Source organism: Hetaerina americana, unplaced genomic scaffold (genome assembly GCF_022747635.1).
Source record: "Hetaerina americana unplaced genomic scaffold, ioHetAmer1.1.p SCAF_76, whole genome shotgun sequence".
Classification (NCBI taxonomy): Eukaryota; Metazoa; Arthropoda; class Insecta; order Odonata; family Calopterygidae; genus Hetaerina; species Hetaerina americana.
Genome location: NW_027287383.1, coordinates 737,348 through 794,227, shown reverse-complemented (window position 1 = coordinate 794,227; position 56,880 = coordinate 737,348). Strand labels below are relative to the sequence as shown.

The window sequence follows — 56,880 nt, the reverse complement described above, 5'->3', positions numbered from 1 at the left end:
ATGTTGAAGAGGAGTCCGTTTTACTTACCTCATTGGCATCAAAAAAGAAAATAGTTCTGCAGGGTGTTGTAAAAACCTTATAGGCAGGCCCATTTTCAGCTCTGAAAGTGACAATTCTCAAGAGTTAGCATGGAGGCTGACCTGAACTATATCAAAAAAGTTCAGCTCTGCAGAGGAATGTAAGGGTATCAAATCAATACTTGGGAAGTGTTGGCAATATAATTTATTTTTCTTAAACTCATATTCAGTTAACTAAATGTGGACACCTATTAGGCATAACAAATTCTAAATATTAAATTCTACTAGCAAATTGAAATTGCTGACTGAAATAAAGATATTTCACGTGGGATCTTGAAGAGATATAACAATTTGCTCAGAGGGGCCATCATCATTTTTGACAGAAACCCTCCCAAACAATTCACTTAAAATTCACAGCCCTTCATCATGACAGGTAGATGACTATTAACATCGAAAACATAAAAATTTGAATTTTGAGGCTGTAGTTTCTTATGAAAGTAAGCAAAGGGAATATATTTTGTTGAATGTGCATTATTATCATTCACCATTTCACCTCCAATTCATGGCATTACTGGTAACTAGATCAAATAAGTTTATATTTTTTTAGACTTTAGCCATTATTTTACAGTAATTTTGCTGTTGTGCCTGCACCATTATTCAGACTGTTAATGAGGGATTCAATTTCTCCTAATAGATAGCTTTGTAAAAAACATCATATCCACTATTTTTTCACTTAGGTACATCAAAAGATAAATAAAGTTCTCAGGTCTTCTACTGATTCAAATCAACTACTGAACATGCAATGAGATTATTAATAAATTCCAAGAAACTGCAGGAGATGCCACAACAGTGACTTTTAATGGAGAAATCCACTAATTGTGTATTTTTAATAATTTAAAAGTTGTGTTTCAGTGGAGAAGTAAGAGAAATTAGAGCTGAACACATGGGCATTATGTCTGTACTCTCCAAGGCATATCAATGGAAATTTTAGGCATACCCTTGTTAACATTGGATAATAGGGAGGATTTCTACCAGTCAGGCTGTAGTGGGTGAATTACGAGTCACCTATGACCAATCTGAGAGATTAATTGGCCTAGTCCAAGAAAGCAATTAGATACTGACCAGAAAATCAGCTGTAGTTCCTTATAAATGGCATAAGTGAGTACCTGCAGCACACTGAATACAGGAGAGGGGACCTCAGTTAAATTTTACAGTAATTGATAAGTACTTATCAAAAGAATTCATTCCCAAGAATGAATTTAATTTGCAATACATTTTTAGTTTGAATCTTTTAATATCAAGATCATTCATCCTGTTGTGACTGACAAGGGTAGGGAACCAGCATTCTGATTTTGATTATTAAAAATTTAAATCTTCTTTGTGAACTAATATACATATATATATTGGACAGCAACAAACAAACAATATAGAAACACATAAAAAGATCACTCACGCATTATTTCTTGATAATATTGATGGAATTCTGCTCCGTCTTCATCGGAAGATAGAGAAGTAAGAGAAGTTACTTCTCTATCTTCTGATGAAGACAGAGCAGAATTCCGTCGAAATTATCAAGAAATAACGTGTGAGTGATCTTTTTATGTTTCTATATTGTTTAATTGTTGCTGTCCAATTTATTATTCGGCACTTCCATGTTATGTCGACAAAATCATCCATATATATATATATACACACATAAATTGAATAACAAACTTCTGACAAAAACGGAAGTGATTAACTATTGTAAATAAAATAATTATTTCATGGCAAAAGTATTATAGCATATTTATATATACTTAGTTCGATTTTAATTTCTCATAACTTATTGCTATTATATAGATAAATAGATCAAATATTGTCTATGAAATAAATCGTCCATTCTCTGACAGCATGTAAATATGTAGTTCCTTGAGATTTATCCTCAAGGTTTTAATTCTACTGGACTTATGTCCTTTCTCGATAACAGTTTAAAATTTAGCCAGGAGTAAGGAGTATAGCACAATGAAAATATTGAATAATTATGGTTTTGAGCTACCAGAGCTATAAATTCATTTTTGAAAGTTTTCCCAGGAGTAAGCGAAATATCTTAATTTTATACTCTGTTAATACTAATTTTATATTTAAAATAAAATATTAGTATCAACAGAGAAATTTTGATTTTTCTTCTCAAGAGTTCGACTTTACAATTTATCATTAAAAAACTTAAATTTGATATATGATTTTATTTTCAACTAGAATCAGCTCCAATAGATTCATATTAAAGATTGTGTTTCTAAATATTCTAAAGAAAACCTGGATAATGTTTTGCATAGACACCATTCAAGTTTTGTATCAATCACCATCAAGACTGATGCTATTTTAAATTCTTACTTGTAGGTTAGTGGGTTGAGAATTTAGGGGCTAACCTGATTGATGCCTCTTGCCATGAATTCCAGGTGATGCTGCTCCACTGGGGATACAGGTGGTCCCCAGTACTTAATTCAGTTCACTTGACTCACTCTCTTAGACGAATAGCTAGTTATTATTGCATATTCTCCCTAAATAATATTTCATGGCATTACATAATTCTTGACATTGCCATTTCCCTAAGAAGAGGATAATAATAATAATTAAAAAATTAGATTGTCATTTGGAAAATGATGATTTAAGCTCAAAAATTTTACGCATTAGGAGTGAAAAATCAAATCTTTTACACACAGAATATATATGGCATTCACAGAATTAAAAATACTCAGCTTTTCATGGAAAGAATTGAGCCAGTGACTTTTACATAATGTATGTAGAACTGCACTGTATAAAAATGCTAGAACTACTGCACTGCATGCATCTCTGCAACTGCTACTCATTTTCATTCTCAATTCATTAGGTATTTGCTTTAAGTTTGAATGAGATATCCTTTTGTATTTTGACTTCAATATTACACTAGATTTTCAGGTTAATTGCAATTCAATCATATAATAAACAACTACATACCTATCATTACCTAATTATAAAGCCATTCCTAGTTAAAAATTGAAAAAGAGCCCACACTCCTCTTTGATTTGCTAGTCAACTCAGCTGACATATGAAGTTCTTACAAGGATGGAAAAATAGAAAATTTCTCCATGATAATATATCTCAACAAATTTCTCAAACACAATAGGAATTCTACCACTCAGCCAAATCTTCATTTTAATTGAAAAGTTTAAATCTGGCATAATCACCACAAGTTTTTGTAGAAATGAATGGCCATTGAATGTTAGAGTGAGCTTCATTGAATAATGAAATTAAACTACTGAAAAGAAGAGAAAATACAACAAAAGGGTATTGATTTTGAGTTCCCAAAATGCATAAATTTGTACTTCTTCGTAAGTCAAGAGTAGAATAGAATGACTATAGTCACTGTGGTCAAGTAATAGCAATAGTCCCTATGTAACATTACATTTCCGTTATCCTTATTCATTTTTTAGAGATTGCAACACCTGATTAGCCTAACAGTGAAACACACTTTCCTTTGAATCTTGCATTTTTTAAAACTAGATATGCATTAGAAAGTTCCAGGAGCACATGTTGTTCGCTCTATGAATATTTTTATCAGGATAATGAATTGTGTAATAGGGACTGAAAATTTGGAGCTGATGGTAGTAGTGGTGTAATGATTTTACATGTATTTTTTTCATTTGAGCCTTCTACCACTTTAAAGATATCAAAATCACAAGACTGTTATGCCCCAAGGTTCACATTATGGATAAATCTATTCATTACAAATGTCATTCATTTGCTTGTATGCATAATGCTAAATTTCACTTTACATTGAAATGATAATTCGAACAGAAATATGATTTATTTAGATACCACTTTTTTAAGAAACACCACGATGACAATCAACTCCAAAATTCATATCAGGAGGGTTGTTCACGAAGAGAATAAAGTATTCAATATTTTACACAGTTAACACGTGTAATACAATAGCAGTTTAAGAAGGAAATCAATGAGATAATTGATTCCTTGAAGTACTTTTCAACACTGACATTTTGATAATGCTTTGATACTTCTCTTCAACTTGTTCAAAAACAAACAAGAATTACAAAAATGAGAAATCCCAGCATTTTCTTGTAAGAAACAAACATTTGTTCCTCCTCTCACATCTGTTAATCTCAAACACCTTCAATATATGAAAAAATACCATAGAAATGTGTCACACACACAGAATTTCCATTGAAGGGAAAAAAATCACATTGACAGGAAACCGTATAATTGATACATTAACAACACCATGTCATGCTCACTATACTCATGGAAATATTTTAATCAAATTTGTTTCCAAGTATTTATACTTTTGAGCAAAATACTTTGGTGACATATAGTATTTCACATTTATCAGTAGTACAGTGCCATGGAAAGAATTTAGGTAAAGATTCACTTTGCTTTGACATATTCATGTCAGTGTGCTCAACATATGATAAATGATAACCCACTTATAAGGAAAAGTTTAAGACAAAAGTCATTAAAACCATTCACGTCCATTTTCCTTAAAGCAGCTCACAAAAAACATCCCAGGAGTGGAAATAGAAATGGGGGAAAATACATATTAATTACAAAATTAACATAAAGACACATCTAAAAAATCACTTACAAATTGTCATAAGTGTTCACTTGTGCATTTTCATCAACTGTCAATCACTCAACATCACATCACAGCAGCTTCACTTCATTCACACTTTTTTTTGCCTATAAAACACAATCAACTGAAATTCAAGAATGTACGCGTAAGATAGATTTCCTGGGACTTGTCAATGTATGTGGTGCAACTGCATGCAAAGCACAACTCAAATGAAACACCTGCACACTGTCCAAGGAACTTTTCTTTAGAACCGTGTAATTTTTGTGTTTTTACAATCCAACAACAAACAGCTTCTAGGAACATACGCAAATAAATGAGATGCACCAGTAGATAATGAAACATCACCAGCAGATTATAATGCAAAGAGATATTATCTACTAGCTATATTTGTGTGCCAGTGTGCTTCTCATTGATAACCATTGAAAAATTGCAGCAAATTATACCAAAAATTTATTGTAGAGCAAGTTTCAGCAGGTAGAAAACTTGACTTAAAGTTATTTGAGGAAGAAAACAGCCAGATAAATCCATAAGAAAAATTAACAAATCATCTGCACACACACAAATATTAAGCCAAATAACAAATCATGTTCTTCTCAGTCTTTACGATGGTGTACATCAAAACAAGCACACCATAAGTATACAGTCAATATCTCAATTTTTCACTGCTAATATACACTACAATATTTTGGTGGAAGTGTATGAAAGTGGTGGAGACAAATATATAAAACACATCAAATTCATTACCTAGGAATCTCGCTTTTAAATATTTTTATACCAGCCTTCTCTACGCTTATGAGATTGTGCTGCACATAACACAAAATGCCTACACACATACCAATAGAGAGAGCTTGTGAGGAACATGTCCAAAAACAAATGCAATAACTTTCAAAATCTGACAAGTTCGAGCAAGAAACAGCTCTTGAATTGAAAATCAAATTAACACAGCTATTTTATGTACACCTTTAAAATATAAAAAAAATTAATTCCATTGATCACTGCAACCAACCTTTGAATTTATCTTTATTATCATCCACTTATAATCATTCTCGTAGTTGGTACGAAGAGATATTCCATGATTACATTATCTGCCAGAATAAATTATCTGAATTTAACACATACTCCCTTAAATTGATTTGAAACAATCACATTGGGCAAGAGTGAGGATGAGGTACTGAGGAATAATAAATTGATTGCACAGCTCGATATTTAATGAAAGAGCCATCCCTATTCGCTACAGCATTAAAAAAGTATCACTTTTCTGACTTATAAGTTCTTTAGAGTCTTATTATTCACAAAGAGAGTGAAAAATTCACTTTACAGATTAAAGTTTTATATTTACATTGTTTTTATTAAATTTTAAAATTTTCATTAGTCTATAAGTAGTTACAACTATTAAAAAAATAAATATAAGATATTTATAAAAAGAGCAGACTACAGATAAATCACCCTTTTTTCCTCATTCTTTCCCATCATACTAAGGAAAAACAAGCATGCAATGCATTTTTACTTTATGTGTGTTTTTGTTGTCTTACATGTGTATAGAAGATGACAGCTTTTCTATTAATGAAATTACTCCACAGCCACAATACATGGACAGCCTAGCTCCTGAGAAAAGCTCGAAAGATTTTCTCAATGGCACTTCCCCACAGTAAGTAACCCAATTAAATTGTTATATCACGTTATAACAGCTCATTACTGGCAGTGACCAGATATTGAACATTCTTATTAGTCCCATATAATGAGATTGTAAAAGGAGAATGACCTTCCTAACAGTAATTACGTTATGCCATCACATTACTGGTGATACACCAGTAATTTACATTTCAGTCTACATACATATCCCTTAAGATCATCACAGAAAAAGCTTCCCTCTTGTTTATATTTTTCACTATATTATCAATGGATGGTTCGGATGCCATTCATGATGCCCAGAATTGATGGAAACTAATAAACATAACACTGCCTTAAATAATATTCAGGTCAAATAGTGTTACTTTCTTCTGTTTTATATTAATGCCATTATTCAAGGAAAGGGTAGCCTTTTGCAGGATGTTTTAAAATCATGAAACAAACATATGAAGTTCTCAATTTTAAAATAAGATGCCAATACTCTTTCAGTTTGTTTTCAGAATAAATTGAACAGCTACAACTGAACCACTGTCAGAAAGCCAGTAGGGGAAGAAATAATCATAATTTTTTTGCACGGGAAATTTTAATGCCATTATAAATATAAGAGCTCAAATTTTTAATCATGACTATGCTCATTATTCCTTTAGGAGTCAACTTGAAGTCCAGAAAATATTCAATGATTCCATGCACATATGAATGGGGAATATTTTAAAAAGACATGATTTTGAAGAATTGACAAAGCAGTTTTGCAAGGCTACAACACCTGAAGCTTTTGGAATTTCATTTCTAATTAACAGTAAAAAATCTCTGATGTGGACATATTTTTTTAAAGACTAAGCAAAGTATTGTTATTCTTAATCTTAGTGTCTAAAGGAGAAAATTTATTTGACCATATTGATTTTCTTCGAAGCAGAAAGTAGAGGGGGGAAATGCAACATGAAATATTTAAAGCATCAGTAAATATGGGTGCCCTCAGGTTAAAGATATGTATATAATCTACTTTCGGTAACTATATGGAAAATTATCCTTTGACTCGTTCTTGATGAACCGAAGTGCAAAGATGAGTCATCATTTTAACTTTTATTAAACATTTGATATTAGCAACAAATTTTTAAAAGAATGTGGAAAAGTAACTTACAAGTTATGGCTGAAACTTTACGACTGGAAATAAACAGTGCAGCTCTAACAACTTCATCTTTTTATAATATGAAAACATGGAGGTTGGCTATTGTAGTCTTCAAGCTGAAAGGATATCCACGATCACATTATTAGACAATTAAATCAATGTGCCATTGATTTGAAAATCTTCATTGCACTGGAGAACCCTTATAGAAAAAACTCAGGCCATCAAGACTCGTGTAAAATGTAAAATAATCAATTTTCATAACATTTTAAAATAGCATTAACTCTACATAACTTGAATAGCTTTTCCAATTAATCCCACAATTATTGCCCCTATAGCCTGCAATAATGTGACAAGTGTTAAAAGCATTTTTGTTAAAAAAAATTCAGCCGTTCACCATGGTAAATTTGCAACTCTTAAATCAAAATGAAAATTACTTATCATTCACTGCCATTTTAAAATCAAGAAGAGTAGTTTCAGTTTCACTCAGAATACCTCCAAAACCCGAGGGAACACTTATTTTGTGAAAGGTAGGCTTCTCAATCTAAAAATGTTTCGGTTATTATTATATATTTATGTGGAAAATGTAGTACTTTACTGTACTTCCAAATTGCTAGATCTATGCACATATATCCAACTGTCTCACAAGACTCAATATTTAATAAGTACATGACGAAGGAGAAAAAAAATTTTTGTAAACAGTTAAAAAATCACCAACAGTTGCAGCATGTCTCAACCTTCTAACAGGACATTATCTCAATTACTGGGGGATACAATCACTTAGGTTTGGCCTGATACATCGTCTGAAGGCATTAAACCTGTATGAAGGTTAATTTTACCACAGAGGATCCAGGAGAAATATAATACAGAATGATACAAAAATTCTTCCTTTCAAAATGCATTAATAACACAGAGCTTTGTGTCATGGTGCAAAAAGACTGATCCAGATACAAGAATAAAATAGGTAGATCATAATTTTACATAATTGGCAAGAGTTCAGTATCACACTATCAACACCCATTCACAACAATGATATGGAAGTATCGTTTTGTATGTTCGGTGTAACTGAGCTCAGCTAGTCATGACAATTGTGTTTCATCAATGTCAATTTCTACAGGGAATTTCTACAGTTTTATCCTTTTTCAGTATTTAATTTCTCCTTAGAATTTTTTAAACAAACCAGAAGAGGTAAGCGTCTAATTTTTATATTTTACTCTGAAACACAAAAGTAATCATGATAACAAAGGATGACAAGTTTAATGAATCCATAATCAAAGCAAGATTCCTGAAATCACCCATTTTGAATAGAAAAACTTGCCCTCATCAAAGTGAGCTGAAAGACATGGCCATGCAACATTCAAGAGGACCAAATACTTTGGATCACATCACCATAAGGCAATTTTCATGACACAATATTAGCTAAATTAATCCACCACCATTAGACATAATTAAATGGCTCAGTCAAGATATTACAATTCTTCCAATAAAAAATTGAGCTAATTCAGTCAAACAGAGTGTTCTCATGGAACACCCAACTCCCCATCCAATAATGTATCACAAGCCCAATTTTTACTAACAAAAAGCCAAGGAAACTCCAATATTTACATTATCATAATTTTTTTTTAAATTACAGCAAACTGCTATTTAGATAGTTTTTATAAATGAAAACCACAAAATAATGTACCACATTACATGTAGAGAATTCAGGATAAAATCAATTATGGCTCCAAATTTCTGCCTGTTTCAAGCAAGTACAACTGAATGGATATTATTGTAATCTTTCTGTAATTTTGTTAGGACAAAAATTATGAATTCAAAACCCTAAATGATTTTGAAAATCAATATACTTAAAAAACTAGTTTCCTGTGCTTTCATGAACTTCCTACATTAACATGTCATCTAGTGATACGAAAAGGATCTTAAATATAGGCATCATAGTTTTAATACATAAGAGTATTGCTGGGGTTGGTGGAAAACCTAACTTCCATTAGGCAATATTATAGTGCTCATGAGAACCAGTTGACCAATTACCGATACATCAAACTGCCAATGCAGTTTATTGATGCCTATGCAAAAAAAAAAAATGAGCTACCAGTTGACAAATGCACGAATTAAAGGCCAGCTCAGCGCAACATCTAACAAATGACACATTTATTGCGAACTAATAGTGAATTTGACTATAATATTTTTTCTGGTTTAATGAATATGGTTTTATGAATGAAGGAATGGTTTTTAATGGCCATGAAATTGAAAAAGAACAAAATTTTTTGAAGAAATAATTTTGCTTGGCATAGTTGGCATGAACAATGGCATATTTTTTTGGAACATGCTGCCAAATGACCAATGAAAGTTTTGTTTCGTGCCTTTTTTGCTTAAGGTCTCAGAGCAAATTCAGAAAATCCTTCTTACCAGAGTAAAATTTGGCACTCTTTCCCATCTTCTACATCCATTCATACTTATGAATCTCAGTATCTTTAACAGCTTACAAAACACCTTATATTTTATACCATCATAGCTAAGCTTATTATGCTGCTCACACAATGGCAAAAATAACCAGGTGCAGTGATTGTTAGAAGAGAATGGTTAATGGTTTGAGAATGAAATGGTTAATGCAGAGTGGCTGATTGGTCAAATGAAACCATTTAAAAGGTTATTGGTAAGTGGTATTAAATGGATATTTGGTGGTTAACTGCATGCATTGGTTGCATCCAGTTAATCCAAAATCCATTTTTAACCATGAGCACTAAATATGATGTAAGTAAAAATTATAGTACAAATTCCAATTCTTTAAGTGCACATTAAAAGACTTAAAGGTTTGATGGTAGTAATCTGAATATGGAATTAAGGAATTTCATCATTCTCACCAGAGATCACAGGCAGAGAATCATGAAAAACTCCTTAAACAGCAAAGAGTCACATTCAGTGTCTATAGCTACAACCCCATTGCTTGAAAAGGATAATAGGGTATTCTGCTATCAATTTGGATCGCTGAGTATCAAAAAGTTTTGATTCACTTATATTGTGTCATCATTGAATTTTAAGCACATATTAGTGGCTCTTGGTCAATAACTGTCTTAGTCCCACGAAAATTCCAATTTAAAAAAATGCATTGCCACTATCCATGGATCACTTGCACACCTAATGACTAGCATATCTGGAAAGGCTCATTCCTGCCTGTATCAAAAGAGCTGATACAGTTTAAGAAAGAAGTATCAATTCAATATATGCAATTATGGTGACTATTGAAAAATACACTAAGTCAAGGGCCAAATGTAAATGTGGATTGCAATCTTTAATTAAAAAATTAATTCTGCGATTATGGTATTTATGAGCAGGAAAGGAGTACATACTTTGAAAATTAAGTAGGTAAATACTCAAAAACAAGCCATTAGTAAATTGATAATAATTTTATCGCTAAAAACACAAAAAAATTACTTGAATAGATTAAATGATGGAAATTCTATGCAGTAATCATTATTACAATGATAAATAAGCCTTATATCTTGAAAATGCCATCTACAATAATATTTAAGAATATGATGTTGTTAAACAAAATCGAGGGATCTCAAGTATATGGGATCTAATCCACAAAATTTTGAGAAGTTGGATGAATGGTGCACTGGGTATTAAATAGCCTGCTTTATATGATGAAGGCCCTTCAGGAAGAAAGAAGATGTATAATCAGATGGAAAACATTAAATAAAAATTTAATAAATGGCTACCTTTGACATAAGAGATGGTGATACTTAGAAAACTATAGATGCACTAGGACAACAATATAGATACAGCAAAAATTAAACATGGGTCTTCCTAAATGAAAATATATGATCATTATGACTTTGAAAAACTTAGGCTTTTTCATTTACATTAATAATAAAACAAAAAATTCACTAAATGATTATCATACTTCATTTCTATTAAGCTTTAACTAACACAAGGGGAACCAAATAGCAAATGTTTACTGATCACAAATACTGCTTACACCAATCACCCAACTTTTAGCCATAATAATTAGCATGTGAAATTGGGACCTGTACTTGAGTTTACAGTGTAGCTTAAAATTGGAAAATTTAAACCCCACGAATTTATTAAAACAAAAATGAATATTGGCATCATACAACATTAACTATGCCATTAATCCACAGAAATGAGATGGGTTGGAAATGGATAATCTATACCAGCAAATATTAATGCCACTTTAATAGAATATATTGCGGCAAAATTAATTTTGCAGCAAGATATTTTACTAAAAGACATTATACATAGATATCTATTTAATATTCAATAAAATTTTCATCAGCATACATTTGTAATAATCAACCAATCATTATAACAGTCATCACTATGATGATGAAATTCACCCTTTGTAATAAGAAAACTTGAAAAACAAATTCAGAGGGTTAAGCACATGCAATGGTTTAAAAATTGTTAAAGAGTCAACATTTTAATCTCGAACAGTAAAGAACAGATCCCTTTAGAAGCCAGAGCAAACTTAATTATAGAGAAAGACTTAGGTAATTACGTTGATACTGATTCTATTGATCATGCACAACAAAGCTTGTACTTGGATGTCACTACTAAAGATTTACCTGTTTTATTTGATTTATCAATAAAATTTATCATGTATCACAATGAAAAATATAGAAAATATTTCATCAGGCATTAGGTATTTAAAATCTCTCTTTAAGGTAATATTGAACATTTTAAAATTAATATGGCTATTTAGTCAACAGTACCTAATTAATTACAAAATTTCAAAATTCTGAATGGTTGCTTAAAATTTGTAGTGGAATAATACAACTAAATAGTATCTTTCTCTGGAAGTTTTAAAATAAAAAAGGAAACAATAAACAAAATTTAAGAATGAATTTTTACATCTTTGCATTTGGCCATCAAGAAATCTAAAACACCATAAGTATATAGAATAAGAACCACAAAATAATATCATTAACAATTTCAATATGCACCTACTAAAAAGTAGATACAAATAAAAGTTTTGATAATTGCATTCAACCAAAAATTTCCCAAAACTGCAGTAAGCACAGGATACATTTATCACTATGAATATATATGTGTGTGGTATATATATATATATATATATATATATATATATATATATATATATATATATATATATATACTCATATATACAGAAACAGATATAAGGAAAAGGGATAGGAACACATATAAAGGACGAACACAATAGAGGTGGGGAAGGCGGAATCGAACGGATCACAAGAGTAAAAATATAAGAGCATCCGCCCGGCAAGTGGAAAGATCCGGTGTTCGAGTCCCGGTTGAGGAAATATTTTTACTCTTGTGATCCGTTCGATTCCGCCTTCCCCACCTCTATTGTGTTCGTCCTTTATATGTGTTCCTATCCCTTTTCCTTATATCTGTTTCTGTATATATGAGTATTTATTCGCCGTTTGGCGGGATTTCGTGTTTGAATGTGTATATATATATATATATATATATATATATAGACACACACACATACATATATATACATTCATATGTGAATCAACATCAAAAAATTTAAAGTGTTATGAGAACAAATAGATTTAAAATTCTATCTTGTCATTAACTGTGATAGTATAAATTTGACAAAAATAAAGGAAATTAATAAAACTTTGAATATTTAACGATATTTTAAATGCTTCAGTATAATGAGGTTATTTAATGGTACATTAGCAATCCGCCTTACAAAATTTGAAATTCGATAACAAAAATATCAATAATTTATAATGTTTTCTCATGAATTTTGTTCCAATAATTTACCTCAAACTTGTACATACACACTGAGGAGTAGCTAAAAAAATATATAAAAGTGGAAAAACAAGGATAAAAATGATATTGCCTCTAATCAATATGATGGAAGCATGCTTACTGCATTTCTACATTTTGTCTTCTAACGAAAAATGAAGTATTCGGATGAAAATTAACACTTAAAAGAATGAGTTTTAAACAACTGCAAAAATCATGGATTCTTAAATATACTGCCAGAAAAGCCTTTTAGACCGTAGAAATATTTATCTGTGAGAATTTTTCACTTTGCTATAAGCCTACATTTCATGGCTCCAATTCACCAGCATTCTAAGAGAAATTTTATTTACTCCCTAAACTTTTCCAGGATCAGTTTGAGTTATACATAGGTTTTTTCTATGTATTAATGCATGCTAAAAATGAGACCAAATGTTTAGGTGATTCGAGGAACCAGTAATTACCAAAGAAAAGTTTGGCAAGCTTTGGGGGTCCTCAAATCTGATATCTGAGCCCTTGGCAATCTAACTGATCACTGCCCCAGTGCATACAAAAACTTTAAATTCAATGTAATTCATGGATAGTACTTTGAAAGTGAGCACAGTTAGTTTCAATCCTTTGGAAACATTATAAATCTGCCGTAGGTATCATCTCTAAATTCATTTGAGAGAAACAAAAATCTCTTATTTTCCTATTCACATATTCAACATTATGTTGGTCATGCATCCCCAAAACCATCTTGACACAAATGCAGCACCTCATGAAAAATCAATTAAAATATATCTATATAATTATATAATAAGGTATATATTTCACACCATCTACTTTTTTAAAAAGGTAGTGTAAAGCAGACTTTTTTCCTATTAAAAATTATTTATACATAATTTATACACAATGCCATTTCTCTCAGATTTTCATTTGCTACATATATTTACGTTGTATATATATATATATATAGGTCTCTTTTCTTACTTAAATGTATATACATATACCTTTCATATAAACCCCTCAATCTCTCTCTTTAATAATCATTCTATCACATTCTTTACTTCACACAAAGAGTTAGCTGGCCAATTTTTTAACGAGTCAAGTATTATTTCGCACTTTTTGAAAGTGATACGTAAAACTTCCCTAAAAAGGAAGGACAGTCCAGTTCCTTGTTCTTTTAAAATATAATTGGCCTAATTGAATATAAAAAAACAAAGGAAACTAATGAAATAAAAAAACTGAACGACTAGGGCTTTGGTAATCGGACAACAACAATCCCTATCCACAAAGCCAGCATGTTCCTCTTTGATCTGTACCTTGAGAGCTTAATACCCTGATAATTAGAATGTCAAATTTTTTAAAACCTATATTATGAAAGTCCATTTTTACAAGCTTGGCTTTAGTGTTAAAAAAAACTTTACGTATACGATGAACTAATCTTCTTTCCTTTTATGCTTTCACTTTGCCCTATGGAGGAATTATTAGGCAGGTACATGCACTGGTTGTGCTGACCAACATTCCCAGGGTGTTAAAGCTTTAACTCACTGCATTTCATGCTTTCCACCTGATGAGAATTAATATTTGTGCCTCTCTTTCCAAATGCTGTGATTACAGCAAAACCAGTTAAACTGGATGTAGTAACATACTAGATTCTGACAAGAAGAATCATGTTTAAGTTGAATGTCATATGATGCAGGACTGTCAAATAAGTTAGTCCCATGTCATGGATTACTGCACCACCAGTTAAAGACAGACTACACACACAGTTTTCCAAACCAAAATTAAACTATTTCAGGCAAGAGGAAATATACCTCAGCCATATCAACAAAAGTAATGCTGCTCAGAAGAAAACCTTAGCATTTTTATTGATAAAATGCATTCTTTCTATTAAGGGCACCAGATGTTCATTATTGAAATCATGCATAACTTCATAAAAGCATGGCTGCAAAAGTTTTTGATTTAAATAAAAAATCAATTTAACGTGCCCTATCAACAAAAGGAGCACTTCAACACAAAATGTGGGAAACCAAAGCATATGCAGAATCAATATCAAGCCCTTTAGGAAGGAGAAAATCACAATGGGGAGGAGAGGATGTGCACTTTGAAAAGGTCCATTTTCAAAAGGTTTACAAATAGAAGTACTACAACAAGAGACATGGATTTCCTACCCACTACAGGAGAACTTGGACACCACTGGGTAGTCATGAAAATTTTATCCTAACAATGCTTAAAATCTCCAAGTAAAAAACAAAGAACACCATGATAGAAACAAGCTTTAGGAAAACATTCAAACAACCAAAAAACTCCCAGCCATTTTTTTTAACAGTTAATTGAAAAACATTGGAAAAAAATCTTCCAATGATCTTTGTAAAATCTTTACAGAAACACATCTAAAGTGATAAAAGATGGAGGAACAGTAATATGTCTGTGTAACATCCTTGTTAACATCTTTCATTGTAGACAAGATTGCCTCATTGATACAAATATCCTCCGCCATGAGCTGTTAGATAACACACTTCTACTTTGTAAACTCGATACAGCCACAATGAGGCACTGTTACCTACCTAACTTCTTCCTTGCTATTGGCCCCTGCACAATGCATATCTAAAACGTCCACTAGGATGGAATGGGTGATTATAGCCGTAACCATCCTTCATTTTCCTTGAGGGAATTTTGTGAGATCGTGCCAGGGCAAAAACTCCGGCAACCTTAGCCATCCCTTTCCAGATATTGCACTGGATTATTTTTAATGTTCCAGTGAATTACCGGAGGGACAGCCTCGAGATCAAGGGAAGTCTTTCCAATGCAGCTTCAGAACAAAAACATAAAGGGGCACTCACTCATGCCCCTTTGAAAGACTCACTGCTCCCAGAAATGTGTAACGTAGCAGGCTCTTGTCGGCCATTTTATAGTCTGGTGGTGAGCAATCAGCAAGAACTACTGAGGTGAACCAAGAAATAGATCCACTTGGTTCCAAGGTTCAGTGGTTCCATTAGACCCACCTCCCATGGCCCCAAGGGCCTGTTCCAGTGGCTGCTGCCCACCACCACCGACCTCACTGAGTCTGGAGACCTCCAGCTCCACCACCTGGGGATTCTTTGAACTCCTGGGGGCCACCACCCGATGACCCAGTTCCTGTTGCACCACCAGCTGTGCCTCCAGTAGTTCCATTGGGGCCAGGTGTGCTCCCTCCACCAACTGCTGATCCACCATTTGAACCTCCCCCAGAAGCACCATTTGCACTATTCCCACCAGCACCAGTTGTAAACTGTGATGGCCCACCAAATCCACCGCCGGGAGCATAACACTGGGGGAAGTATAACTCTGGTTTCACTACTGCTCCACCGGGCCCACCAGCTCCCTTTGGAGATAGATAGAAATTGCTTCATTCAATGGACTAAAGATGATACTGGCTGCCCTAAAACCATCAACCCTGGAAGGAGAGCCCCACAAGTGAGACTCGCCTCCTCATCGCTTCATCAGGAAGCAGGAAATTCACTTCAGATTTTTAAATTGGATTACAGGGAGTACTAAATGACACTTTGCAGATATAAAATTATTACTAAACACTCAAAGGATTGAAAGTATATTTTTTTCACCAAACACAACTTATACAAAGGGAAAACGACATACTTGTGAAATTCAGACTCATAATTTTCAAGTAATAGGGTAAATTTGGGACTAAGATAAAGGTATCATGAAAAAAGAAAGCAAACTGATGGTTCATTATTTGGTAGTCAACTATTTTAAGATAAGTTTTTGGATGAACACAGGCTGTACACTCTTAAATTTCTTAGGTCTAACAATGAAAAAATCTGACACCTCAAACTACAATAAACTATTCTTCAATTACTTGTACTCTCTGCCTCTCTCAATTCCATCCAGCATTCCCATCCATTTTCCCCTCCTACCTCACTTACCTATTGTCCTTCCCTCTATCACCGTCTACAGCATTCTATTGCAAATCGAATTTGCTCTGCAACCACTCTCTGCACATCCATTTCACCCTTCCTTTGTAAACTCTACATGTAATCGCACTTATGCCCTCCACCATGCTTCTTTTGAATTATTAGTATCCTGCCCGAGTTTATCATATTGAAATTCCTTTCATCTAATTCTATGTTTATATTCTCCCATTTCCTTCTCTCACCTATCATCTTATCAGCAATCAAAGGTTTCCTTGTCCATTCCCTATCCTTGTCTGTTCCTTCAACAGTTAAGAATCTGATTCGCCCCGCAGCTTCATATTTTGGAGAACAAAATAACAGGTTGCAGCGAGCAATCCGCAGTGCTCTGGCAGCCTCAGACAGCATCTGAAACATCTTTATTGTGTACGACTTGTATCGTAGGTCCTCCTCTGCCACTCGACGCACTGTTAGCTCACTGACATTCAATTTTGTTGCCAATTTCCTCGGCGATCACCCTGGGTCCTGTGACATCAGCACCTGAGCCTTCTTGATGGCTGCTGCAGTTTGTGACACGCTTTAGATCAAATGAGGTTTCCTTGCCGGGTTAGCAAAACCTTCCCCAGAATTTACTGAAGCATTATACTTGAGAACAATATTGTTAGCAATTGATCTGGGGCACCCGATGAATTTAACTATTTCACTGGTTGAATGCCCAGCATGAACACTTTCAATAATAGCAGCTTTTTGATTGTACTCTACACGTGTACGTAACATCTAGGCCATTTTGAGGTTATGACTGTTTACTAGATGCCTATAGATTTCAAGAACACCAATCGCGACCTCCAGGGGAACTACAGTATGGCAGGAAATCAAAATTGAAATTTGTCCTGAGATAAGTGCCACACCCTGTAAATTAATCACCCAAGACCTAAATATGTATGTTATCACCCTATAGTCCAGCTGATAACTATATGTCTTCCTGGTCATTTTCCATGTGTATATAGGTCTACAGTGGTGTTTAAACCTAGCATTCATTATGATTAATCCTTATCTCCAACAGAAGTCTATTGCTCTCTTGCCAGGAGAAGTCATTCCTTGTTCCTAAACTCTAGTATTTTACTACATGGCCATCTCTCCTTCACCCACTACTGCATTCCAATCCCCTATAGGTATTTAATGCTTCTATTCTAACTGATTCCATTCCATGTGTCTTCTTTTCTGCAGCTGATTTCACTTTGAAAGGGCAAGTGTGCAAGGTAGCAAAGTATTATTAAATTATCTCACCAGAGTCAACATGAGACCGGGTTAAGAGGCTAAATTATTTCAAACAAAACATGCTTTAACTCGAAACGAGAATTCTTAAAATTTTATGTTTCAATTTCAAGCAATGCGTTAACATCTATAACTCCGTAATTACTAAATAACATCGGTTTATAGTGATACATGTACCAATGAACCATGAAATACCAAGGCATGCACTACGTACAATACTGTGGTACTTTGTTACAGGTGCTGGTACTGAGGAATCCTAGTTTCCTTGCCCTAAGTACTAACTTTGCAAAATACATAATAGACCCGAAAAATTTCAAAAGAAGTGAAGTATAAGGCTAAGTTTTTCGTATTCTAATAGCTTTAGATCATGCATTGATTTTGACATTCATGATTCAAAATGAAACAAGTGACCTTTGGCACAGCATCTACTTACTTGGGGTATTCTTGCAAGGGGAAGTAAGGATGCTGCAGCAGCCACAGCCGCCGCAGTCCTGTCCAGGGGTCCTCCCTGACCTGGGCCTACCATCCCTTGTGCCCCACCCACTCCCCCTGGCCCACCCCCACCCATTCCTTGCTGTTGCATCTGCTGTTGCTGAGCAGCAGCTGCAGCCGCCGCAGCTGCTGCCCGTGCCTCCTTCCTGGCCCTTGCAGCGTGAGGATTGAGATGACCATCAACATGTCGTTTCACTTCTCCCTCAGTCGCAAACCTCCGCCGACAGTTTGGCATTGGACAACAGAATGGCCTTTCTCCTGCATGTGTGCGTGAATGCTGGTCAAGTATGGCTTTTTGCCTGTTAGCAAGATATAAATGGATGTCAGATAGTGGAATTTTCTTCATTCAAAAAAAAAAAAAACTTTTCTGGTTCTAGGCTCAAGGCAATGTATCAAGAGAAGTTTTCACAAAATTGTTGTTGAGAGAACTGATCGCTTAGGGCATATGAAATGTCACAAAAAAGAAACATCACCTGAGAAGCACAAAACTTCATGCATCAGAGGATGACTCACCTGAAGTCCTTGCCACACTGGGTACACCTATATGGTTTTTCACCAGTATGGATCCTTAGATGCTGATTGAGAATTGTTCTTTGTCGGAATGCACGGCCACAATAGCCACAGCCATAAGGCTTCTCATTAGTGTGAATGCGCAGGTGCTGTGTCAGGTGAGACTGTTGCCGGAAACGCTTCCCACACTCAGGGCATGGGTAAGGCCTACAATTGTGAATTGGTTTCCAGTTAAACAGATCAAGCAGAGTTAACAAAATAGCTTTGTACCAGCTATTAATAAAGATCCTCCCGAACACATTTTTACATTACAAATTTCAGATTGATCCACAATTAATGCAGCTAACATACGAGGGTCATCCGGAAAGTAGTACCCGTTCGTGAAATAAAGACACAAAAGTAAATATTAACAAACATAAAAAATTTTATTTGAAAGAGGATACTTTAAACTACTTCTCAACATAATCTCCAAGCAAATTAAGGCATTTGTCATAACGTGTGACAAGTTTCTGTATTCCTGCTGCATAGTCCTTCGCCGCCAGCTCATTGAGATACGCGAGGGACCCATCTTGCACAAATTTTTGCATAATGCAGATGGTGTTTAACAATTTCATGAACAATTGTTCGAGAAACATTGGGAAAATGCTCACAGATGTCATCAATTGTGACGCGCCGATCGTTCCTCACGAATTCGTCAACTGAGCTCACCAGTTGGTCTGTAATGACAGACGGTCTCCCCGAACGCTCATCGTCGTGTGTGTTCCCCCTCCCCATGTTGAAGTTGCGACACCACCGCCGAACAGACGACTCGTCCATTACATTGTCTCCATACACCTCCTTTAATTGGCGATGAATATCACATGGGCGAACGTTTCTTGCATTGAGGAATTTAATCACTGCCCTCACTTCACAACTGGCGGCGTTCTCAATTTTTTTAAACATTGTAAACAATCACAGAAACAACACAGGCAATGCTAGCATCACGCAACTTGGCTCGGAGAAGGCAGACAAGCCACTGAAGCTATCTGACCTCGTCCAGCGGCTACTCGCGTCGTCAGCACTTCATGCGGCACGAACGGGTACTACTTTCCGGATGACCCTCGTATTTGCTTTATTATGACATTATGCTCAGGGAAAGAAAAAAACAACTTTTATTACTGCAGATCTTCATTGAGTGGGTAAATAAATGGAAATGGCAAATGTAGGAGCAGACTACAATCACAATCATAAAGAAACATCAACATGACTAAGGTAATTATTTACACATTCATTTCATAGCTTAACAAGAATGCACTCTAGGCGGACATACAAGGTGTGTCCAAAAGCTATCTGACCTGAGTTCATATCTCCACATTGGAGCTAATCTTCGTAATCCGGGGTGTGGCATCCTTCGAAGTAGTCCCCATTTGATTGAACCACATGCTCCCAGCAGTGCTTCCACATCTTAAAGCAGTCCTCGAATGCATATTTTGGAATGGCCTTCAGCTCACGCATCGCATTACTCTATGTCATCGAATCACTTCCCTTTGAGCTCCATTTTCAACTTTGGGAACATCCAAAAGTCGCAGGGACTGTATGGAGGCTGGCAAAGAGCTATACAATCTTGTTTCCCCAAAAATTACTGCACAAGGTTTCAAGAATGCACTGGTGCATTATCGTGGTCAAGAACCCAGTCACCGCTTGACCAGAGACGCGGTTGTTTTCTTCTTACAGCATCACAAAATCTTTTCAGAACTTCAACCTAATATTCTTTGTGGATTGTCTGAATTCTTGGAGAAAATTCGTAAGGCACAACACCCACACAATTAAAAAAATAATAAAAAAACTCAGGATGGATATTTTATGGACACACCTCATACTACTACACAAAAAATCTCTTTTTTAAACTTTTGAGGATAAAAAAGGGATTGGATAGGGATAAATTGAGAGACTTTGTAACTTTGCAGGAACTTGAAGCAAGCAGTATTATAAAACATGAAAGAAATGATACTCTTGCCAATGTTTGTACCACTGTCCCCCATTAAGTTTCTCTTTCAAATTTAGGTCATGTACAGTATATGACCTAGATTTCCAAGGTTGTGCTTAAAAGAAACATATCTTATCTTCCATTAAAAATTTCTAATGCACCCCTGATGTACCTGGATTCAATGTGGACACAGCCATGTTGTAGCAGAGTAGATTTTTGTTTGAATTCTTTTTGGCAGATAGGGCAACGGACATATAGAGGCATTCCTGCACTCCGACCATGCTGTATCACATCTGGCAAGCACTTGCCACCAGGACCAGTTCCACCAGAGCCCCCAGCAGCCCCAATTCCTCCACCTTGCTGCTGCTTCAGATACTGTAGTGCTGTGAAGTTTCCTCCAAAAACAGAGTGCTGCATTCCCTGTGCAGGGTAAAAAATCCTTAAACACTACCCAAAAATATGTGGTTTGAACTGAGAAATTCTGATAAAATGATAGCTTCGGAGTACAGATTCATTTGATGACCAGTGATGGCTTCACTGAATAGTGCTATTATACCAATTTTAGTTTTTTATTATTCAAGAGAGAGTTATTAATTACACCTTTTCATAAATAAAAATGACAGAAACATTATTTATCCATCAGAAATACATATTGCTTTTATTAGGTTCACTTAGTGGTTTCACACATAAGTTCCTAGCTAATGCCACGATAACAATATTTGCTAAGTCGCTTTGAAACTTATTACTCATGATTAAATTTACTTCAAAAGTTTAAATTTTGATTATAGAGCAACTGATTTTATTTACCATAAAATAGATATTTTTTTTGAAATTGCTGAATCCTCCTTTGCTCAGCTTTCATATACCTACATTTGAGTGCTACCCATGCTTCTCTTCAAGCTGAACATGTTTTCTATTATCATCAATTTACATATCACAATATACATATTATATAAGGTGACTTAATGACAAGCCTATTTCCAATATTTTTTAATGTTTAAACATGCAGTCACCAGGCATCTAACAGATAACTTGTAAAACCCTGTATGCTAAAATATATGAATCCTACATGGTAGACAACTCTCCATACAACACAAGAATGAAAATTATGATGTTGTGATATTTTTTGTTTCCTGACAAATATGCAGTGCTATAATTTAAGGTACAAATTTGGTATAAGTACCCACATTGGAGTACGTACCAACAACTGCTAGACTGGTTAATTACGATGATTTGAATAAGTACATCAATTTCATTTTTCAAAAGTCAAAATCTACGTCATGAAGATATAAATACATTATTTCATAATGGTTGGTATAGGGATCTGGAGCCATCATTTTGAATGGTGAGGATTCAGAATGGAGTTTGAAAATAAGCTGAGTCATCATGATGTCTTCGTAAAGTTACATAAAACTATTGGGGGAAGTTGTGGCAAAGCATCTCCTCAAATATGAATTTGGTGATTTTGCACTCCATCTATACATGGTATTCCTCATTTAATTCCCTCCAATGTGTTTGACACTCAAAAATGTAAAGAATCCAGTAAAAACCCTAGCACCTATAATATGTGCAAAATAAGGATTGGCCACAAATACTAAACATTATGCCAAGCTATGGTGATAACCTGTAGTTTGGATATATTGTGAAATCTAGAGACAGGTAATTATTTCAAGGTCTCTATGATCAATATCTATTTATTTTATCATTCTTAATTTACATATCCACAATTTTAAATAAAAAACATGATTTTTCATATTAATTCTGATGTAAGGCAAATCATAAATTGCATGTAAAACTGTATACTACCATTTATTAATTGACACTAACACACAGGTTACTTTCAAAGAAAATTTTAAGTAAGTAATAGAAATTAATGCATGATATTGAGCTGAAATCATAATAAAAGAAAAATAAATTAAACAAATATTCTCAAATAGAATGAAATCAAAGAGGCCAAGTTTAAAGGAAATCAATGAAACAATTCCCACTATAGTAACAACACAAATTGACATTCTTAAATATAATAACATAATACACAATCGACCATTTACTCCTGAAAAGATTTGCTATGCATAGAAGCCCAGCCTCTCTTCTAGGCTAGCAAGATATGCAAAAATGTATCCATGCTGAATTATATGCCACACTTATTTCATGCAATGGTGAAAATTACTTACCCACTTTTTAATGCAAAAAACCTTCCTGCTCTTTTATGCTTTAAATTTACAATTAAATAGGAATGGGCAATCAAATTTCATATATTCATATCGTACCTTAGAATCCTTGAAATATGAGTGATACTGGAGGTCAGGATTGCCTTCTTTTCCACCTGGAGGGCCACCTTCTCCATATGCCTCTTCTTTGGGTCCATCAGGACCACAAGAGGGAGATGGGCTGGCATCAGGGGGATAAGGCACATCTTGAGGCCATAAGGTTGGTGTCATGCCATTTTTAAACACCAAATGAGGACTCACATCTGCTCAGAAAAGAAGGATACTGATGAAGGTGTCTTCCTCAAATTGGGCAGTGTTTGCATCAAGTGCAGAAAAAATTAAACCAAACTCTGTCCATGAAATTGATGCTTGATGGAAATATTATTAAAAATACCTAAGTTCATTGAAAATATTATTTACAGATAAAAAACAATTACAAAAGCAATGATTTCTTATAAAGTCTAAGACTCCACCATAAATTCATAAATAATAAAGCTGATGGACTATATTCCATAGAGCATCACTAACAGAAGTACACAAACTATACCTGCTCTGTGAGTACAACATTACAGTATACATAATATAAAGCATTGGTGCAGATTTTATCTTTAAAAATAAGTTAATTTTACCTTTATCATGTGATTACTGATAATTGATTAGAGTTATGAATTTTCAGTCAACCATGGTCACAAGTTAACAAGTGTAAGGTAATTGCTTATGGATCAAAATCTCTGAAATCAACTTTGTTGATGACTGCTGGGAACAGCAAGGTGAATTTCAACACACATTCATGCCACTAAAAGAAAATACATGAAAAATACAGCCTTCTAGGACCTTCTGACAAGTAATATATCTTAAAAGATGTGAATTATCACACACAAAGCATCTGGCCTTAAAATTTGAATGCATGATTGAAAAAATAATACAGTGATATTTAATCTAACAACGATAATGTTCCTTATTGAGGGAATCCTATTCATCCTATCATTTCCATAAATATTGCTATTCGCATTCTAAGTACAAAGATCTTTATCTTTTAGTGATCATCATTTTTATATCCAGAACTTATCTTAGCAATAATTAACTTATGTTCAAAGAAACATATCTAGGAATGTATAAGTTCTAAATATTCCAGGGCAGGTATGTTTACAAATGCTAGGTGAACCTCCTTAGGGTATAACCTTTTACGTTATAGATTTCATCCAAGGCTTTTTCCCACTTTCTCTTGTGTTCTTACACAAATACAATGTTTAGCCATTATGAAAAAATTATGATATCTGACATAATTACAAGTTGAGAACTGAGAACATTTTCTGAACATAATAATGTGTATGGACTGGACCAAATTGAATGTGAGGCTGTATTTCCAATATCCACATTGAAGAAGCTCTTCCTGAAGAATAAATATATCCTCAGAGATATTTTCAAATTGGGAAAAAAATACCTGAAAATATTATTTATCCTACTGATGCTACATTAGTGTACTTGCTCAAAAAATAAAATTTTTTGTCACATCTGAATGTACCGAATTTCCTGGCAAGTTGTTGAAGTATTCTTTCTTGAAGGACAATAGCATGAACATATGTTTAGAAACTTTTGATAAAATGTGTCTGACAGGCCCCACAGTAGAGGAGGTAAAAGTGAGAAAATTATGGATGGATGCTTAAGACTGTTGTTCAGGAATACTATCATTTTCATACTGATATACATTTCCATGGTGTAAATAAAGTCACAAACAAAAATATACAGCACAAAAGGCTTCATATCAAAGATCATTTCTAGGTACCTACCTTGAATGGAAAGCTAATGACTGAAATGTACCATGGAAACATATATAAAAATAAGTATTGTGATTTTCAGCAACTTACATACTATTACAAACTGCATCACGTAATTACTTAAAGCATTAAACTAAAAAAATAGGCAATTCCAGAACATTTTCAGAGAGACTAATGTAATGAAAAATGTGACAAACAGATTTAGAAGCCACATAATCCCAGTCAATTCAGATAGGGCTGATTACTTTACCAAATGTCACCAAATATTTTTTGGAATTAGAAATACACAATCCTGTAAAAATTAAAGGAACAAAGTATGTCCATGACACAAATTGAATAAAATCTCTACATCTACTGGGGATGAAGGATGAAATAATAAATATGTTAGGAATAGGGTTAAATGATTTTATTCTAGATGACAGCTTAGAAAGACACAATTGTTGGATATGCACAAGGAGTAAAGTAGGAAAGTTTGCATGGACTCTGTCTCAGTTGCTATAAGGAAAATATTAACTATCATTGATTACTTTGATTTTATTAAAATAAGCATGAGAAAAGTTAGTCATAGATTAAATAACTGCTGAACCTGATATCCCAAACAAAAATGTATTTTTAACATGCAGTACTTTCCCTGTCATATTTAGATCGATCATATAACAAAGAGGAAATATAAAAATAATACAATGATGTAAAATTACAATTGATACAGAAATAAATTATCCAAAGTTGAAAGAGGCACTATAGTCCACTGTCACAAAGGATTGCATTTGGTCTGCCAGGCAGATGCAAACTGTTATCAAATCATAATGAAAGTTAGGAATAAACTTCTGTGTACTATTTAGGACTCTACAATTTCTGCTAATGTGGCACAAAGCTAAATTTGAAAGACAAAGGGAAAATGACATGCAGATATACTATTTCATATTAACCAACCAACCAAAATATGCATGCTAATGATTTATTTCATTTGTAGCATGTAAGTGACATTAAATATTCAAAATTAGCTCTCCTTTCTATGAGATAGACAAAAACAGTGATGATCTCAACTTATCCTTCAATTGAGGTAAAGTAGAAAATGGGAGTTTTCAAAAGTCAGTGGCTGTGATAGCAAATCAATTTGTATGTAAAAATCAAATGTACGCCTGAAATTCAAATAAAGATTTGAGGACAAAAAACATAATTCAGGTGTACGAATAGCACTTTCACAAACCTTAATCTCTCCATCCAACACCCCTTGCATTACCATCTTTTCCAGCTCAATTCTTGCCTTCATAAAATTCCAAAATCAAAAGTATTTCAGTGAGGATACTGACACTTCCAAAAACTATAAAATACATGTCATTTCCAAGCATTTTAGTTGTTCCTTTAAAAAGTCAGGCACTTTCTAAATGTCCAAGCAACTATTATTCACCCCCTTAATCAGATTTTCTAAGAATCAAGAGGGTTGATGGGAGCACTCCAGTCCATTATCACCTATTATATTTGTGATTCAGCTGCATTGTTTGGCTTTGACAGGCAATAATTTCACTTCCACTACTGGAGGTCCTTTCGTGGACAAAAATGTGTCCTGTAACAGAGGTGAAACTGTTGTTTGTCAAATACTGACCAACATAACCAAATCCCAAAAATGGAAGCTGATACTTCATGATGCTGTGGGAGTCAGTGCACTAATTCCAGATGATTAGTTTCAATAAAATGAATCTTCTAGTCCAATACCCTGCACTGTATATGAAATGTTGAATTTAAAATCAGAGCTCTTTGTTCTATCACAGTGTCCTTACGCCATTACATTTACACATCAAAGTACAGATTCTAAAATCCCTCCAGATAAAAGAGTGCCAGTGGTGAATGAATCTTGAACAAACTGAGAAAAATTTACTTATTGTCAGAAGCACTATTTCATTCAATAAGTTTAGTAAGCTGAATTCACACTTCATTTACTTCATTAGTTTTAAAGAAAATTGAATTAATATCTGAACAACATATGCATCAAGGCAAGGAATCCAAAATACATTAAATGAAATGTAACCAATGGAACCTAGCCAATTCTTTGCCAGATAGCACAATGGAAAACTTCAAATACAGGGAAAACTGCGATAGAGTTGATTTTTTTAAATCATGGAATAATAATAACTCTGCTACATCAATTTCCATTCATTATTGAAAGTCATTACAATGCAGCATTGTGCCGTGAGCAGGCATGTACAAAATAAAAGATTTATCTGAAGTTAAAACATTTTTTCAACTGATGCAATGCATTAAATAACCATTTTTAAATGCACTTGTTGTATGCCTATAAGATAAAGTCCAGGATAATGTAGCAACTTCAAAATTTGGATGAGCTTGCACACCTGATGTAATGCATATGTTCATGGCAAAAACTCTAAAATATCACTTTTACAATCTTAAATATCTTTTAAAAACTTTCTATGGCTACACAATTACTCAACAAATTTCATAATAGTGTGATGTCAATTAACTTCAATCAATTAAATGCTAAGGGCAAAACATTTAACTGTAAAATGAAATTCAGATCCAATGAATAAAACAGATAATATTAATCTTCGTCAAAACAGGCACAAATCAGGAAACTAATTATAGAGAAACATATTAGAATGGTGCAAGAGTCTTGTACGATTGAACAAACATCAAGCAGGATCTTAATAAAACTCATAAATCACTGTAAGAATAGAAAATTGCACAACAGGAGCAGTTTTCAATGCCATTCATCAAATAAATAAAACATTTATTAAATAAAAGGACGAAGAAAGACAGTTTCTATGCAAAGTTCAGAGCTATCCTTAAGGAATAAACTGCCCAAATATTTGTCAAAAATTCTGGTTTAAGATAGAAAATAAAAAAAAAGGATCCAATCCCAAAGCCATGATAAAAAGGAAATAGCATTGGTTAGTTTGTTAGTGTTGATGTTTTCACCTCCAGGGTAACAATTTTAGGTTTTGTAGTAAAATACCAACTATTTTTCTTTTAATTTCGAGAGAAATGTTTATTGAAACTTCATTTTTTCTAGGACAAAAAGATTAGAGAACTGCAAATTTAGAACAATAATTAAAACAGTGTTAGTGAAAATACAACACTTATTCCATGATGACTATGGAACTGTCTTCTGCGGAGAGAGAAGTTGCTGAATGAACATAAAAGGAATTTTCTCCATATTCCTTACAACATACAACTACAAAACAACTTCTTATATATAATCTGAAAAAATAACTATGTTCTTACCTCAGATAAAGTAGGAATTAAGATCAACAATTATGACTACTTCCAGGACAACATTTTATAAAAATTACTTATTTTCAGCTTTTAACATAAAAATATGGCATCTTAAGTTATTACCAGCATAAACTGCATTTGTACATTTAGTAAATCAGTATTTTTAGCAGTTAATCTGATATTTTTATTCTATAAAATGTAGGAGCTCCAAGAATTAACACGTTTCTGGCAACTACTAATGAGATAACAAACGCATGTATGAAACAATCATGAATAAATTGTAACCAACATCTGCTTGTATTTAGCAAGTACCTACTGTCGACATTAATTAAAACTAAAATCAGATCATGTTGAACGCAGGCTGTTTAGTAAGCTGATACAAACAATATTCCATTTTTTGAGGTATTTAGTGTTCCTTCAAAGCATATAAAACTTCTCAATCTCAACTAATGCAGCGACAGATATAATAACATTTAGAATTTTTTCTTAAGGAAATAATTGGATACAGAAAGCATAATTAAAAAAAGAAATAATTAAAAGCCTTAACGCAGGTACTTGTCCAAAATTAAAAATAATAAAATTTCATTTTCTAAGCTCCCTTGTTTCCAATGTTAGGATTCCATTGCATTTAGTTTTGAGTTTGAATACCAGATTATCAAGTGTTAATTCACTGGACTCCATACAGTTTAATACCCACATGACTTATGTTTCCTTGTTGACATAAAATGTCGGGAAATTTTTAGCTAGATTTTAAGCCAGTTCACACAATTCAACTTTAATGAAATGTGTTCACCAAACCCCAATGATTACTTATGACATATAGCTGCTGCTTATAATTAAATTCTGTGGGGTAATTGCTACTGATAAAGAAGAAATCAACGGTCATTATGCTGTACATTAAAAACTATTTTATCAATTTTCCCGATAATAGAAGTTAGTTTCAAGGAATCTGAAACTTCCTTGGCATACGATATCAAAAATAGATAAATGAAATGAAATCTAAGTGAACTATAAACTGCTTTCCAAAAAAGTTGAAATCCTTGAACGGGCCTTCACATATTTTTTTGCCAACAATTTTGAGTAATCACAATCACATTCATTCAAAGATTTGCAATGTCTTTTAACTGAAGTACATTTTTAATGGAAAACTTTACAATTCAATTGGAGTTGCGTTGAATAAAAATATGCTTCTGTACTTTGAAACTGGTTAGATTCAGTTTCTGCTTTCACCAAGAGCATGATTACAAAAATTTGCTTAATTTCAAGGCCTTGATTAGCTTGCCCAACAGATGAAAAAGATAACCTGCAATGAATGTTTCGGCCAATAAATAATATTTCTAATCAACATTAAGCTCTTTATGCAGCTCATTGTGATGCAATTTTCCAAGTGAATACACTTCGGAGTTTTAAAATATTTGTCCTAAACATGTTTAGTGTATAAATACGTCTATGCTTTGAAAAACTTTGTTACATTATTTCAACCAACAATGAAAGGCAAGAATGATACTACAATTGAACATGAATATTTATTGATGCAAGATTATTATTTTTTGTCATAAAGAATACACAGCAGATGCCTGATATTTATGGGGGGATCAAGAAGGCCATAATTTTGAAATTTAAAAAGAAAAGGTTGAGAGGCTCATGAAAAAATTGAATCTCACGCGCCACTCTCATGGAGGCGGCACTGATTCTCAAATACCTATAAAGGATATTCTGGTAAGATACAATAATAAACCCTACAGCATTATATCCTATAGCATTTTTCATTGTCTATGCCATATTTAGGGAATTATTGGCAGTTTTTCATAAAACCACAAAATGTGAGGAAAATATTCATTGTATTAGACTGCCAATGTTTCAGGTTGGAAAAGATAATCAGAGGTGTATTCCCATGGTGGAATAGTTTTCTCCAGTTTTACAGTTTACATTTAAATGCACTCATGAAAAACATATATTATTAATATGCTGAAATTCTTATTATAACTCCATAGTTTTGGATAACTAGGTAAGTCTAAATAGTTGAATTTTAAAACTGGAAAATGCATCAAATTTTAGTAATTTATATATATATGTCATTAACACAGAGGTCATTAAACTTCTGAATGTGGTTAAATGCAAAAAATAATATTTTAAAATACCTATTGATTATATTCTTCTCTCTGTAAATATGAAAGGAGTGGCTACTTCTGCGAATGAAAACATCACCAATACACAAAAACCATGGATTTCAGAATTGGTGTTTGGTGGGATCTATTGTAACTGTTGGAGCAGTTTTTACTGAATTCTGTTCAACTTTATGGAAGTACAGTGCAACCTTGATATAATAAATTAAGTTATATTAGTAAAATAAAAAGCAGTCTCACTGATATGATGAATGGTATTAGAAAAGAGATAAGGTTATTTCATTCCTTGTGATTAGAATTTTATGGAAATTGAATTTTAATGGAATAGAATCACAGATGGCAAAGAGTAAGAGGCCTTTCCTCAACATAGGTGTATTGATAAACAATGTGTAATGAGATGGCTCTTAAAAGATGATGGCATTATATTTCTTCCCACTTTTTAAACTAACACAATACCTATATATAATAAATAGCCTTTCAGTCTAGTACAATTTCACCTTGATTTTACAAATGAAAACAGTTTAGGAATGGTACTGATATATGCTCCTTTATTTTGTATCTAAGAGTTTCAAGCATTATCAGTTTATAGTGTAACTGCCTACATCACTAGAGAGAAGTGCGGCTTTATCTAGAATAAATATATTATGTTCAATGCTTTTATGTATTTCCCCAGTTTCCTAACCTATGCCAACATCCATTCTGCTCCTCGTGAATATATATGCTCTTCCTGATATATGTTAACCCAGCCATAACATAAACCTTTCCTTGAACTATAAAATATATTTCACAAGGTATGCAAACATACCTATTACAATATACAGAAGGCATTTATTGTGTTATGACAGCCAACACAAATGGAATAATAAGCTGAGATAGTTGTACTCAAACTTGCAACATAATGAATACTAAAATGGATTCCGCACTAAGTCTTAATTCATATTGCCTCCCATTTAGCATAAATTTGGCCTTTTTTTTCATGATGGTCATAGTGGGATAGTTTTCCAACAAGAATAAAACTCAAACTAGCAATGGCTTTAGCCCAGGAAAAAACAAGTGAGGGAAGAGTGGTTCTTAAATTTTCAGATTTGAATGATCCTTACAATGGCTGTCTTGTCCAAGACAGCCATTGTAAGGATTAAGCCAAATTATTAATTATTATATTAATTAAGAAGTAAGCCAATCCAGCAAATTTCTCTTAAAAATTTTCAGAATATGATCCACATACTCTTTTATGGGTAATCTTTCAATTCAGTATCAATCCAGAAATGTCACAATCTTTACTAAATATTTGCTTTTGAACAGACGAGACACTTCAGTGGGAGATTCTGTTTCTCTACTTTGGTCACAACTAAATATTACGATAGAAAGACCAACACAATTAGTCACATTTTACAATTAATTATGCAAACAATTCTCAAAAACATACTAATTTGCAGTGTTGTTGATTCCACTGAACTCAAATGAGCTCTTTTAGCAAATATATTATTATCCTTTCTTACTTATCTCTCTCTAAGCTTAAGATATGTTAGTCTCAATGTGGGAAAAATATAAATATATCTCCAATTTTTGAAATTGTATGATCAGATTTATAATTGTGAGCGAAATAAAATTTTGGCTACCCCCAATAACACTAGTGCTGCCAATAAATTTAAAAAAAGTGGTTGATATTTCACATCAAGCAAACTAATACATTTATCTTGAATTTCACAAGATCAGAGAGCAATGTCTTTGAATCCTGGAATTCATTTAATGTCTTAAACACATTGGATTTACACACCATCGACCATGTTAATGAGTAGATTAAATATGTAATGAGAAAGTAAGCATATCAAATACATTAATTTTTCCTGCACACTTTCTTTCCTACTAGCAAATAAATATGTACAAAAGAAGAGTGAAATGAGACATTTCCTGGGATGATATTGAATAAAGACAACTGTGAAAGATAAATCAAAATATTCTCTCAGTTTCAGGCACTGAAAAACCATGAATTTAGCATATTCATGAGTATGTGCAGTAATTACCCACTGTGGCTGCTGGCTTCTGCAAGCCAATTTCAACTTCAATGAAATACGTGTGTAAGGTCAAATTTATCATCGTTGCCTAATTTGTAAAGTCGTTTATCAGTGAAATACACATGGCATGATAATTTTCATTCTGAACAACATATACAACTTCTGCGAAACAACATTAATTTATATGAAGTAAAAAATACGCATTGCTATTGGAAAAGCATACAAATATACATGAAGAACAATTAGAACATGACTGCAAAGTGAATCAAATTTATTATGGGCCATAAATAGAAACTAATTAGTTCATTTGCCAATGTTACATTCCTTTGCCGGTAAATACTTGAGGAAGAATTGGAACTAATTTACCTTGGATGAGCTGGAGAGTGCCTACACACTGCAACACTAATTTGACCAGCAACCAACTTGAGAACTAAAGTTCATTTTTACACGGGACTTCAAATTTTACAAGGGTATACTTTTCATCCTTTGCATGGTATAATTATTAATAAGTAGGGTGCACATCTAGATCAGTAGTTAACAATTTTTTAAATGGGGAAATGATGTTTTTGTACATCATTTACAGAATAGCAAGAAAAAGAAAACTGGGACAAATAAATACCATAGCGCTGAGCAATGGAAATCAAAGATACTTTTCTCATTCATGCTTAACTCCCAATATAGCAAGGTTACACATTATTTACTTGATATTAGCATTTTATGAGCATTTTCATTTCAGATCCTACATTTTTTGAACAGCCAATAAAAAGTACTCAAGGGAAACCCATTAGTAAAATACATAATAGGAAATAAAATCTAATAAAAATTGATCCCCACATTACATTTGATTTCATTATAGTGACACAGTGCCATTTTAACTCACTTTATTAATAAATGTCAGCTCTTAAAAATTTAGATTTTATTAATATTCTATTCACATTAGCATTTATTTTAAGCTTCACCACATTTTAAAAAGTTAATGATATTTCTGATATATCACTGGTACTTATGGAGTACTTTTCAGTACCAAAAACAGGCCTAAATGAAATGAATTGTTTATGTACAACCTACATGAATGAATTAAGTTATTATAATTACAAAAGTACACCTTCATGGTAGATTTAAAGAATATAGAAATATTTCATATCTCAATTGTGCCAAATTCATGCTTGCAACTTATTTAGTTCAGGGCTTCATATCCAGCATTTATATACTTTGTTTGTGGCTTCAGAGAACAGCTCATGGATTGCAAAATTGATGAAATTACATTCTGGATGTTGGAAGCTACTACATTCCCACATTTCCCTATGATAGATGAATTGCTCTAAATTAAACACACGATAATTTCCTGTTGAAAACTAAAAAGATACTCCACAATTTTTTATGATGGACATTAAAGTTAATGACAAAGTCATAGGAAAGAACTTCTTCACTGAGTAAATATTTACAAAAATGTGCCATTAAACTAACCTGGAAATAGTCTTAAGTTTATGCATAAAAAATCAATATTAAACTTAACAAATGCAATAAATTAAGGGAATATTAAAGAAATCTACCAGCTAACAGATTCTTAGTAAGAAAAAGACATTTGTGTGTGTATATGTATGCATATATACACACATATAATATATATATGTATATATATACATATAATATATATATACACACACACACACACACACACACATATATATATATATATATATATATATATATATATATATATATATATATATATATATATATACATACATATATATATATATACATATATATATACATATATATATATACACACACACACACACACACATATATATATATATATATATAATAGTACGTGTAAAATTCACAGATCAGGGTAGGGTACGGGGATTCAGTCACTTCCCTGTGCTATTATTTCCCAGGAAGATTTGGCACCCGAAAAATTACACAGCTTTGGTGGAGCTAAGGGTGCCCAGAGGGGCTTACCCTGGAATCGAACCTGTGCCCTCCGGTCAAAAGTCCAACTCTTTACCCTTAGATTAGTGTGGTATATATATATGTATGTATATATATATATATATATATATATATATATATATATATATATATATATATATATACACACACACACACATATATTTATATACATACATATATGCATATATATATATATATATATATATATATATATATATATATATATATATATATATATATATATATACACACACACACATATATTTATATACATACATATATGCATATATATATATATATATATATATGTATATATATATATATATATATATATATATATATATATATGTATATATGTATATATATATATATATATATATATATATATATATATATATATATGTATATATGTATATATATATATATATATATATATATATATATATATATATATATATATATATATATATATATATACACACACACACACACATACACAAACACATATATGCATACATATTTAGTATGGTAGTTTCCAAAAATACTGTACAGTGAGTAATAATACTCTACTATTTTCATCAAGCTATTAATATCAATATCAAGATTTAACAAGTAAATCAGAGGTAATGAGAGGTAGAATGGTAATTTCAATCATCCTGATGCATCTAACTTTAACTTGGATGTTGTAATGAAACCATCACATGTGCCACCAGGCTTATGAGGTGATTTTTCTTTCAATGTGATCTCATGAATCAAAAAGAATGACAATGCAATCCATTTATGGGGATGAATTTTCACACACACTCCATGAACTGATTAACATGCCATTAAGCATTATGAAGGAAAATATTATGACAATAGTCACTTAAGTTTTGAGCAAGTGAGTTTCTGAAAATAAATATTCATAAACATGTGTAGTGATGAAATCCACCTGATTAGATGTAAATGTTTAAAACTACAGAATAAGAACAAAGCATCACTATGAGCTCATCATCATCAGTATTTCAATCATAGGATTGGTTTACTGCAGCTATTCACTTTGAGCTGAGTGAATGCAAATACTTAAGAAAAGAAAGAAAAACATTTCTGATGAAGTAAAAACTCGAGACAGTTAATTAGGAGGAAAGAGAAAATTAGAGGAAGATGTTTGCCAGGCACAATATATTTGTTAAATTATCTAAAAAGTGTCTTTTCCCAAGTAAATGTACTAACATCTATTTGTGTCCATCAAATTTTTGAACATGATATGCTTTAGAAAATAGTAGTAGGAAGCTCTTAATTGCAGAATAAATGTATTGCAGATCTATTGACTGTGCTTTTTGAAATGTTTTCCATGATCCATGATACTGAAAGAAAGTAAGCTGCTTGATCTATGCGCCATTCCACATAAAAATTTTGAGTAATAGCAATGAAAATTTTTGTCTAACAAACCAAAATTAAGTGTGCTAAAAATTATTTTCAAAGATAAGTACTCTCAAAATAACACTTTGTCAACAAGATGCACTGAGAAACATTAAACTTCAGACAAATTTGAATGAAATTTTTATATCAAGAATTGAAAACTATGTTTGGGAAGAAGTCATATTAAAGTCTGATTAAAAAACTCCCATGAAAAAATATTTTATTTGAAACATATGGTCATGGAGATGCCAATGGCTCCTAAATAGTAATGAATTTGAAGGGGATACCCACACATTCTCTTAATTTGGCACATGCTCTACTACAAAATTTAACCAGTTTCATTGATATCTTAAGTGTAAGATTTCATTAGCAATGAAACCCCTTTGTTTGCCTAGACATTTGTAATAGTATGTCCTACGGGCAAGGCCATACATTTAATCTAGGGTTACTGCCTGCATCCTAACAATTTAGGAGGTCACATTCCAAGAAAAGCATCTCCATGCTATAGTCAGACCCTCATAAGAATTGATAATGATCAATTTAATTATAGTGAGGTAGATAATCCCAGAGGCTAACATTTTTTCAAGGGTAAGAATTTCTTAGTATTATAATACCAGAGTGACCAAAGGAAGAACTAAATTATCAATTAACCAAAAATAGCCAATTAACTACAGCCCCCAATTTGAGGACTCAAAAAGCTCTATGGTTAGATTCCTCAAGAAAAATATGCATAGACAGCTGCTGCTTTGATTGATTTACAAAATATCCACCTAATACTTCTGCCTTCACTTATCAGTTCAAGAGAGTACACGATGTTATCAAATAAAAGAAAAACTTTATACCTCTCAACTTCGAACTTCCTTCCTTTTAAACTCTGCACTAGTACTTACTTCTATGCCTGTTTCTTTAAGAATGAATCCAAATTCTTTCATAAATCAATGAGACAAGGAAACCTGGCAATGACAAACATTCATAGCAATAACCATTACATTTCAATCCAAAAGTCAGTTTTTTTACCCAACAGTTAATTATCTACCAACAATCTGCAGCTATTTGCCCACTAGGCTGCCATGGTTAAAATAAAGAGTGACATGAAGTAGTATAAAAACTGATAGTTTTTGCATCAATCCTACAACCTAACATTTGCCAAATACTTTCATTTCATACGTTTAAAACAGAATAATACATTTTATCCTCAACACTGATAATAAGTAGACAAACAATATTGCAGCTCCAAATTCCATCAATCAACACTCCTAAAAGCACAGACAATTCAATCTGCCCATTAGTAAGCACCCCCAGGATTTCAGCAAAGACGCAAATCGGTAATGCAAGCTTAAAAAAAGAATACTTCCAACTTGCATCAGGGTGAAGGGGAATAGGAGATGGTATGGAGCAGGAGAAGATGACAAATGGCATAGGAGTGGAGATGATAAGGGGGAGTGGGGTCAAGGGCGAGGGTGAGGAGACAATGAGGGGGGGGAGGAGGAGGAGCTGGCCCTTTGTCAGAGAGCCAGATTGATTGGTTGGCACGGCACGAACAACCCGCGGGAAACAAGGCCACCGAGGGCCAACGTGGGCCGGGTGGTGGTGGCCTTGCGTCGCCTTTTGTTCTCAGTTCCCGAACCTTGGTGGGTGCGAACGTGCTGGTTGAGAATGGCCTTCTGCCGGAAGCGCTTCCCGCAGTCTGGGCAGGCGTAGGGCTTCTCACCCGAGTGGATGCGCAGGTGCTGGTTGAGGATGGCACGTTGCCGGAACGAGCGCTCGCAGTAGCCACAAGCATACGGCTTCTCGTTGGCATGTATGCGCAGGTGCTGCGTCAGGTGGGACTGCTGCCGGAAACGCTTGCCACATTCGGGGCATCCATAGGGCCTGAGGAAGGAATTGCATACACAGTGAGACTCCTTATTACATAAATTGTTTTTGAACTGACACCCATAATATTTGCATTAAAAATTTTTGGGATGGTATTACATTAAATTCTAAAATCTGTCTCTGCACTTAGCCACAGGAATCACAAAAAATTGTCATGAGATTATAATTTGTTACTTCATAGTTAAGAATGAATGAATGATGGAATTAATAATTACAAATGATAAAAGTGATTGATGATGTCATATGCATTGGTTTTATTTAACAGATAATTAAATATACTTTTTCAGTGAATTTGTTGAGGCTCAAGTCAAAGGAATAGACATGACATATTGTTTTTTTTTAAACTCCCATTCATAAAACTAATTAAAAGTTTTCTTTCTGAATGTGGTAATTTCAGGGACTCTGTGATAGGGTTATAATCAGTATATACAGGGTTCGGCCCTTACATCCAGACAAATTTCAATTTGGATTTCCTGCCTTATCATAGTTCTACTGGAGGTCGCAATTAGCGTTCTTGAAAACTATAGGCATCTAGTAAACAGTCATAACCTCAAAATGGCCGAGGTGTTACGTACACGTGCAGAAGCAATCAAAGAGCCACCATCACCTAAAGTGCTCGCGCTAGGCATTCACCCACTGAAATTGTTTGATTCTTTGGGTACCCCAGATCAACTGCCTACGACATTGTGTCTAAGTATAATGCTGGAGAAAAATCTGCAGAAGGTTTCCCTAACCCGGCGAGGAAACCTCATTTGAGGCAATGCATGTCACGAACTAATGCAGTCGTCGAGCAGGCTCAGGCACTGATATCAGAGAATACGTGGCGATAGCTGAGGAAATTGGTGTCAGAATCAAATATTAGTGAGTGAACCATGGGTTGGATGGCAGAGGAGGACCTACAATACAAGTCGTAAACAATAAAGGTGTGACAAATGCTGTCTGAGACTGCCAGAAAAAAACAGATTGCTCCCTGCAACCTACTATTACTATATGTTCTCTAAAAAATGAAGCTGCGGGGCGAATCAGATTCTTTTCTGATGATAAAATTTTCACTGTTGACATGAAGATCAACCAGAGAAATGATCGCTGGCTCGCCCACGACACCAAGGATGTCCCGATTGTTGCTCAAACAAAGTTTCCATCTAGTTCTCACATCCTAGGTGTTGTGTCCAGTAAGGGTGATATCATGCCGCCACATTTATTGTGTGTGTGTATATATATATATATATATGTGTGTGTGTGTGTGTGTGTGTTTATGTGTACGTGTGTATATACATGTGTGTGTATATATATACTAATTTTTTTACATAGAAATAGATATAAGGAAAAGAGATAGGAACACATATAAAGGACGAACACAGGAGAGGTGGGGAAGGCGGACTCAAGCAGATCACGAGAGTAAAAATATTTCATAGACTGGGATTTGAACTCCGGATCTTTCCACTTGCCGGGCGGAGGCTCTTAACCACTTGAGCTATCCAGGAAACGTAATTTACACTGAGATCTGCAATGCTTTATGCAACAAAGTGCCACAATTCTTTGGCCAAGAGATGGCGTTAGGGAGCTGTTTCACCCACCAAAGGAGAAATAGAAAACACACAAGAAGAAAGGATGGTAGTGTAGCAATCATACAACATCATAAAGGATAAGAACAGTGCGTTTCATGGCACGCATAGCCAGAAGAAGAGATGAGCCACATTGGCCAAACACACATTCAAACACAAAATCCCTCCAAACGGCAAACAAATACTCATTTTTTTTACATAGAAATAGATTTAAGGAATAGAGATAGGAACACACATAAAGGACAAACACAGGAGGTGGGGAAGGCGGAATCAAGCAGATCACAAGAGTAAAAATATTTCCTAGACCGGGACTTGAACTCCGGAACTTTCCACTTGCCAGGCGGAGGCTCCATTTACTCTGTTAAACGGCATATAAGATGCAGCCCCTTTTCAGTAAGGCATAATCAGGAAAATAAGTTTTTACATAGTCTATGCACTTAAGATCTGGAAGTGAATTGGTATATTTTAAAATTGAACTTACATTTTATTCAAAAGACCCATACGACAAGGAATGGCAAACAGCACAATCCCAAAGAACTACCAAGTTGAAATACCCACCTTGAATCTGTGTGTATCCTTTCATGTTGAAGAAGAGTCGACTTCTGCTTGAAATCCTTCCCACAGGCTGCACACTTGAACAACCTTAATTCAGAGTTGGGACCACCCTTCTTACTCCCTCCATGACCTCCACCAGAGCCCACCATGCCCCCACTGCCACCCACAATTCCAGGATGACTCCCTGGTCCCCCCTGCTGCTGCTGTTGGACTATATCAGGCAGCCCCCTCCCATTGTCCTGCATGCCATACGGACTACCAGATGACATGGATCCTCCATTGCTGCCTCCGCCATTACTGCCTTCCCCTCCTGCCCCCTCCGGCATGTGGTGATGATGGTGATGATGGTGGTGGTGACTAAGTGGTGCCAAAACTATTCCTGGCTGCTTGAGATAATGGAGAGCACCGAATCCACCCCCACCAAGCATACCCGGGGGAGGAGGCGGCATTGATCTTGAGTCCTGCACAGAAAAAATGAAATTCTCTTTGAATTCATGACGGAATCAAATGGAAAAAATGCCACAGCTGAGTTTTGTGTGTTTGAGGACACTTAGGTTTTGAGTTGATTGGAAAGTTTGTCAGTGAAATTAAGAGTACAAATAATGCCTTCATTCTTGGGTATTGATGGATAGTGTACCCACAGGCCTTTGGGTGGAAAAACAGTACACTAACCACTAGACCAACATGATCCCCAAAAAGGTATTTATTCATTATGGACCATTATATAATAACTGTCTGCTGGAAGCTGTTGATTTTGTAAAAGCAAGGTTTTGTAAGATGAGAATCTGTAAGTGTGAAGTTATCTTTAAAACTGACATGTCTAGTCTAAATGGTAATTGTACGGTTCAATATTTTGAATGCCCAAATAAAATACAGCATATAGTGTATTGTAGCTATAAAATAAATGGCAACTAAACCATTCTGAAATTAAGAAACTTAATGCAAGAATAAGAATGGGTAAACTTTTAAATTACACAGAAAATTTAATTGAATGTAAAATTCTACAACAAATATTTCCTGAAGTGAAAGTTTTTTGCAATGGAAACAACTGATCTAAAAATGGAAATAAAAATTCAGTCCCTAAAATTTAATAGCTGCTGAATACAGGAGAGGTGAAATATTGAAAGATGATTCAGAGAAGGTAGCCTTTTTAATTTAAAATCAATAAGATTGATTTGGTGCTGTGGCAGGTATATTGGCTACCCAACCTGAGGGCCTGGGTTCAAATCTTGGTGGTGGCAGGATTTTATCCGAGTACCTTGATTCCTACTTTGGTGCCATGTGGAGAGCACTTCAAGTGAAGTATGCTCTCTGTCAATTGGGACACTATATTGTCGACCCCTCGGCAGCTTTTTGTCAAGATTAGGCTGATGATGATACCTGGTTTCTTTCTCCCCTTCCTTGAGCATACTATCTCTACCAAATCTTAATCTATATCCCTAATGGCGCAAATGTACTCAGGTATCAGTAGCCTTCCCTCACAACTATCAATAGGACTCACTTTGAAGTAAGGGTACTGCATTTCTCCACCGCCTCCACCAAAGCACTGCTGAGCCCTCTGCTGTTCCGATGGCCCTCCCCCACTCCCTCCGCCGTTTCCCCCACCACCACCACCAGCTCCACCCCCACCAGGTCCACTCTGATGATGGTCAGGAGAAGGGATCTTCTCGGGACCAAACGATGTTGCCCCTGAGCCTCCTCCACCTCCACTTCCCCCTCCGCTCCCCCCACCATTGCTCCCAGCACTCCCCTTTTCATCCTCTACAGGAGGTCCAGGGGGTGGAGGTGGTGGTGGTGGAACATACTGCACAGGAGAGAGACAGACAAGCTTCAATCTATGTGACATTATATGCTCCTTACTCTGTGCAATGGCATAATTCATCATAAAAATTTCTATTTCTGAACAATATGATCGGCTTATCTCAGCATTACGTCTCAAAGATGCGATAACAATTTTTCAATACAATGAAGAGTGCTAATAGGAAAATGTTCTATACTCTAACAGATGAGATGCACATACTCATAGTATTAAGTCTCTTATCAGTATAATAAAAATAATTGAGGAGTGCAGAAAACTGAGAATGAAAATTTTCAATTACATAGAGCATTCATGAAGTGGTACTGAAAGGAATTAGAAATAGCAATAGAATAGGCCAAAATGGTTGAATCAAAGCAAAAATCAGCATAATTTTGAAGAGTCATAAACAATGTTTCAACTCTCCAGAAAACTCATTCCAGACCACTTAACAATGCATTGAACATTACTTATGGTTCATCGTATTCTTCTATTTGCAATATTTGCAAGAAAACTTGAAAAATATGTTAACACATTGTGATTTAAATGACCAGGCTCCAATGTTTTGACAATAGCATAATGTGGGGAATAATAGCTCACCTGTGGGGAATGGAGTGGGGGTGTGTTGTCTCCCTCCTTTGATCCTCCCATTCCATCTTCTCCACCACAAGGTGAAACTGAGTGAGGGTATCCAGCGGGTGTTGTTGATGTGGATGAGGGGTTCCCTCCAGTGCTCCCGTTACCATTGTTTGGGGGTGTTGAGGATGATGCGTTTGAAGATGATGAGGGGTCCCACCCCCCACCACTTCCTGCACCTCCCCCACCTCCTCCTGGGCCACCTCCCCCTCCAGGTCCACTCTGCCCCCCCCTCTCCATTCCGTCTTTATACAGGACGTAAGGACCACCAGCAGCATCTGGGTAGGGACAGCATCGAAAATGTTACAAGATGCTCTACCCTGAGCAAGATTCATGGGCCATCAACTTATGTAACCTTACTCATTTGTAAGAAAAACACATGAAATCCTACAGGGATTGATACATAAGGAGGACACACAATGCACACACATTACGTGTTACTCAATATGAAAATACATTTTCATTGCATTTTAGTTGATGGCTTACCTCCCTGCTACCACAGAGAATGTGCATTTAAGTCCCATCTTACACATGGCAAAGGAAATAAGGAATAGCACCTTAAATATTGCCAAAGAGAGCATGAGGCATGAAGAGGGATATTAAATAAAATCCTTCAATGATGTAGCAAGTAGAAGATTGAATCTGAATGACAAATGTCATTACTGAAGTCAGTGGTAATTATTAACAAGAAATAAAGGTTAAAGAGCTAAGGAAATTGACCAAGTGATTTCAATTTTGCATAATGAACATTTCCACAAGTGACACCTGATACAATTTCTCCTATGAATAAGACAAGATTTATGGGTAGATATGCATCAGGATCATTTCAAATGAAAAATTAGTACTTTTTTTACACTAACTACTGAAACTTTCATAAGTAACAACTTATTAAATTACTTTCCCAGAGAGAATCATGAGTGATTGATAGGTAATTAAGTGAGCATTAATTTTTTGAGGAAACAAAGCTGTGTCAAGTCAACAATTTGAGAACAAAAACTAGGCATCAATTTCAGGGCGTAAAAATCATTCGCCTGGACTGGGATGATTGATTTGAATACGAATGATTTTTACATTCTGAAATTGATGCATTGTAATGCACACTTAGCTGACGCTTCCGTTAAAAGTTACTGCTGCCGCATCTTCCAGAGTTTCTAGGACTTTAACAAAAAATATATTCACATGTACTCAAAAATTAAAAAAATGGCCACCTCAAGTAATATTGAACATGAGCAGACATTTAAACAGAAGGGGACCACTAGTTTAGAAAGTCTTAACACTTTTCCTACATCAGTTAAGTGGAGTTGGTACTCTCATACTATGTTGACGCTAGAGTTTGAGTCAAAGTGATGGAGTTAGATGAAAATTAAAAAGATATATTTCAGTTAAGTGGACTTGGTACTCTCATACTATGTTGGCACTAGAGTTTGAGTCAAAATGATGAGTTAGATGAAAATTAAAAAGATATATTTTATGAATGGAAAAATCAGTTACATCACCAGGAAATTGTTTGAGGGGGAGGAAGCTAAGATAACAGCTTGGAAGAGTATACTCCATCACAGATAAGTTAACTCCCTTAGTCTCCATTGACAAAATGTTTGTTTTTAGCACTAGTCTCCCAAGTGGCAAGACTACCTCTTTCCCCATTTTCTGATATTAAACTTAACACAAATGTTATTAAATATGGCATGCATCCGTTTAATTTTTATTTATTAATTTTTTACTTTTTATGCATGTGCAAATTAATATTTTGGAATGACCTGCTTAGTAAGTAATTTGAATAATAGCTAAAACAACACTGACACTTGGCTCCCCTTTGAGAGCAACTCCATTCCGAAGGCAGGGAATCTTCATGAACAGATGAAGTAAGATTTGACATCTCATCCCATCCACAAGAACAAAGACATTTTAATGGAGTGCCTTTTATGAAGTGTTATACACAACTGAAACTACAATCAACTATTATATCGTGACTTCTTATGGCTGAAAAATTTTTTAACATGCCATATGTGCACAGATGAGCATTTTCTCAACCCCAAACCCCTTAAAAGCTAATTTTGGGCAATAGAAAGGAATTTATTTTTTAGAAGGCAAAAGAAGCAAGATAGCAGAACTCATTTTTGTGAGACTGAGCATCAAAGAACTATTTCTCTTATTTCTCCCTTTCCCAATTTCTGTTCCTCACTTTCCAATGCACTCTTTCATTTCTTCTTGGAATTGTTCCAAAGTTAAGCTAACTCAGTCATTAGCTGGAGTATTGACTTACCAGCATACCCAAAAGTCATTGTGTTGACTGTTATGAATTTTCTTAAGGGAAATGAAGTTCATTGTGTAATTGGAATGGCTGATATAAAAAAAATATTGACTGCGGATACATATAAACTTTTTTTTTCGGTCAATTGGCCAACTGTAATCAGATATGAACTATGAAGTATATATTGCAAAGATTCTAATGGGATAACATTGGCTTAACTTATGAATTTACGAATGTAGATGATTGATAAGAAAATGAGATTTTAGTCGCTAGCATCTGTAATAAGTTGTTCTAATTCTAATAATTCACAACATGGAAGCATGGTCTAGTAAATAAATTATTTCTCAGCATTTAAGTTAATGAATTTGGGCTAATATTTTGCCATGCCCTTGACCAAACAGTAACAGCTTTCAGAAGCTACTCAGTCCATCTCTAAATAGTAAATAATGATAATTATACCAGCATCATTGCTATTTAAATTTAATTGCATCTTATTTTAATTTTATCACAAATATGGCAACAGAAGTTGTTCATTGGCAATGCAAGAAAAATGTTGGAGAAACAAAAAGTAACAGAAAATGTTACAGAGTGCCACATAGAGTAAAAAATCAACAATCAAGATCTAACATAACCTTTATAATAATTAATTCACATTAGACAACCAGCTGTTTTACCTGAATGAAATACTCCCTCTATATGCTTTACATTTAGAAACACATTTTTTCGTTTGAAATTAGTATTAATCTCAATTATGCAAAATGAACTTAAAAAATAATATCTAATAACTGAATTTAATGTGATCCTAACATAGGACACATGTCACCAAGTACCATAATGTTTCCAGAAAAACTTGTTTTTCTAGATTTCTAATCATTTCCAAACTTAAAAAAAATAAATACAAGAGCTTGCCTTCCTTATAAAATTATATTTATGCTAATAGTTAGTGGTGTAATATTTTTACAGTTGATAATTTTATTGAAAAACTATTGATTATATTAGAAAATGACATAGATGCATTGCAAATTTAGTGATCATTTTTATACGCCGCAGAAAAATACTGATATATTAGCACAACCTGGTTATTCCAACAGTAAAACATGGCATCAGACACTCATGAAATCATAAGATAATTGGTAATACTATTAACATAAAGTATTTAGGGTATTATTTGGGGCATCATTTCGATAATTTTTCTAAAACAAAACAAATTTTTTAGATTTGATGCAGCCAATCTCTAACCAGTTAGAAATTGGCTTGCTGCAGCACCAGAGTGAAATCTTTTGGTCTTTCAGTTTGAAGTAGGTGCCAAATTATTTATTTTCCGATTAATTAACCTACATGCAGGTGGAACGAAAAGCGTTATGTCTAAAAGATTCACAGCCAAATAGTATCAGCATTGTAATTGAATCAATTTGGTTGTGGTTCAACATTCTATATTTTTGACCAAGGGTTTTCTTCTTCTTTCAAATATATCAATCAGTCAGTCATCTTGAACTACCATGGACAGGAAAGGGCTCTACTGCTTTTCATATAGACAATAATGCTCAACTATTAATGGAACACATGATGGTCCAAATTAATGGCTCATTTTCTAACTTGAGACTTCTAATGACCTGTTACCAATAAATTCAACATATTTGCGAAACAAGTAGCATGTTAAATAGTAACTTAGAATAAACAAAGTTTTTAAGACAAGGAGCTGATGAGATAATGTTGATCCATCAAAAGGAGACAAAATAAAGACTTCTGGAATTGAAGTAATGTAAACTTTCAGATTAAGTTTTATAATAATACTTGATATATTTATAAAAATAAAGAAAAACAGATACAAGAAACTTGCCAGAAAATTAATTATTAAAATGTGCAGTTAAAGCAAAAAATGTGTTAAAAATGATGCAAGTACTTGTATTTCCATGAGTATGGTCATCTTGCATGAATATTTTGCAACAATCACAAGAGGCAGGGTTATCTTCATCATTTTCAAAGTTGATGCATGAATCAGATTGAATGAAACCGCAACTTGAGTCAAAGAACCTGATATAGTGAGCAAAAGCAATCAAAAATAGAACTTTGATTAAAAGGCAATTAAGAAATCTTAAGAGAGAGGAATGTAATTCAATATGGTCACATGGTGCTATATGGGGGAATATCATTGCTTAGAAGTTAGCTAACCCTAATATGCATAGATGAGATTGCTAATTGCAGAGGACGAGAAATGGAAATGATAAAGGAAAGGAGTCTAATGAAGAGAAATTTAAGAAGGTGAAAACAATGAGATTGCATTAGTGATGATCAGAGGGATCGTCACTGAGGTGTTTTAGGATAAGACACCAGGAAGTGATGTAGTACCCCCTAAACTCCAAGAGCATGCAGCATGATTTGATGGCAACCTCTGTTGATCAAATAATAGCTATTTTATTTTTCGTCAACTCTATCCACCTAGGGATGTAGTAGTCCAGCAGGTAGATTGCTGGGCTACTAATGGTAGGGCCTGGATTTGATTCTGATAGATACCTATGTTCAGCTTAACGCAAGCTGTGTGATTTGTCAGTTATCCAATCTAGCGGAGAAGCTTCAGGAAGCAGAACAGGGAAAGTATTTGGACCCTCTACTCTAATTTGTGAAAGTCACATGGCATTGGGCCCAGCCTTCACCAAACAAAGCAGCCATGGATAAATCACTGTAGTTTATTTCCCAATGCCCCAATACAATTCAAGCACATCCTATACTAATGACAATTTCTGGTTTGCAATCTTTATAAAAGCTTCTTATATTTTCTTCATAATACGTATGATTGCTTAAGCAGTCAGCCAACCATAGCATGTGTTCCATTCAACTTCTGTAGAATTCATCCGATCTAAGTCTGTTACCATATTAGTCATTGTAATTTTCAACTTTTTAACTATTCTCTAGGCACCCTTTAGCTGCTTTTCGCCATTTTTCATGAACAACCTTTGCAAGTGACTAAAAACCTTACAATTAGTCGACTTTTCCTGATTCCTTGGGTACCCTTATTTCACAAGAATTGTACGTCGTGTAAGCACAATCACAAACTTTGTTCCATTTACTACATGAATACTTTAGGAGCCTTTCATAAATGATGAGGTCATGACACACCATAAACTTTTTGCCTGTGAATGTTTTATCCACTTGAAAATTCCTTGGCTTATTTTTCACACTTAAATGGCCAGATCCAAATCATATTTAAGAAAGGCAATGATAAATGGTGTCTTGTAGGTGAATATGACATAAGTTTTGCAAAACTTGGTGTATTTGGTTTGACCATTATGCATGCATGTATTGGGCATTGATGTAAAGCAGAGCACTATTTCATAAATTACAGTTAATATTTGCATTTCAACATAAACTTACAGCAACAATCAAATTTTTCTTTTGCTAGATTGGTAGTAGGCATTTAAACAGCATAGCCCCTTAAACCAATATGGCTGTCTGTGAACTCATGTCTTCACTATTTCTGCATACCAACATGCTATATTATTGCCTCATTGATGCCAGTATGTACAGCTAATTTTTTTCCTTAGCTATATGTTACAAAAAAACTGATGCTTCCAGCCTTAATGATCGATTCATCATGACTACTATAAGATACTAGATAGTGCACATTCAATTTCCACATCATAAAATACACACCTCTCTAATTACTTGCAAGTAACCCAAATACTTAACACTTGAAAAGTGGAAATGTATGAAGATATAAACATCACTTTTTGTTACACTGACTTGTAGGAAATGTGGATATATCAAAAGTAGATGAATAATCAAAAGAAGCAAAAACTATTAAGCATCATAGAGAGTTAAATGATAAGGAAGATGAACTGTAAAACATTTTTATGAAATTTCAGAGTAAAAAAATTTCAAATTGGTCGCTCAAGATATGATGGACAATAAATTCCCAAGCTAAGAAGAACTTATGTTAAACTGCACATCTCATAAGACTTCAGTTGTGAGCAAAGTGAATCATGAACTTAATCATAAGAGCCAAAATGTTGTATACCACTCCACAAACATCCTTATAATCTTTTTTTCAGTTTTAAACCAAATTGAAAGGGATATTTTACATGCATGTATGCCAGACCGTAAATAATAGATTATTGGGATACCATTATAAATCATATGTGTCAAGGGGAAAAAATAAGCCCCCTATTCTGAATAGCTGAATTTCATATGCAGTATAGCTTATTGATATAATCTCTCCTCGCCAATGAAATTAACTTTCAAAGTAGCCCTTAGGGTAGTATAATATAGTGGCGTTATAGTTAAGCGATGCCAAAATATTCTGATTAATATCAACACTAAAAGGTAAATCATTTTTAAGTACATGAGATATTAGAAATTACAACAATTCTCCCAAAATAGCAATAAAATGTGTGTAGCATGTATTTGCTAGAGTAATATTCCTGACTACATGATTGCACATCACTTAATAATATGAATTGGTAAATGAATAGTAGCATCAGTTTTCACTGGTTTGAGATTATACTCAATCTATAATTTTTCCACTGTAAATTAATGATAAAATTCTAATGAAGATGTTTATTTACCAAACCCAGACAAATGCAAAATTTTAAATAGTTGAAGATAGAGAAATGTCACCTTGAAAGTTATAACAAAATAATTGGCCATAGGTGAATTAATCAGCTCTTTGCAATGATCTTAATTATATGAATCCACCTGATATGAAACCCTGATTCTGATTCTTTACAGCCTAGGTGTTATGAGTGAAGGAAGTATAATTTTGCATTCTGAAATTGCTGCACATGCCATAATGGGGAGGTTCATATATATTTACTGTCCACTTGCCTTCTACTTTCTGTCATAGCCCTTAAAAACCTATAATTTTCATCTATCTAAAGAAAAATCTGGATTTAAAAAAATAAAAACAATACTTCACAGCTTAAGAGTATTCATACAGGCTCAATTATACCGGGAAGCCTATTCAAGGGCTGAATAAATGAAAAAATATGTGGAATGGAACAACCCACACCTGCAAAAGTTTTTGTCTTCTTCCTTATCTTCACATATGCATTGGATTCTCAGATGGCTCCTATTTGAACAAAATTCCATTCCGCTAACCATTAATATATTTATTGATGGAACGACTAAGTACAAATGCAATTCATTCTGAGTTAGACCACAATAAAGTAATCAAAACTATTCTTGTAATAACAAGAAATATTGCATTTTCAAATTTTAAAAAAATATTCTTTGTATCATTTAATATAATCTATCTAAAAATTTATAGAAAATTATAAAACTTTATTTGCCATTTATACACAATATACCTGTATGCTGATTTATTTTCCATATTTTTACTATAGTGCTGTGATTTCTTTAAGTCTCCTTTCATGAAATAATCCAAAGAGCGTTATGAATTGTTCACAAAAAGGTTATTCAAATATTTCATTTAACTTTACAAAGGCTCCATTGGAATTACAAATTCAAACTGCATCTTTACTAAACCAAAAATATTGGCATAAATGTTGCTATTCAGGAAAAACTTTACTTTTAAGGAGGTATTAGTGTAGCATGATTATAGGAATGGCACATAGGTAGGGGACACATTTACTCCTTTCCCAAAAAGACTAATTAAATGTACAGGATATTTTTTTCCCAAATGACTAATCTAAAAGGAAACAAATACCCAAGTAAGACTTGATGAAGTTTTCTTCTCTCTTCCAACAGGTCAAGGGTCCCATCCATGTTGGTCGACATTTGACTCAAGCATCGTCCTCAGGGCAGATGAGTGATGCTCTGACCACTCATCTGCCCTGACAACCATGTTTGAGTTGAGCGTTGAAATGTCGGCCAACATGGAAACCCTGACCCATTGGAAGACCCGATGTAACTTCATCAAGCTGATATGCCGGGAAAGCACCAGATCATACTTCACCCAAGTAAGACCTTTTGTATCATAAGATTCAGGAAATGCTTAAAATCTGTAAAATGCTCAACTGATCCAAGTAGGAGATACTTCCTTCAAGAATGTTCAGCCTTCGTTGGTTCCAAATCAGAGGAATCCATTATTATTTCAATTAAGATAATTTTGATGACCTTTCTCTCGGTACTTATTTAGGAGCACTTGGTTAGAAAAAAGATGATGAATTTTTAAAAAAACTAATCACCCTGGTAACATTGGTGAGCAAAACAGGATAAATTTATGAGGTAAAGATGATTATTTTAATTATTAATCAGTTCATTATATCAGACATTGGGAACAAGGAGAGGCAAATTGTGAATCAGTCATTAATAAATCACTAAATTGAAATTTTCTACACATGGAAATTTTTTCACCAAAAATCAGAAGTTGAAATATTAAAAAAGTTTACTTCAATAAAATTTTAGCAAGGGCTTCCATTGCAGATCAGATAGTGAAGAAGAAAAATTCGCAAGAAGATATGAATGTGGCATTCTTCTGGAAACCTTGGGGTTTTTATGCATAATGTACCCAATTTTACGGAATAAGTAAAATTATCCGTTATGAGAATAATATATATTTTGAAGTGGCCAGAGGTGTTGATTTATTCTTATGTCAAAAATTGGTGTTCATGACTACATTTGCGAAAATAATTCATTCATAACATAATATGCCAGGGTGCAGGGGTGCTCTACATGTGTATATATCAATTACAATTTACTGAAGCGATGTAGGAGAGAGCAATGCAGGTCAAGGGGCATAATGGTAGCCCAAAAGATATTGCATGATGACACTAGCATAACAATGTGATTTAAAATGTTAGAGTGAATTTGACTTAAACAAATGAGAGATGGAACATGTATCCAGCTTTCAAAATTTCCGAGATGCATGAAAAAAGCAAAGCAAGAGGCAGAATCATTGATGCGCTAACAGAAATCCAACCGGTGATGGTCTAATTGACAAAAATAGGATAGGAATTTTTAGTGATAATCCAAGATGAGAGAATTGAGAAGAGAGAGAATTGAGATAACATGCATGTTATTTATGTGGGGAAAGAAAAATAAAGCTACAAAATGAAAGGAAAAAAGACAGAAAGATCTTCTTTATCTAATGCAGAATTATGTCATTGCCGAATAAATAACCGTCCCTACTACTTTCCTCAAGGTCTAAGGCAACAATTAGCATAGCTACTGTATAGACTATGATATGGAATAGCAATACTCAATGAAAAAATCGTTCTTGTCGGTTATCCAAAGTCAATCCATCAACTGGGATAGGTGATTTTATGAAATTATGTCATTAGCTTGGCCAGTCAAGATTTCCGCGGTACAGTGAAGTTAGGCAACCCACCACACAATAGCCAGATGCAACCGCGCGAAACTAGCCACGAGGGTTGCATAATATGCTAGGTTACTGCAAAGATGCGTCCCTCTTCTCTTCTTCCATTCTGACAGATTATTTATGCTCGGCAATGAATGCTCCAACGAAGAGTTGATCATTTGTTAAATTCTACAGCTCGTAGAAAGTGTATAAGGATAAACCACCTCGTCTACAGAGTTTACCCAACTCATTATTAATAAAACTCAACAATGTCGAGGAAGGCACGCATTACGATTAGGCGAAAATTTTCATTTTTAAAAATCACTGAACGTGCTATATGAACAAATCATGTTATTTCTTTACCTTGGGATTCGGACGTAAAAATGTATTTGACGGCATGAAGGTTCGATAGCAAATCGAGGATATTTAATATTTAATTTAAGCCTCATTTAAGACCAAAATGAAAATAATCGACTCCAGACATCTCGGAATTATTCCCTACACATACTTGATTCTGGATTTTCCATGACTAAGTGGGTATAGCAAAGCGCATAACTGGAAAAAAATCTATTACTACATGGTCACATTTCAAAACAATGTGGATGCTTCATAGATAAAACCGTTAATGAGTGTTAATATGAGGACAATAACCTCAAAATATATGCATTTAACGATCTGGAAAATAGAATTCAAACAATTATGGATAAAATCCACGGCCACAGAGTAAATCCGAAAAGAATATTTTAAATCTGTCGGAAGAAAAGTGCAAGAATCTTTAGATAAATGATAACATTCGTGGAGAACATCAGTCACCAATTTGATTAGCACAGTAACATAATAAGATTTTATGCGTGGTATTTTGGCGCCTAGTACGAAGTAGTAAAAATGATGGTCGCTTTACCAGTTTGTCAAATCTAGGCGTTGTTAGAGACTTCAGGAAACTAGTTTTCATTTTAAAATAAATTCAAAACTAAATTGATACACTTGAAATTCATACCAAAATTCCTATTCCATACAATTAACTGGAAGGTTAAAGCTGAGCAGTGAGCAACGGTGAGATAAAAGCACATTTATCCATTTGTGAGAAAAATAATTACCTAATCAAACATGGTTTCACAGGAAAAGCACTTAATAACTTAACTGCCACCTACTTTCATGAAACTGAGCACTTAAAATTTTATACAAGAAATAACCCGAGACTCATGCGCACCAGGAATGTCAACATTATTTGGTTGCGTATTACGATCGTCAGGGGAGGCAAAAGAGAATCTTTTCGAATTGACCTTTAGATAGGTTAACTAATACAAAACTACTCGCGGATATCATAGAAGGTCCTGGGAAATAAAATGTAATTATATTCTGTCATAAGAAAAAAAACATCGAACTAGGCACCTGCTGCGAAAAGAAGATGAAACAAATGTGGGAAAAACAAAAAAAAAATAGCAGGGCGTCGATCAAAAAGGTGCCAAGTTTTAAAATGTAGCCTTAACACCAAGTAAATGATCTCGAACGCCGAACGAGGTCAAAATTTCCCGTCATTCATCCTTGACATAGCTAGTGCACATGAATCGTTGCGGGGGATCACTTCATTGGACACAAATATTCGAAAATATAATACCAGACGTAAATAAGTGGATAGAGGCTCTTGCCTCTTTTCCTCCTTACCCTGTGCTATGCAGTACATGATTTGCCTGGGAACGGCCAGGCCGGCGGAAAGGCAGGCTGCAAACGAAGCAGCCGAAAAATTTAAGGCCATGTCGATGCCGTAGTACTTGTCTTCTCCACATTACACTTCACTGTCCCTCACTCTCCCACCCACTCTTCCTCACTCCTTTACCCGCCTTCTTTGCTTTGGCCCGGACTTGGGGGGCGTGGAGAATATAATAATTGGGAGAGTGCAGAAGAGGGTACTGACGCTTCGTGGACCAAGGATCAGTGAGTACAGAAGACAACAGGGCGGCCAAGTTTTTTGACAGCGCGATTGGTTTTCCCTATCCTGCAGAACAAGAAGCAAACATAAGTTTTTCTCAAAATAAAACAATGGGCAAAGGAAAAGTAATCGAAATGACCTCTAAATTGGTACAGTAAGTATCACGATGTGACAAATAAAAAATTTCATCAAGCATCATTCATTTTTACGAGCGAGGGGAAAGATGCAATCCCAATCTCGAAAGTGAGATGCAGGCAGTTAATTAACCATCCTCATTTTACGGCAAAGTAGTATGAACGAGCCAAGGAATAGGAATGGAGCTTTGCAGACAAAATACATGCGGTGATTTTGGCTTTTTTGTGTAGCATTAGGAATGAATTACTCCAAAATCCTGAACTTAAGAATGAATGATAGATCATATTGTAATTGTGGAACTATCATTTAGCATAAATAATAATGTCCCGCTCTTACGTGAACATGACCCCCCATTGTTGATGCACAGCGCAATTTATGGGTGTGATATAACTACTGATGACAAAGAAATAAGCACAAACCTTAAATTTTGTAAATCAATGGGCGCATGTACAAATTTTGGGATAAACCTCACTGATTGTGAACTAAAGAAATCCTTCAATGTAAATGAGCGCTGCGTGAAAACTGCCAAACATGAACTAGGCAAGTCTGCACAGCAGGCCTATCCGCTTTGGCATTAGTTAAGGATCTCCGTAATTTTCCTTGACTCGAAAATATCTTGAATAATGTTATAATAATAGAGGACGATAAATGTGTCCAATGGTGAGGAATGGACTATTTTCACAATGAAAAACTCGGGTACAGATGACATTACTCCCAAGGTAAGTTATGAGCGATTGAATATCGGATTGAAGCGAGCAAGCACATGGGAAAGCGAAAGCGTGCGGCGTGAGGTTGGTTAGCGACGAAAATGAGCGGCGATGGACATACCAATACAACCATCTATCGTCTATATTTATAAATAACAAAACGGTAACAACAATGGATCAATCTCCTAAGTCACACATGTTACCCCACTTTAAAGGCTAATGAGCACAAACAGCTGAAAAATGAGTGTTTTAGGCCATTTACATTCCTAGCCAAAGTTTGAAACGATTAAGGTGTCCAAAATAATGATGCACTCGAAAGCGATGGTATTTCGTCCGTCCGCCAGAATGGGAAGACGACCCACCGCCTGCCGCCAATTCAAATTCGCGCAGATGCGAGTAATATTTCGTATCCCTATGAATTTTCTCACGAATACTGTCATAGGCTCCTGACGATGCAAAACAGTAGGCCAGAAGAGGAAGCGTACTGACATATTGGTAAAGACAAAAGAAATAAATGGGGAAGAGACATTTTTAAGGGGAAAATGGAGCTAGGGATACAATCGCCGCCGATAGCGTCTGCCCGTACACACCCTCGCGCGCGCCACGCCGTCCGCCCCCCGCGCCTCCGCCCCCACACCAATAAGAAATCACCAAATATAACTCACCAGACCTATAGTATTCCTTAAAATATCGCGTGGTCGCCCGTTGCACTATAGAGTAGTACAGACTGACGTACGGGGGTGCACTTGAGGATGATAGCGCCATCTAGAAGACGATATCAAACTTGCAGGGAGTTAAGTCCGATCGTCTCCTCTTCCACTCACATCACTTTTCACTAAACCCCTCCTTTCACCGTCGCACCGAGATTTTTCAATTTCATGAACCGAGACCCCTCCTCTTCCAGAACGTTTCCCAAAATACAAATGCAGGCAATCCAAACCGTGCACCACGGCACCGCGCGCGTTTTATTTCACTTCCTACTTTTCGTTGCGGGGCCGCGAAAAGTCCGTCGGGCCCGACACTGTTGTGTTTCCTTTCGCGTTTTTCTCGACGCCGAACAGGCTGACACAAAACCTTCCTCCTCCTCTTCAGCCACCACTGCCGCTGAGGGTTCTCGCAGTAGCGCCAGCATCTACAGCGGCGGTCCCAGACCTGCTGCTCGCACCAACCTCATGTTCCCGGAGGAGAGCGCCGTCCCCTGCTTCCCTCCTCGCTCGAAACTCGCTCCCACTGGCTGCCGGGAGTCGGGGGGCCACGAGGCGGCGTTGCCAGACGTTTCGTCTGCTCCGCCGGCACCTCCCCCACCCTCTCTCGTCCTCCCACCATTCCCCTACTCTCCCCCGCTCCCCCTTCCCGTCCCAATCACACCAGCCCGCCCCCCTCCCACTCTCCTCCCCGCCGCGGCAGACTTCGCCGCCGCAACCCCTCTTGGCCCCTCCCACATCGTCTGCGCCTCCCATTCTGTCTCCTCATGTGTGACTGAAAGGAACCGAAGGGATACGAGGACAAAAAGGGCAAAAAAAACGAGAGCTGAAACCAGCTCGAGCTCACGTATACATACACTCACTCCCTACACCCCTCCCCACCACACAATTCCCCCCATCTAGCGCTCTCTCCCCCTATCCCATCCTCTCTCTCTCTCGACGACGCCCTCCTAAAATTAAAATAAACATTCGTTTTATGGGAATATTGCAACAATAACAGCGGAAATATCCGAAGGGTTCCGGTGTGATAGCAGGAGAGGAAAATGTGTGCGTGGAGTGGACAAGGGCGAGAAGGGATGGGGGCGACCTTTGGCGGAAAGGGAAGGAGCTTTTCGGAACCTCTCTTGCGCGATGGCCCTCTCTTATATTTATTTCACTTCCCTTCGGATTGAGGGAGGGACGTTGAGGAAGCAAAAGAGGAGGTGGGAACATAGAGAGAGGACGAGAGGCGTTGTAGGGGAGGCATTTATGAGTGTTAAATGTCTTTTTGGTACTCCGTCAGTGAAGCTGGAGGTCCGCAGTATTGTTGGCTATGTTTACCGTGAACTTCCAAGGACTACCTGAAAAACATTGTACACTCAATGACGATTACTCTGACAGTTATTTGTTCAAAAGCAATACCTCCAGTTCATGATGATGCTTGAGGCTATCACCAGAATAGGATCCCTTCTCTGACAATTCTTTCATCATTTAGGGATAT

At 34.9% G+C, this 56,880-nt stretch overlaps 2 protein-coding genes across 2 annotated transcripts; both read right to left on the bottom strand.

Annotated features, from left to right (window-relative positions):
• Nucleotides 1–15,579: 15,579 nt before the first annotated feature.
• LOC139697431 (uncharacterized) lies at nucleotides 15,580–18,824 on the bottom strand. The gene is made up of 2 exons (XM_071596135.1): nucleotides 18,738–18,824; nucleotides 15,580–16,485 (listed from the first exon to the last, which is right to left on the bottom strand). Exon 2 carries the CDS (start codon nucleotides 16,425–16,427, stop codon nucleotides 16,062–16,064), a length of 366 nt encoding a protein of 121 aa, XP_071452236.1. The 5' UTR covers nucleotides 16,428–16,485; nucleotides 18,738–18,824; the 3' UTR covers nucleotides 15,580–16,061.
• jim (zinc finger protein jim) lies at nucleotides 17,505–41,540 on the bottom strand. Its single transcript, XM_071596091.1, has 9 exons — nucleotides 41,489–41,540; nucleotides 40,186–40,448; nucleotides 39,991–40,104; nucleotides 37,620–37,864; nucleotides 23,543–23,745; nucleotides 21,445–21,692; nucleotides 19,310–19,513; nucleotides 18,738–19,095; nucleotides 17,505–17,606 (listed from the first exon to the last, which is right to left on the bottom strand). The coding sequence occupies exons 1-9, from the start codon at nucleotides 41,507–41,509 to the stop codon at nucleotides 17,505–17,507; spliced, it is 1,758 nt and encodes a 585-aa protein (XP_071452192.1). The 5' UTR covers nucleotides 41,510–41,540.
• Nucleotides 41,541–56,880: the final 15,340 nt, after the last annotated feature.

Bases quoted from the DNA above. Each gene is read 5' to 3' on its own strand.
- LOC139697431 (XM_071596135.1), bottom strand. From the start codon at position 16,427: ATGCTCCCGGCGGTGGATTTGGTGGGCCATCACAGTTTACAACTGGTG.
- jim (XM_071596091.1), bottom strand. From the start codon at position 41,509: ATGCAGTACCCTTACTTCAAA. The intron at 40,105-40,185 runs GCAGGGGGGACC...TCATGGAGGGAG, and splicing joins GATATAGTCCAACAGCAGCA to TAAGAAGGGTGGTCCCAACT. The intron at 37,865-39,990 runs GTGGGTATTTCA...TTCCTTCCTCAG, and splicing joins AGGATACACACAGATTCAAG to GCCCTATGGATGCCCCGAAT.